Below are 72089 nucleotides of genomic sequence, written 5' to 3'. Positions count from 1 at the left end.
ATAAGATAAATAAAACAACATAACCTATGGATACATCAAATTCCATAAATGTTCGTTGCATAAGAATTCATAAGGAGTAGGTTCAATGTGAAGAGTAGCGAGGTAGACAGTAACTATTGAGTGGGTTTTATAACCCATAGTTGAGTGAAAAGTATGAGTAGGAATTTAAATTTCAAATGTCTAAGTCAAATATTAAGTTGATATATCTCATATATTAGTTGTCACTTATATTATCCCACTTTTTAAATTACAATATACATTGACAATAACATATACATATGCATTATTTAATGAGAATACAAACATGACATATAAAAATAGGAGGGGCATTTGTCTATTAGTTAGTTATTCAAATATTTTGCATTATGATGATTGAGGTGACAAAAAATGGAGTTGTTACATAAGGTGGCCCTATTATGTATGTAAAACTTGTTTTAGATATTGACATGATATGAATGTCATTAAGTAATAATGAAGTTAGTTATGGTCGATCACTCAACGGTTTATAGGTACACCTTATCTGCAATAAAATTATGAATATAGATCCAAGACTCTATATTTAGTTCTAGCAATAACAATCTCATGCCTATAAGAATATATTTCCCCATCAATTTAATTATGATGTAACTTGTTATTCTTTTAATACATAAACCCTAACCGCAACTTGACTTGTGTGAAACAACCTAATTACCTTTCAAAAAAGTGTAGTTGTGTTTGCCTTGTAATATTTGGGCATGGCATTCTGGTATCAGAGCTCAGTTTCAACACTAGGAGCCTAACCCATTACGTTTTAACTTGTGCAAAAAATTTAACCTTACGAAGGATGTCTACAGTTACCCACAATGGTCACCAAAGAGGTAGAATCCCTAGAGTTGCACATGGAGTACAACTTCAGGTAGAGCAGGAGGTTAGGACACCTCTACCTAAACAGCCTCGAAACCTCAACCAAATACTTAATTTTATTCATAAAATTATTGGATTAGCTCAACAGAAGCTACCACCCATAACCCCTAAGCTAAAGAAAAAGGATGTAGAGGGCAACAGTGGTCATGAGAAAGCATCAGATTGAGCCATCGTCAGTTATAGAAGCATGAGAAATGGCGAGAGCACCTAGAGACATGGGAGATGACATTAGAGAGTTTTTTTCTTATACCACTAATTTCTATAAAACTACCTTCCCACCTCTTCCATATAGAAACCTTGGTATGGCCGCATCATTCTTGAAATTGTGATTTGATATGAATTATTGTTGTTCTGGTATGTGAAGTTTATTATTGCACTACTTGGCTAGATTTCTTGTTATGGTCATATTTTGCCTCAGGGACATGTCGTGTTTTAATTGAAGTTTACTATTTTGGCCACACTTGTGTTTGTTTTCCTTTAAAAAAAAAATTATATTTGGTTTTAAGTTATTTATGAGGCAATTTCTTGTGTATAATGTTAACAAATGTATTGTATTGTGATTAATGAAGCAACCATATCAAGAAAGATTATTGATCAAACCATGTGGGAAACTAAAACATTATAAAGTATTCATTTTATAAGATAAGAAGCTATCAGATAAGGTCCCCAAGACATCATTCTCTCCTATATCACAATGTGAACCCATTCAACCACTATCAGTATAGAGATAGCTTGTCTCTTAACCCGATAAGACAAGGGATGGACATCATGTTAAGGCCCGCAAGTAAGAGCATTGAAAAGTGATAGAATTTTAAGTAGGCACTTGATGATATAAACTTAGGTTAGGAAGCGAGTTTTTTAATCATGTACACACATATATCTCTGATGGATGTTATGTGAGCCTAAATTAGATAGATTGTACTAAGTTAAGTCCTAGGATTAGGGCTATGTCTCTAGTCTGGGTGACTTCCAAGAGGAAGTCAAAGGCATGGGGGGAGGATGTAAGGCCCCTTCTCTAAGGCCTTATTATAAACCCTAAATGTTATGCATATGATTGAAAGCTAAGAAAAGTTAGGGAGGTAAATTGATATATTACACTCATATTAGGATAATATGCGGAGACCTTATTGAATCAAGGCTCAAGTTGTCATGGTACTAGTCCTAGAACTATGTAGAGGACTTCAAAGCATCTTATACCCTATTAGGATGATTCAACACTCACCTTATGAGAGGAATTTTTTATTAGAATTAGGTAAGTGTCTACACGATGTGATTAAGTATGATGTAAATGTAACGAGTCAATTTTTGTGTGAGTAGTGGGAAGATAAACCAATATGTTGATATTCCATCAAGATAGATTATATTGATTAATAGAATGTGATGGTTCTATCTAATGACTAATTTTGAACGTATGATGACATGACTATGCAATCATCCTGGTTGCCTATCATAAGTAAATTTAAGGACATATATATACCCTATGATGTGTTACCTCATAATGATAATGGGATATTGAGAATAATTTCACTATGTTTAACCGAGTTTAAAAGATATTAGTTGTGATGATTACGTTTTAGTAATTTTCATCTATGTTATGTGCTAGGACCTATTTTATAGACTTTGATGATTCAATAGTTATGGATTAAGTATTTCATTACTAGGATAGGAAATGCATTATGATGGTATTCAAAATGTTAAAGTAGAAATTTATGTTGATATGTAGATTATGATATTTCAATGTTTTGAATATTCTATATGAAAATTATTAGAAAGGAAATTTAATTACAATAAGTGAATTCAATAGCCAATGTGAGTTATGTAATATAATTTGTCATGCACATATGTACATGTATTTCTATATTATTTTCATTGGACTACTAATGCTCGAGTTTAGTGTGCAGGAAATTGAACCATGGAATTTAATCCAAGAAACAAGGTTCAAACACGTAAACACGATAAATCCAAGGTGAATCTTTGGAAGATTCAAAACCTCATTGTAATGTGTTTTTCACTTCTTAAATGTGAATTATATGTGTGATAGATTTAATTTCATGAGCAATTAGTGGCATGTCATTGTGATGTGTAATGTTCTTTGAGGTGTCACTTGACACTTGTATTATTTATGTGTGGATGACATATCATTTAGGGCTTTGAGCATGAAGTAATTAACCTAATCTAATTCTCATTAAGTATTCAAGTTAAACCTAATTTGGAGAGTGTTAGGAGAGGTCACCATCATGTTGAAACTCGAATTCAAACTTGATGGGGACTGTAGAAGGCCTAAAAGTGGTCCCACGGTGTTGTTTTAGTGGAAATAAGGTACCCACATGATAGCATAACAAGTTTGGGGTTTGAATTTCACCATTTAAGTGCTTATCTAACTTTGGAAACCCTTTAAACAATGCATTGCCCCTTGACCTTTCCTCAAGCATTGCTCTAGGACCTCGTAAAGGGTATTACCCCTTGGCCCCTAAAGCATGGGAATGTTACCCCCAAACCCCTGTAGTAAGATCTGGGTGGAAACCATGCCGCATGAAGTGGGGAAAATTAATCTTCTAGTCTGATTAGACTCCACATCACAAAGAATTAGATTATCAAAGTTAACATTACAAAACCCTTTATACCATAACCAAAAATTCTCATTTTTTGCTTCACTCCTTGTGATAAGACATGTGTTTGTAGTAGAATTCAGATAGAATAGGTTACCTTTAGATTGATCACCAATACCAATGAACTTTCCAGATGCATCATAGATTTTCTCCTTTCTATTTATAAACTCCAGTAGATGACCTGTGTTGTTCAGTTGTGCCAAACTCAAAAAATTGTATTTCAATACTAGAACCCAATAAGCACTATCACATCTAATCTTTTCATTTAGAGAAATGGATCCTTTTCCTTCGAAAAAACATGGAGCATCATTACCAAGTCTAACACATCCTCCATCATATTCTTCTATATTTTCAAATTTTTCAGCATCGCCAGTCATATGACGTGAACATCCACTATCAATAATACATGTATCAAATTTATCAACTTGATAAATAAGGGACTTTTCATCTTCATACCTTTCCCCTTTTGAATCTTCCTTCATAGAAACATAGACAACTTCCCCACCTTCTTTAGATTCATCATTATCTTGTCCTTCTTCAAGTAGGTAGCATGATTTATTTCCTTTGTCCTTATTATATTTGAACTTTCGATATCTAAATTCCTTTTTGTCATCCATATACTTCATGTTCTGACACCTAGAAGCAATATGACCAATTTTATTACAATCAAAACATTTCAGAGGTATTTACCTCTATAATTTCATCTTCCTCTAGTCAACCTCTTTACAAACAGTGCTTCAAATTCCTCTAGTTCTTTCTCCTCAGATAGTATGTTTTCATAGCTATTTCCTTTTGAAATTTGTAAAGCTCTTTCAATTTATTTCCTTGAACTACCAATGGTTATAGATGTCTTGAAAGCAGTTTCAATCTTAGGTACTATTATCATAATCGTTAAACATGTATGTAGTCAATCTATCGATCAAAGCATCAACAGTAAGAATATTACATGGTATAGATCTCAATTCTTGAATATCCAAACTCTAATAGCATCTTACTTTCTCACGACATCTTCACTTATGATTCTACTAACTCCTCTAATAGGATGCACTAACAACTTCCTTGATTATTTTGTAGTATTCTACAATGTTCTCACCTTCTTGCATTTTCATGTCATCAAAATTTCCTCTAAGACTCTTAGCCTTCACTCTCGGTACATTATGATCACCTCCATAAACAAGTGTGAGTGTGTCCCATCTCCTTTTCAATAGCACATTTCTTGATATCATCATATTTGTCATCAGTTAGGGAAAAAGCTATCTTAATCATTAAGGTGTTGGGTTTCATCTTTTCCATTTCGCGATTGTCATAGGTCCAAGTGATGGTGAAGTGTAGTCATTTCCACGTAGTACAATACATAGTCTCCAATTCTAGACAGGTAGAACCTCATCCTTCTTTTCGATGAGAAGAAAATTTACTTGTTTAACTTGGGTACCTCTCTCTTATACATCTTTGGATCTTTAGCTCAAGTCTTTGAAATGTTTCCTTCTATGAACTAAATGTTCTGATACCAATTGTTGAATAGTTGAAAAGGGGGAGTGAATCAATTATCACAAGTCCTTACAGTAATTGTTTCCCTTTAAAACTTATCAACTGATAACTTGGTTAAACATACAACCAACCAACACTAGATTACAGCTTAATTCAAATAACATATGAAATAAAGTAACTCATTAACACCAGTATTCAATGTGGAAACCCAATTTCATTAAAAACCACTGCAGGAATTGTCATCTGCAAAGAAATTCACTCTTCTAAAGTGATTTCACTTAAGAGTCAACCTTGTTAAAGGTTGCAAACGCATTTTTTAAATCTAACCCTATTAGGGGCTTTTCACCAAAGATCAGCTAGATATATTCACCCTATTCATGAGTGGCCTTACTAAAGGACATAGTACATTCGTTAGAATGACACCTTACAAGAATTTACAAATAGACATGTTAGATCTACTCAATTAAGAGATTTTCTGCTACAGTGGTTAGAAAGTAACAATGAAATGATATGTGAATGTAACAACTACCTTTTCTCATTCACATCTCATTCTACTCAATCCACTTCTTCACTATCTTCTTTACCTGGTTTATCAACACACACAATTCATTCAACTCTTTCCTTGACACTTTATTGGCCCATGTTCTACTCGATGATTATTCTATATTCGCTCGACTCTTAAACAATAATCAACATTTATTACCAACTTTATCCTTCTTCTTCATCCTTTAAATAGGCATTTTTTTTTGATTAATCTCCTTAATTAGGTTTTCCTTGCCAAGTTCACAAACTTATGCTCCATAGACTTCCACCAATCAATATCTCTATTTATCGACCACCATTGACAAATAGACATGTTAGATCTACTCGATTAAGAAATTTTCTGCTACAATGGTTAGAAAGTAACAATGAAATGATATGTGAATATAACAACTACCTTTTCTTGTTCACATCTCATTTATGCTTTGTCCACTTCTTCACTCTCTTCTTTACTTGGCTGATCAACACACACAATTCATTCAACTCTTTCCTTGACACTTTATTGGCCTATGTTTTGCTCGATGATTCTTCTATATTCACTCGACTCTTCAACAATAATCAGCATTTATTAGCAACTTTATCCTTCTTCATCCTTTAGGTAGGCATTGTTTTGTCGATTAATCTCCTTTTATTAGGTTTTCCTTGAATTCCTCTTGTCCATTTGATCACTTCTCAATGTTCCTATGATGTATCTAGTAGTAGATAAAACATTTTATGTTGTGTTGGATGAAATTTACCTTGGAACTTGAACTTTTATTAGGTCACAAGCATTCCTTTGAATATATTCTATTTGATCATACCTAACCAACTTCATCCATAGATTTAAGTAACAAACTTCTTATCTTCCTTAGAATCTTCTAGAGTAATTTAGATTTGGGCTTGGTGTCATCCCATAAGTGATTTAACCAAAATTGTTCTCCTTCACTGAGTTATGTTCTTGTTCGAATAACCTCATCTACTTGGTTAACACTTACAAACTAAGTTCACAAACTTATGCTCCGTACACTTCCACCGATCAATATCTCTGCTTATCAACCACCATTTCTAGCTCGGTAGCACTCACTTATTCCTTGTCTTTTCACTTCATAACTTCAAACCTTTCTTACCAATCAATGTAATTGACTTCTTCGGCTTACTAACTCTTCATCAAATCATGTAAAACAATCAAACCAGTACGGCCTTGTCAAAGAATGATTCACCAATTGCCCATTGAAACTCATATATTTAACATTACTTCATCATTTCAACTTCTAACTTTTACCAACATTTTCTTTTCTCAACACCACATCCTTCAAATGTATTGGCAACTCAAATAAATTGGTATAGTCAATAGTCTTGACATCAATGAAAAAATAACAACTGGTCTAGTTCTTCTACGTTCTTTTCAGTGCTTAGTTTTCTAACCTTGATCATCATCATCATCTTCTTGAGTAGAAATATCAGTTGTAGTAACACTAATGGGTCATAATCTTTCCTAGTGGTCACAAGACACATTAGTAGTTCTTAAGAGTTCCTACATTGATTAAGATTATGGTCATTATCTAATTAAAATTTAGGGTTAGGTTATATCCTTAAGGTTTTAATTAGGGTCTCTATCCAATTAAAATTTATGTTTAGGGTCTTTATCGGACTAGAATTTAATTTTAAGGTCTTTATCAAATTAGAATTTAGGGTTAGGTTCTACAATTAAGATTTTAATCAAGGCTTTTATCCAATCAGGGTTTAATTAAATTTTTATAAGGGTTAATATAATTAAAATTTAATAAAGGTTTTGATTAGGGTCTTTATCCAATTAGGATCTAATTAGGACCCATTACGATACTTGTTACATATCAAGACCTCTAATGAACCCTTTTCTATCACAATGGTCCTAATGTGTTTCAATGGGTCATTATGGGACCCAATATGTTCTAATGGCTCTTAATATTTCCTAATGATCCTAAGACACATTAATAATTCTTAATAGATTTCAAGCATTCGAGCACAACATATCAGCATGGAGATGCAAGGGTATAAAGATGGTCAGAGTAATTTAGCCTTCGGAGCTTAGTATGATTTCTATATTATATTTAGATCTAATTCTTTGCACCTTCATTCATTTACATACATGCACATTTATATGGTAGGGTTTCACTCTTAGAGTAGATTATTAGCATTCTAAGCACTTTTACATTCTAGATATATAATCTAGGATACATAAACACTACATACACATACAACATTTTTCCTAATGACTATTCATGGAAGTGAAAAGCACCAAAGAGAAGGCTTGACTAAGGAAAACCCCTTTAAAGTCACCCACACACACTAGATCTGTAACAAGATTCCAGGATAATGAATTAGCGGTTTCAAATCTCAAACCTACTCCTTAGGACCTTGCTAGAGAAGCCAAGTAAACATTCCTGTAGTGCCCCAAGAAGACAGTGACTTTGTAGAAATCCTTCCAGGAGGATTGCCACCAAGTCAACCTATTCTTTGATCCTCGGCCAAAAATTAGTTTCTAGGTTTTTATGGGTTTTTCATTTCATTTAGGGATCTGTGGTCAATTATTCATAAATTGGTCCAAATCTACTATTTTCTAAGTAAAATTCCAAGCACATTTCAAGGTGAGTCCTCCATCCTTTGTTTTAGCTTTCAGTATTTACTTATTATCATATATATATTGGGTTGTTTGTGTACATTTGAGATCTATAGTTATCTTGCATACCTCACTTAGTTTATTATTGCTTCTAATTGAACACATAACATTGCATGAAAGAGGCCTTGCTAGTGTACTTCTTTGATATGCCTTTAGGTTTCGTATTCACATATTTTTATCACACTTATGTTTTGTTAATCAAACCTAGGTCTTATTGAGAGTTATGTTTGAAAGCCTGTCATTTTATTGTATTGTATGGCTTAGGGAGAAAGTCTTAAACTTGTTACATCTAGTTTGCATTGTTGTCATTGATGCCATTTCCCCCCTGAACAATTGTGACATCATTTTATAAATTTAGTAACTCGTCAACAAGAGGCTTGATCTTTGTGTGTGTGTGTGTGTGTGTGTGTGTGTGTGTGTGTGTGTGTGTGTGTGTGTGTGTGTTCATATTTTTGGTAATTACCTAGTTGAATGGACAGAAACATTATGTAATTATTATAACCATTTCATTGCAATATATAAAATTTAATGGCTCTAAGAATTTTTTTTTAAATATTTTTAAAATACTTGAAACAATCATTTCCAACATTATTTTATTCATATTTATTGATATCCATGAAGGAATATTATTGTTGATAACAAAAATAGACCACACTAAGTAAATAGACGTCATATTTCCAAATGGATTGACACCATCTATTGCCGATGAAATCCTAAAATTGAGGATCTTCTTTAAAGTGTGTTCATTTTTCATTTATGTCCTTAAATGTAGAACCATTTGTAGGCATTTAAAGAATTTCATGACAACTTCTATTTCATACATGGTAATCCATAAATTGTGCTAAGATTTTACACCTAAATAATTGTTGCGAACATAAAATAATGGGAATATAATGAAGAGACTTGCTAGACACCTTGTTGGTTAGTTGTGTTTGATATCTATTGATATAACATTCTAGGCATTCTATTTGAAATTTATATTTTTTATGGTACATAATATGATCATTGGGGCATGCATCTATTGTTTGATGCTTCATTCCAATATCTTTCATTATAGTAAATATATATTCTAATTGTATATATTTAACCAGATTTTATTTACTAGTGATGAAATAATAAGTGTAAAATTAGATGAAAAAATATAACACACCTTAACATATGTGAGATTGTTATGTTGGGTAAGCTATTCATAACCTTCAAGCTCACCAAAAATGATATAGTAGAGAGAATATTTGTTTTGGAGCCTGCTCAAATATTGGTACATCATGAACATCAATGTAATCAATTGTGCTAATACTAAGTGTATCATGGATCTATGTATTTGTACCATCATCCTAAGCCATGTTTTTTGGTGCATGATCATCCTCTTCCATTACATCATGAACTTCATCTTGATATTCATACCTCCATGTTCCTTCACTTCATGGAAAACCACATTCTTTGAAACATGATCATGTTCACTATGGTGATCCACCTATATAATGATGATCAACAAAAATAAACCATGACCATGATCTAAACATAAACATTACAAATATAATCAACATATAAACATATAACAAACAAACTTCCCAAAGATAATAATAATGCCCCTTTCAATATCACAATCCTCCCTAGACTATTTCTCAGTTGTGATTAGAATTCTTCTCAACTTTAAGACATTGCAATTATTGTAGGGACAATAACATTTCCCATCACTTTTATTTTCAATGTAGACCATAATATAGCAATTGTTACTTTGTTTTGTTCTTCACTAATATTATCTCTCGTAATTTTTCATCCCAACCAACAAAATCAAACTACCAAAAATTTGGTCTACAACCTTTAGAAACCTGCCAAAATACTATTGCAAATACAAAAGAAATATTCAAGCATGCAAGTATATATTACATACCTAAAACATCGTACATGAGCCAACCAACTCCAACCTTTCTTTTAAATTTGGTTTTTTCCTTTATTAGAATTTTGAGGACCATTTTGATGAAAAACATAGTAATCATAATTTTTATAGATGTGCGTCATTTTAGTATTTTAAAAAAATGACATAATTTACCTCTTAAGATCCAAAAAAAAATTTGAAATCCATCTTTCGTTGGGAATGTTTGTAAGAAAATGCCCCCAAATGAGTTAATGAATTCATCCAAAGTCTTCTCACCTTCCCTTGAGGGTTCACCTAGATCAACCTCTTTCATGACATAATCATTAGGAGTAATCTCCACTATATCATCCTTAGGAGGTGAAGCATCAACCTCTGCTTCCCATCTATCGATGTCCTCCTATGTGACGTGATATTTGTGTTACCTAGCTTGATTCTCCCTTATGGAAGGATCATCCTAGCACCATTATATCCACATCCTCCTCTTCTATCTATGTCATCATTCTTGGTTGCACTACTTTCACCAACCAAATGAGATCTGAAGATGTGGACAAAGGCTCATAAAAAATGATTGGGTCCCTTAGAGCATGTTGGACCTATATTTTCTCATTTTCTTCTAGTCATTTCACTTTAGGTTCTAGATTATCTTCCTTATGTGGTGGTGAAGGAACTACTGATCACTAAGATTCACTATCTCTATATCATGTATCTTTTCTCCATCCTAACGAGAATGTCATTACGTCAAACAAAAAACCCATACATTGGTTTACTCATCTTCCACTTGTGGATCTTCTCTAGTGACTATGATAGTGATACTAAGGAAAATGGAGGAACTTGTACTTGAGACTTCTCCTCTTGTACTAGTATTATGTCATCACCATTAGACTCTTCAATAACCTTCTCCATTTCTATCTATCCTTCCTCCAACCGTAAGCTTTTCCTTGGGCCTTCTCTATGGTATTATACCAAAGTGGATCTTTATTTACTTTGCTTTGTCTTGTGGGGATGGATGGGAACTTAAACTTCCCCTCAATCCCTAGGCCATTACCACTTGATCTATCTTCATGATGTTTTTTATAGACAATTGGAGAGGTAGTACCTTGGTATCTTCTTTGAAATTATTTCTTGTTTATCTATAGGAACTTGTGTGGCTGATGGATCAAAATCTAGATTCATAAAATGGTCGATGGAATGTGGAATCCAAGAATAGATTCAAAGTTAGAAAAATAAAACTCATCCTAGCCTAATTTACCTCCAATCTCTTTCTCAACTTATGTACTTTATCATCAATATAGATGTTTTCTTTGGGTCCCTGAGATGGAGAAACCTAAACTTTCTTTTCTTTCTTGGTTTCTTTTCTAGTTGTGAACTATCTTGTCTTATAAACAAGTAAAATGTGCTCTTCTTCATATTTAGTTTCTTATTCTTCTGCTAATGGGCCCAAATGCGAGGAAACTAAAGCATCCTTCCTCTTATTTACTTCTCCCTTTACAATTGGCTCGAGATCCTTATATTTTGAGGTAGAGGAAGTCTTCTTAGCTAGGGTTATGGAGGGTGCATTGGAAGTAGGTACTTCCTCTATCTCTCGGACAACAATATTATATTTATTTCCTCTCTTTCTCTACCCTTGGTTTCTCTATAGGACTATAGATTACATATATGTCATGTCTATATACCATTTTTGTCTTTAGAGCATCAATCAACTTATATATAGGAATTAAGGATTGGACAAAGATAAACCCTATTCTTGTTATAAATCCGATCAAGGATATGATCAAAATCCTTGTCCCACAACTTTTGAGGAATATTGACCTCTAAGACATCTTGATCCAAGACCAAATCCAACCTATACATAATAATCATCTATTTGATTTATCCAATAGTTCTCCAAATGTGGCTCATGTAGATAACTTCTTCCTACAACATGATTGTAAGTCCCAATGGGCTAAAACATCAGCCCAATCAACTCAAACTCCTCAAGAGGATATTCCTCCCACTTCGACTCTATTGATTTTCATACTTTGATATCATAGACAAAATTAGATCCAATAAATATGGGGAACTCCCAGCAATGTTTCTTCTAATGCCTAGTATTCCATAGACATTAGTTAGTTGCCTAGTAATTTCCATTAGTACCAGCCTATCAAAAGGATACTAAAGAAGATTCATTAGATTTGAGGTACATCCTACAATATGAATGTACGTAAATATTTTGAAATGTATGTAATATCCCTTAATAGCACGTACCTTTGCAACTTATTTTGATAACCCTTTGGCATTGTTACCCTCAATGGATCAGATGACTACAAAATATGAAAGCATCATTGATAACTCTGAACTCTGGACTTTTATCCTTCAATTTTTCCTTCTATGGCCATGCATTTGGATCTTGGAAAGATCCACTCTTGGTGATGCCAGGACATTTAGTCGTTGCAGCTAGTAGATATACAATGTATGAGATCATATTGAACCTTAGGTTGTCTTTGACCTATACCAACTAATCATGGAGATTATCACTGATGATGGTTTCCTAGCTAATGTTCATTCTCTATTTAAGGGGAATTGCTTGAAGATTTTGGGCAGACTCAATTGATGTTTTCGCCTGAGTGCACATCTCAACTGCTAGAATGACAACTCCAGCATCTACACAAGGTAGGACAGAAACCCTAACCTTGAGAATCAATCTATTGTGTGACATCTTGCGACAATCATTAGTAAAATATCTGCCTCTTATAGAAGCATATCATAAGGAGGAAAGAAAGCAATCTCACGATAGGTTGAACAGGAAATATTGCAGAAGTTTGTCTTCCAGATCAGGCCTCTCGTAGGAGGCCATTTCCAAACACCACAATCTGAATTTGGCAATATAAGTTAAGTGCAATTGATGGCAGCAGGGGGCCCTTGGTGATTGCTATAGAAATCACTGGGTTACAGGAAGGTCTGATTTGGCAAGCAGAAACTCTGCCTCAGCTTCTGAAATGATCTTGACTTTGCAGAGTCTTCGACACGTACAAAGCCAAAAATGGATATCAAAAGTCAAGGTCAATAGCTAATCCAGATTCAACAGAGACTGGATAGCTTACAACCCTACCACGATTTCATTTTTCATCTAAGCCTATCAACTACCTGATTGTTTAGCTAAATTTAGTGTTCTAGATACTAATCTAAGGCCTTACCCTAAATGATCCTTTACGGAACTTTGTTATCACATTAAAGCAACAAATAAGGCACAACACTCGCCACAAGTGTCACAAACTAAGTGAGTTTGATACGAGAGAACTTCATGGTTAAGAGTGCTTGAGTTATAGCGGTACCAAGATGGCTGATCTGCCAAGAAGTCTCAATCCTCACCCATTGTGGCATTAGATGCAATGAGTGTCAAAGTGGACCATTCGAGCTCATGAGATTCAAGAAATATGGTCAGAGTTTGACTCAATGAATCGTAAACAAACATCATATAATTTGACCCAAAACAAAGAAGAAAAAATTTACTAGAATATAATCTATCAATTTTCCCTTCTAGAAACAGACCAAAAATAAGCTGAGTTAAAAGAGATCTAAGGTATCTGTACTATAATTTCTCTAGATGTCATATTATATGGAGTAAAAAATGTAAGAGAAACAAGTTAACGGAAAAAGAATAAGATATTGCAAGTAAGGTTAATACATTGATTTGGATGGATAACTGTGTATCATCTAAATATATCAGAGTATTTACAAGTTTCCAATGGAGCATGTATTGATAACTTGATAATATATCCCTTGATGTCAGTGAATTTTATTTCATTGTTTCAATCTGTTATCTGTCAAGTAAACGCAATTCTAACATGGCTTCTTGCCGTGTTGGTGAATACCAGGCAAGAATCTTTGCAGCACTTAGTAATTTCAAGGAAAAATCCAAGCCATAAACAATCTCCTTCACATGGAGACCACATTTGGAAGATGAGAAATCTAAAGAATATCTAGAGTCGATTCTTGCAGAAATTGGCCCAGCAATCTGTGACAAAATATTATATCAGAGAATCACATATTAATTATTAGCAAAAGACAACCACATTAAACTAGTTTGCATATTGCAATTTACCTGCTGTTGCATCATAATAGCAACTGAAGGGTGTGACACTGCTTCTCTATTCTGTACATCTGATAATGCTGAGCTGTAATATTTATGAAGCAACCAGGTGGCACCTGTGGTAAACGCTGATGCAGTAGTACCAATGTCTAATCGAGCCTCTAATCTTGTAAGATCTAACAAAGGCTTTTGAAACCTTCCTAATTGAGCAGCACATCCTATGGATGCAAATAGGTCAGCTGAAAAGGGAGATTTATGTACATTTGCTTGTAAGTAAGAATTGGACGACCCGTCCTCGTTTGACTGTGTTTCCCCTTGTAGCATTTTTGATTTAGCAATTGAGGTGTTACCTGTTTTTATAGCATTCAATGTACTCCCTGTAAAGAAGAATAAGCAACATCTTTCAAATAAGTAGATGATTAACAGACAAATAAGTAGATAAACTTTCCTTCATATTTACTTAGCATGGAACACTCTTAAAGTGAATTTAAGCTGGAGTTATTTAAAATAGAACTTAAATATATAAAGTAGTCTCCAAAAGCTTTAGGACTGTGTACTATGACCATGTTTGTGTTGTTTTTGCATGATTCCAGCCTCTCAAAAGTAACAGTCAGTTACAAAATAGTCTCATTCTTGCACAAGAACATTTGTTAACCAAAATAGTTGTCTACACGTCTAACCATTCCTGACTAAAAAATATGAGCCAAAAATTATGAATTAGCTTTGTAGATGACATCCATATCTTTCTTGTATACATTACAAATTAAACCACAACATGCTAAAATTCTAAATGTGCATAGGCCTGGCAGCTCTCATGAACTAGAAGTTTCAGGTATCTGACAGTAAAATGTACACAGACAATAGTGGCATTGTTACAAAAAATCACATTTTTGGTTGCAAAAAAGGAACTAGCCAAAAATTGAGTAGAAAACAACCTGACCCAGCTTGTGTTTACCTTAACATTGATGGTGCTCTGTGCTCCGTCAGGAAATGAAGACAACACCAGGGCTGGTGGCTTCTCTAAAGACCATCACAACCTGTCCAGTTCAGTTTTTGCTAAAATTTAACCTCCACCAACAACAGTACCACTGAAGCCTTGGCGATCAGAAAAGCTTCAATTCTGACCAAACAAAGCAGAATCAACAAACTCATTGCTAGATTGGACTCCCAGATCTTGCTCACTTCACTTGTTAAGTTCATTTTGTGCCATCGAAAATTAAGTTAAATCATGAACAACATCTCTCAGTAAGCCTGTAGCTTCTGGAAATACATCTTCGAACATTCTAAATAAGAGCTTGACCATACAATAGACACCTTAACCATTATGCACCTTACATTTGAAAGTATGGCAATTGAGTCATGGAAAAAGTTCTTCCCACGACGACCTCAAAGCAAGTCTTATATCCATTGTTAATGATAAGAGAACAAACTAATTAACACCACTTCACACTAGGGTCATTGTTGAACCACATTTCAGTTGCCACTCTAATATTTAATTTCTTGATCCCATTTGTTTCTAAATTTCTTGTATACTACATTACAAATTAAACCCCAACATGCTAAAAATTTAAATGTGCAAAGGCTTGGCAGCTTCCATGAACTAGAAGTTTCACTTATTCGACACTAAATTATACATAGATAATTGTTGCATTGTTACAAAAGATCATGTTTTCAGTTGCATAAAGGAACTGACCATAAATTAAGTAAAAGCCATCTGACCCAGGTTGTGTTCAAATTGCCCATAGTTGCATGTTGTGATGGTCAAGTTGTTGTGTTGTTCTTGCCATCAAGGTTAAATCTTATCGGGGATAAGGTCCCCCACTTCTGGCCTCACCAGTTCATAGCTCCAGATCAAAGCATTTACAAAACTTGAAATAGAAAAGCTTGCATTCAAATTAACATTGATAGTGCTCTGTTGGGAAATGAAGAAAATACCAGGGCTGGTGGCTTCTCTATAGACCATCACAATCTGCTCAGTTCAGTTTTTGCTGGAATTTAACCTCCACCCAGCATTGCAGAAATGTTTGCAATCAGAAGAGCTTTAATTCTGGCTTCAACAATGCATAACAAACAAAATCATTGCTGAATTGGACTTCCAGATCTTGTTCACTCCACTTATAAGGAAGTCCAATTTGTGCCATTGAAAATTGTGTCAAACCATGTACAACATCTCTCAGTTATCCTGTAGCTTCTGGAAAAACATCTTCCAACGTGGTAAATGAGGCCAACCAGACACCTTAACCTCTTCCATTTGAAGTATGGGGATTTAGTCATGGAAAAAGTAAATCTTCCCACAGCGGCCTCAAAGTAAGCCTTATGTCCATTATTATTTATTAATGATGAGAGGAAATCCAATTTGTGCCATTGGAATTGTGTTAAACCATGTAAAACATCTCTCAGTTATCTTGTAGCTTCTGGAAAAACATCTTCCAACGTGGTAAATGAGACCAGCCAGTTACCACACAATAGACACCTTAACCAAATGTGCCTCTTCCATTCGAAGTAAGGGGATTTAGTCATGGAAAAAGTTGATCTTCCCACATCAGCCTCAAAGCAAGCCTTATGTCCATTATTAATGATGAGAGACTAAAATGTTAACACCACATCTCACTTGGGTCAGTGCTGACCTGCATTACAGTTGCCACCCTAATAATAATAATTTTTATCCCATTTCTTTCTCTATTCATATTCTATCCCCCTGTCAACCCCCACATTACCACCCTAAACTCTCCCATTTGTCAAGTCACAGGTAAACTTTATTTGCTGCACTCCAAACAATCAATGTTTTCATTGTTATGATGAACAGAGACATGGATTGGGTGTCAGTCATTCAATGCCCATCTCCCTTTACACTCTTTTATATCTCTCCACTTTCATTCCCTTGTCATCTGTCATCATTATTATGCCCTGCAACTCTTGCGACACCTTCATTTTCTACTACTTAAAGAGCGGGCGGTGACCTTTTCTCTTGCTTCTGATGCCCAGTTTAGCTCCCCTCAAGGTTTGTGTGACATTTCTCACAAAAAATTTACAAAGGTATAGTGCCTTTCTTCCTACCACATGTTATTCATAATTTTTTCTACTGCAAGATCATCTTCCTCCTTTCACTTTTATTTTCACTTGATATTCATATTGTTTTAGACCTAGTGAATGACATGCCTAGATAGGGTTCCCCTCTGAACTATTGGGATTTACCATTATATTCAAAGGATTTACCATTATATTCAAAGCTATTGCATCTAAAACTCACTAACCCACTGCTATGGGTCACATATAAGTCTGTTTGTTCATTTTTTGGATAATATATTTTACTCTTTTCACCTGCTTCAGAGAAAAAGGGAAAATGATTGATAAATTCCTCTGCCTCCCCAAAGTAATTCTAATATGGTTTCCAGAGAGTGGTTTAGATTTCAGCGTGAATGCTACATTACTTCTAACTTGATACAACTGTTGCAGTATTACCTCTTATAATCAGCCATGTATCATGAAAATCAAAAGCAACTAGAGAACCATAGGTACATGTACTGCAACTCAACAGTCCCAAAGGTAACAAATGCTAAATTGTGAAGTCAAAATATCATCAGTATAAACCAAAAAGCATAACTAGTAATTGATTTTTTACTACACATTTCTCCAGCATTCCATGGGGGGGTATTTCCCCAACCCTCAAACCCCCATCCCCATTTTTCCCCCTCCACCAAACTGAGAAAATGCAGCAATATCCCAGATCATGTCCCTAAAATCAGGTATGACAATAAATGCATAGGGCACACCTGGCTGTCCCCAAGACAACAGGCAAAATCTCAAAAGTCCCTTGACCATCCTGGGGACAACCAGCCATAACCTGCAGAAAGGCAATTTATTATATTGCTTACAAAAATCATTCATAACATTAAAAAATGACTACTAAATATAAAATGACTGATGATATAATACCAGTATAACATGACAGCATTAAAAAGCAATTAAATTAATTATGAGAGCACTGCAAAAACAACTGCATTATAACAGCAATAAATCTAATTTGCAGGCGAGTTCGAGGATGGGTGCAGGTATGTGGGCATGTGAAAAACAATTTAGGTGTTTGGGTACACACACATACATACACACATAAAAAATAGGAGAAATATAAAGAATTGTAAAATTGAACCATTTCATAGTATGGTACTTGGTTGATCATGATCAATGCTAAATTTCAACTGATAGTGGAAAAATAATCAAATAAGTCATGTAAATAATATCATATACGTCTGTTCATAATTCCAATGAAAATCATTACAAATACTGAATGACAAAATGTAGTTCATCAAAGGGCTTATCAATGATTAAATGTGCATCAATCATCAAAGGGATTATTAATGACTATCACTACTTATTAAGCAACTCCTGAACTTCCACGGGGATCTCCTCCTCCTCTTTAGCTTCCTCCTCTTCCTTGAGTTTTAGTACCAAGGCAAATCCCACTCCACCTTCTTTCATTGCATCAAGAAATTCCCTCTCCCCAACCATCAGTATGCTAGGGCCTACTTGCTTAGTGTCCCTCTATTCCAGTATGGACTGGATCTTATAAGTTACCCCATCCTTCTTAAATGAGTAGGCATTATTCTCACCATCAAGGTGTGCCTTCCTGTCAAATTGCCAGGGCCTATCAAGGAGTAGGTGACAACCATCCATGTGAAGAATATCACACAAAATACTATCCTATACTCACATATACTGAATTCCACTGAGGCTTCTTCATTTACTACTACAAATTGCCCTTTATTTAGCCAACTAACCTTGTAGAGACTAGAATGGGGTATTCTCTCCAAATTCAATTTATTCACAGCTTCTAAAGAAATTATGTTATCTGTAGAACCAGAATCAATAACTATTTTACAAATTCTACCTTGCATCTTGCCATTAATCCTGAAGGGAGCCCTCCTTTGTGAAGTTTCCTCTTTGACTGGTTCCCTTAGCAAGGTCCTCTTTTCATCATCAAGCTTTCTCCAACTACTTCTGAGGTCAATTGTACCTCAGGTGAATTCATACTTGCGGCATCTTGCTGTGCATAGTTAACCGTTCTTGCAGTGCCTTGTGAATTGGAGGCCTTTTGAGGACACCTGTATGCAAGATGTCCCAGTTGAGGGTAAATTTAAAACATATAATCTTTTTATAAGAGGCGGCCATCTCCACTTGGTGTCACCTTACAAATTCGGGACCTTATGAAACCGATGATCTTTTTGAAACTGTCATCTTGAACCAAGTCAAGAGTTTAAGGCCCGTGGCTTGTTATGCCGGAAAGGATGTTATATTTGTGCGTCTTGCATCAAACCATATACAATTTACCAAACAGCAAATTATTATATTCCTCCTCTCAGTCTACCTTGTTACATTCCTTTCTCTCTCAGAAACACCAACAATCAGCCTTCAGAGCTGCACGGCGTAGACAGAGTCGACTTCTCCTTAGCATCATTCTTCCCAATCAGGTCACGTTATTTTACAGTTCCAAGTCTATTCCACTGTGATTATAGTATGGTCTTTCTTTTTGCTGTTGAGAGTACATGGTAGCATAGTTGGAAAACTCGCCAAGCCCCCCAAAAGTTTAATCAGGAAAAACTCGGCGATTTTTTAAAAAAAAACTCGGGAACCTAAAAAAGCACTGAAATTTAATTAAAAATACACTTATTTTGCAAAATTTAATGAGAAGATGCATCTAATAAGTTAATTAAAGACAATACAAAAGAAACAAGCATAGTTTAGATATATATATATAAATGCATAGCGCGTACAAAATTGCATTCTCATGCGGAATGCTCATGGCAGGAAGCAAAATAGTAAATAGTTTCAATCTGTCAAACTAGAAGTAAATACTAAAAGTCTAAATACATCAATGATCAATACAATCACATCTTCCTCTTTCCACTTGCACTAGTAGGAAAGCGAGGGGGTCTAGTCCTAGAAGAAGTGCCCCGCACTAGGATAGGGCGTGAGCTACGTGACTGTGAACTCTGTGGCCGTGCCCCCTTGCTCGACTGGCTCAGGGTCCTGGAAGAGGATGCATCTCCTCCTAATGGTAATGCCTCATCCTCTGAGCCTGAATCATCATCATCCTCGTCCTCATCCTCAATGTCATCCATTTTGAACTGAAAATCAGTTTCAGCATCCCCCTCCATGGCCTACCTCTCCAAATCAGCGATCTCATCCGGTGTAAACAATGGACCTGGCTCCTATGCTGTCCAATCAGAATAAGGATCTATCTCATCTAGATCAAGTGGACCAGGTAGTTCTGAGATCTGTGCCTTTTTTATGCGCAACTTAAGATTATAGTGCACATAAACAAGGTCATTAAGCCATTTTTGAGTCATTCTGTTTATTTTCTGTGTAGATGGACTCAAATAAGCTCCAATTGCGCTCACAATGGGATGAGCTACAAGGTTGGGATAGGACTCTGCGAGCAAATTTCTTTAAATTGGGGGTATTGCCACCCCAACTTGCCCACCAAGAATTTGCAAAACAAAATATAAAAAGTTATAAAGCAATAAAAAAAGATAATCAAAAGCACAACTTATCAATTAGCAAAAGTTTTAAAGTTTGACGCTTTACCTGGTGCTTGAGTAGATCTTGCTCTCTTTGCTAGCATAGAAGAGAACAAAGGACCCCTCGATTCCACACAGATTTGTTGTTCGCTCACAATAAGGTCTCTCTCCGCTTCACTAGATATCATTCTCTCAATGCATTTAGAGAGACTTTCCATGACCTCTCCATTAGGATCTCAGTAGGAATCATCAGCCCTAAAACAAATAGAAAATGATATCAAGTCTTACTACACAACCTTAAAAAGTAAAGTAAAATAAAGTCTTAGTAAAATCCCAACTTCAAGGACAATCATAGTACCTAAATTTGGGATTGAGGAAGTAGCCTACTGCATGAATGAGTTGGTGGAGCATATTGTTCCACCTCCTATCAATTATTTCCCAAATGGGGTCAAATCTGAGACTGTCCCCATGATAGTAACTTCTAACAACCTCTTTCGCCCTATCCATGGCCTCATAAAGACCTCCCATTGGGGATTGCTGCCCATCACATATGCGCAAGACTAGAACTAGGGGCAGAGACATCTACATTTAAAATTGAAAAATACAAATTAGTTAATGATAATAATGAAACTTGAATAAACTAAAAATATAATGTTTTGATTCTTGAAGTTGAAGTTACCTCCACAATCTCCTTAGCCTTTGCAAAAAAACTATCATCAAAAACTATCCGTGCCACAGCCTCTCCTTCGGGCTTCTTTGAATAAGGTGAAGCAACCCAATCAGCACACACAAACATTTGTTTCAAAGTCAATATGTGGTCAAGAATACTTTGCAATGTCAAGAAGACCGTTGCAAACCTTATCATAGCAGGTCTCATCAAATCTTTGCCTTTAGTGGCCTTTCTCATCAAACTGAGAACCCATGGGTGATTATAAATATATTTGGTGACTCGCCTAGCATCTTCCACAACTGGACTCGCCCAATCAAGTTTTCCTATGTCCTCCAAAAGAAGGTCAAGGACATGTGTTGCACAAAGTGACCAAAAAAGTGTGGGATGCCTCTCTTGGAGGATTCTACCTAAAAGATTAGCAAAAAATCAATAATTAGTAACAAATACAAACTTTCCATATTTAGTATTTACAAATTACATCAAATCTAAATTGAATACCATAGCATTACATTCATGATTCATATTGATTCGAACATTAAAAAATAAATTTGCCTACTGCTGCATTATCTGTGATTATTTGCATCACATTCTCTATTCCCACCTCCATGACAACATTCTCCAACATTAAAGCCAATGTGGCTGCATTTTTCACTTTGTTGGAGGCGTCAACAGATTTCCAAAACACCACATCATCTTTGCAAGCAACCAAGAAATTAATGATGGTTGTACTTCTTCCATCTATCCACCCATCAGATAAAATGGTGCAGCCATACTTCTTCCACTCTTTCTTTTGGTCTTCTATCAATATTGTTGCCCTACCAACCACTTTGTCAAGCAACCTACAAAATTTAGGTGTAATATTAAATAAAGTGTTAGTAAAAAATAGTAAATAAGTTATAACAATTAAGATTTAAAATATAACAATGAATTGAAGTGAATCACAATTATTCACAATAACTAAATAGTAAAATACTAACCTTCCACTCATATCCTTGCAATTAGGCGTCTTGTACCCTTTGCCCGATATTGTCATTGCATTCACCATATTGACCCAATAGGGACTATCAGCTGCATTCATTGAGATATTGTTGAAAAAACAAAAATCAAATGCTGCAATATCAGTTTGCTCATGCACCTCCTTGAACCATGCAGTGCCCTCTAATGATGGTTGTGCTTCAGGTGTGCTCCTGGGCACAAAATAACCCCCTATCCCTGATGTGGATAGTGATGAAGAAGTAGGAGATGTAGAAGAAGTGGAACCAGTAAAAGAGATATTTTGTTTGCAGATCTGTGGGCCACGAAGAGATCTTGGTATATTCTCAAGTGCTTCTTCTTCTTCTTGCATATCAAAAAGAGCTCCTTCAAATTCAGCTATGGCTGCCCTCATAGCTAATTTCTATTCAATTTTTTCTCTTCAGCAACTGCAAGTAGGGCATTGATGAATCTTTTTTCTTCATTAGTTACCTTGAGACAAGGATTTGAGTCATGTTTCTTTATGCTTACAAGGTGGTATTTGAGGCGGTGTATGCCTCCAAAAATAACTCTCTCACATGGAATGCATATCACCTTCCCAACATCATTTGGAGCTTCATAGGCATACCGCCATGCCTTATCCCTTGCATTTTTAGGCCAAATGCCTATATATCCAAATGGGCATGGTGTTTGTGGCCACTCTTCTTGCGGGTTTGTCATTTTTTTTAATGCTTGACCGCTGCCCTACACATAAATGTATAAAAAAATGACTAAACAAAGTTAGAACTTAGAAGCTAGGGTTTCAAATGATTCAAACTTCAAACTTCAAACATAGAGTTAAACTTAAAATGATTTTAAATGATTTGAAAACATTTACAAACAACAACAAAAACAAAAGAACATTTTTTATAAAACTATAAAAAGTTTTCAAACTATGATAAAATGAACATACCTAGAAAGAAATTTGTCTTCTAAAACTGATTAGAATCCTCTAAAATCCACTCAAATCCGCCTTGAATCACTTGCAATCAGCCAAGAATGCCTCCAAACCTTCTTCTCTCCACACCTCAGGGCTCTAGACAATGTAAATACAAGAAAGAATGAGGAAAAAAAACACTTTCTGCCCTTTTAACCCGTCACAGGCCGCAAGCCAGTAAAACGCGAGTTTTTACCAAAAACTTGCTGAGTTTTTCCAGAGTAATCGCTGACTAATCGGCGAGTTTTTGCCGTCTAGCCGAGTTTTTTCCGAGCGAGTTAATTGGTCAAAAACTCGCCAAGCTGGAAAACTCGGTGAGTGTTTAAAACTCGCCAAGTACTCGGCGAGTTTTCCATCTATGCATGGTAGTACTCGCGGTATATCAACTGGTGGAAAATATTCCAAGATCACCATGTTATAATAATCCCAGTATGAAATAATAGTCTCCAAAGACTCGCCCTAGCTAGTGAAGCCAATTAAAGAGGATAGAGAGGAGTGGATCCCTACAAGGGAGAATTAATAGCAAATCAGAACTTCTATGTATGAACATTTGAAAACTTTATGATGATTATTAAAACATCCAAGTCAACTCATGATTGTCCAAGTATACTTGGTTGTCAAGTTGAGTGGTGAAATTAAATACCAAGGTGCTCAGTGACTGGACAAGGTGTTTCCATGTCTATTCCTAGTAGGGAGGGCCTTTCTCGGATGAGATTGTGGAGATAATTTAGGGTCCACGGTTGAAAGGTTAAGCCCCTAACAATGTTTCCCCTCTCCACCAAATGCCAAGACATGCACAAGATAGAGATAAGTTATGCATTTAGCATCTATTGGTAACAGGTATTTTACTTTTATGAAATTAGCTTTCTTCGTCAATGTAAATGGTAACCGGTTAGATCAGCTGATCTTCCATTTGAACATGAAATGTATCTGTATACATGAGATACACGTATCTTATGGTTGTTATTTTTGTCTTTCATTTATGTGAATAATGATTCTGAACATATCTTCTTACTATATGTTATTACCATAGTTAGCAATAGAAAGAAAAGGGATGGTACGATGGTATTTGATGCCCTAAATGGTATCTGTCGTCATGATACAGTGGTATTTGATGCCCTAAATGGTATTTGTCATTGTGATATAGTGGTATAACTATTGTTGCCCTAAATGGTATATGTGGATTAACCTAGATTTTGCAAATGTTGCCCTAGGTGGATTCCGATTTTGGAATTCAGGATATGTAAAACTCAAATTCTTTATTTAAATCTATTGATGATGCTATCAATTGTTAGTTATGAAATTTTTGATTAACTGATTGTAACCATTAATCTCATTCACATGAACATAATTGTTATAACTATCTTCCTATGAATATGAAGTAATAACTGTATTTCTTTGATATGCTAGTTGTTAGTTAAGACTCGTAAAAAGTGATTGTTACACTTCGTTTAAGATTTAGAAGTCTTGTGCGGTTGTGCTTCATAGCCTATGGGCAAAAACTATGCCTTAATCTTAGACTACATAACATACCATGATGCTATCATTTTTCTACCATCTCTAACTCTTTCTCCTTGGATATAGTTCCGCCATGATAAAGCAGAACCTTTCAACTTTCATTTGGCTATCCTAACCCTCTCACTCTTAGGTGTTTGATGCATTTCAAAGTGGTTTGTTAGGGCTTCAACCCACTCAATGACTTCCTCAGGATTCAGGCTGCCTCAATAAATTGTCACCTTGTCAATTCCATCCCCTTTTACTGATTTAAGGGTATCAATGAAAGCCCTCTGATCTGCACCAATTCCTCCTACAATCTCAGAGTTAGCTTCTTGTTCTCCTCATCCTTCTTACACTTCTTCATCGTCATTGTCTCTCTCTTTGTTTGCTGACTTCTTAAACTCTTCAAACTTGGTCTCAAGCATCTCTTCAGCATCTTCCTGATGGCTTCTTGGGACATACTTTTTGGAGGCATTGTACTAGCCTCAAACTCTACCTCTTGCTCCTCCTCAAACATACACTGCTACCATGCACCCCAATAGAATCCTATTGGACTCTAATACCAATATGATGAAGATGGATAGTTTCCTTAACTTTACAATCTTCCCTTGCTAATTGCTCTTATTCAATCTTCCACCCAACCAAGCCTCACACCCCTCGTAGAAGGTTCACAACTACTCTACTTCTTCGCAAGTACATCACCAATGCGATTCCAAACAAACTCATTAGATCAAGTTCAAGAATAGTTCTTAAACATTTGTCTTCCCACACTTCTACACTTATAAGGTTGGTGGCCTATATGGTGTTTGGGTGCTCAACCTTGGTTCCAACTCTTAGACTTGGTATTCTAGGGCCAAAACATTCCATTTCATGCAAGAATCAAGTCCCAAAACAACTTTTTCCACTCAATCTCCTTGATTTGCCTAATTAGGCCTATTTGCCCTAATTAGGTCGACCTAAAAGGTAATTTGACTGCCAAGTTTGACCACTAGGGTTTGTGACCAATCTGAGACTACTTTGGAGTACCCTTTTCAGAGCTTCGAACAATATCTCACTTCCAATCTGTGACCCCCCAAATGAAACACCTTTCCTTTGCAACCCTCCTTTTCGGGCTAAAGAACTAATTGTTAGCCCTGTCAACAACTTGAAGAAAACCTCGGTTTTAGCAATCAATCGTGACTTCCAACATATCAAGATGGATGGGTAGACTCTATTGAAAACCTTCCAACTCACTCAAACCCCTGATCCCACTCTCACCAACCTAACATCAACTTTTCAATCCAAACAGGCCTGTCACATCTCGAATGCTAGGCATAGGGCTTGGTCCCAACAATAGCCATCAAAGGGGCCCTTCCTGCAACTTGATTTTTCTTATGGTACACAGGTAGACCTATCAATCCCCCAAGTTTCATAATTTTCCACTGCTGGATGATAGAGCAAAAACCATGATTTTGACCAAATCCTAGTTCAACCAGGGTTTTGAACCACCCTAGACAAGATTGCTTGCAGAATAAATATTACAAAGGATGAGCAAATGAAACCAATTGCCAGTGAGAGGTAATTCGATATAGTTTCAAATCATAACAACTATCTACACATACCAATCCAACTTGGATTGTTGGCAATCAGTTTTACACGGAAATTACAGAAAATGCTCCTTGTTCTCATTCACCAAAACTCTTAAAACTTCAACAACTACTTCCCCTACATGCCTTGAGGCTTACTCATGTCCATTGCAACCATATCCAACAATTACAACTAATTCTTGAATTAAGGGACCATTGATGTTTAGTTTTGCACAAATGTTGCAAAAAATTGCAAAGTTGCTTAACTTTTTGGCAATTTTTACAACTTTTTGCATTACTCAATATGGACCCTATGACTCCTATTTGATCACATTTGGCTTGGTTATTACTAAAATGACCCAAATGTGCCCTTACATCATGTTTTTGGCACTATTGGCCACTATTACAACTTTTTGCCCTATTGGCCCTAAATGTCCCTGAAGGACATTTGGTCCAAAATTGGACCGTAGTTTATTGATCCCTATTACAACTCTGAGTAAAACCTCATTGTGAGGCCTTGATCTATATCTTTATTCCTCTATGATGAACTCCTACTTGAATGTCATGGATTGATGACAAGGTGCTCCTGCACCAATTGGTAGACCATAGTTCATTGATCCCTATTACAACTCTGAGTAAAACCTCGTTGTGAGGCCTTGATATATATCTTTATTCCTCTATGATGAACTCCTACTTGAATGTCATGGATTGATGACAAGGTGCTCCTGCACCAGTTGGTACCTTCTTGTGAGATTTCACAATTGCCAACCGTTTCTTGCAATCTTTCTTCATGTGACCAAACTTGTGACAATAGTTGCACTGAACTCAACACTTTTCTTTGAAGATGTCGCAGGTTCACTTGGAGTTTGTTGCTAGAAGAACTAAAATTTACCTATGTGAATGTTTGAGGCTTGGGTTGTAAAGCCACCTATTCAGAAGAGGAGGAATTTGCATGCCTTCTGAACTAGCTTTCCATCTATCTTGCTACAAAAGCTTGTTGCAGAGATCAATGAACATCGGAGCAACACTAGTACAAGCAATATCGAGCATCTCCATGAAATGCTTGTAGAATCAATGCACGCCTTTTAGCATAATCACTACCATATCTTCTTCCTCCATCTTGCAACCAATGGCCTCTAGCTGGTCACATATGTCCTTGATTTTTGTAAGATGTGTCTAGAGAGACATATTCTCATCCATCATGATAGAAAATAACATATTCTTTAGAAAGAAAGCTTGGCTCTTATTGGATGTCTCATGAAGATTTTTCAAGATGTCCCAGATTTCTATATTTGTTTTGTCAGAAGGCTTCAAGGGAGCTAATCATTTATAACTGAATATTGATCAACATGACAGCTTCTCGATTACATTCATCCCATTTATCCTAATCTGATTGAGCTTGAGTAGAATGTGCCTTTGTACCCAGAATCATCTTATCAAGACAACAATATTCAAATATCATTATCATATGTTGCTTCTAGGTGTCGTAATTGAGGTCATTAAAATGTTGATTTCCCTTCAACATAATGTTGGTCAAAGATGCCATCACTGAAATGGAGGTTGCTAGTCAAGCCTATAAAGGCACAAAAAAAGAGCTAGAGGTTTTGGGAAAAAATCCTATTGTAGCAAGCCTGAAAATATTCAAAAAATCGTCAAAATAAAAATCCCGCTTTTTGAAATTCAGAAAATCCTATTTTTTGAAATCCAAAGCTTTGGATTAAAGTATCAGCCACAGGAATAATTGAAATGATCACTTGTGTCCACAATTTACAAAACCCCTACTCAGGTTTAATGGCATACAAATTACAGAGTTGGGCAGCCAAACCTAGTAGATTTATGGCTGAAAGATCACTTGGTCTTTTGGTGAAGTTGAATGACTCACAAAGAGCCCACCAAGATCACGTCTTGATGACATCGAGATCGTGCTCCGGGTGATTTTGGCGTGAAAGATCAATCCTTGGCTCCAAGCCGAAGAGGTTTCAGTCATGAGTGGGCCCGTATTGGATTCCTAAAACGTTTTTGTGGTGGCCTTCATTGGTTGGTAGCTCGTAGGCTTAGTGCCTTTGTTGGGCTGTCTTGCAGGTCTAAACCATCCAAAAAGAAAACATGTAAATAGTGTTTAGAGAACAAATTGAAAAATCCCAAAAATCGTGTTCATTGGCTACATTCAACAAAAAAAAAACGAAAGGCCGGAAAAAGCAGTGAAAATCATGGGTGCTCTGCATTAAAAAAAAAACACAAGGTACTGGGAGTGGAAAATCCAGTTCTAAGGTGGAAGTTTTTGGGGAGCTAGCTATTAAAAATTGCATTTTTATGTCATAATTTTTAGGCGGTAAAAAAATACAGATGGCTCCTATATTTCCAAAAGAAGAGACCTGAATTTGGGCTAGAAAAAAGCCCATGAATTTCAATTGAAATAAACACTATTTCAGGAGGAACATACCCATGAATTTGCAATAAAACCCTAGGTCAAGTTTTCTAGCAAACTGCGAAGGATTAAAAAGGAAATTGAGTTTCTCCGAAAATATTTGTTGCTTTGATACCATGACACTTTTAAAAATGGACTAAATTGTATAAACGATACACACAAATAAATAGAGCTCACAAACGCTATTAAATATTAGCTAGAGAAACTGTCTAAATAAAGATAATGTCTAAAAATAGATAAATTAGGAAAACTTAAAATAAAGCCTAAATGTACATTACCTAAGGTTCTAGAATAACGATCTAAATATAGGAAGAACCTAGGGTACTAAAAATATTCTAATACAACATAGCATTGTATGAGAAGTACAAACAAACAATGCATTTTGGAATGTGGTTGGCAGTCAAGCTTTTGGAAACATCATATGATGTCTCTCTCTCGTGTGTGTATGTGTAGATAGATATGACCCCCACTATCCCCAAAAAAGCCCTCAAACTACAATCCTTGATACACACCCCTCCCATCCCACCATCTTGTCCCAAAAATGTCATGGAACATAGTAATTTCATCTATGTGAAAATATAAGATGATTTTCCAAATTGTGATCAATTATTTGATCCTAATTTGACTATTTCATCCTAATCTAGTATAGGTACCCCCTTGAGTATCATTATGGCGCCCGGATAAGTTGGAGGCACTCTGTGAAGGACCCACAATACCCAATCAGTAGATGGTGGGTAACAATAAACACATATTTTCAACCAAAACAAAGTACTCTACTCTTGCACTCCCTCCAACACATGCATTCACTCTAAAGTGAGTCTATTTGGTGTTTGGCAAGTCATTTGACAAGCAAAAAGCACCAATAGCATTTTTTCCTCCAAGTTGTTGTCCTTAAGTTTTCAAGGTTACTTCATTTTTCCCGAAGGTGAGGGCTACAGAGCAATAAGACATTCACCTAGGCTTTGATACCATCGCACAAGGAAGATTTAGCCATCAAAGGTGAATAAGTCTCATTTTTTTCAAGTTCTCAATTATTTTTCAAGATTTTAACTTCTTTTTTTTTAAATCAAACTTGTTAAAAAAAAATACTAGTGAGTTCTAAATATTTTCAAACAATTTGTATAATAAGTGGTTATAATACCAATTTTCTTTATTTTTTTAGGTTGCAATATTGCTAATTTGTCAATATTTTAAGTTAGGCTCATATCAAATGGTAAGAAGTGCTAGTTCAGTTGCCTACAATAAAGAGAAATATTTTAAATTTGATGCATTGTCGCCTCTTTAGCAACATACAATCATGATTCCCCAAATTCTTGGTGAAAAGTATTTCCTTTGGCATTGTAGCCAATGTATCTAATCTATGTGATATCCCTTCACAAGGAACAAAAGCTTGTCACTAAATAAAAGTGGGTAGCAAAAGAAACAAATATTAGCATACTTTAAAGAACAAGAGGATGTCAACATGAGAAATAGTACATCAAATGCTCAAACATCCTCTAGCCAAGAAAGTGGCTTCATAAAAACAATTGTCGCATATCCTTGCATGTCCATGCCACAAGCTTCTAATGAAGAGAACGTTTCAATTACACAAAAAAAAATGACCATTGCAAAAGGCCTTCAGTAATGAAGAGAGGTTGTAAATCAGATCATTGCTCGTTGCAAATACGACAACGGGCTTCCTTTCAACATTTTTTTATCACTTTATTGGTGGGATATGGTGAATACCCTTTGCAATACTGCTCCTAACTATGTTAGCCATGAGTATGAAAAGTTGTAAACCACCTTATTGGTCAAGGAAAAAGCTCTAGTAGAGACACCATTGAGAGTAATCAAGGATACATGACTTGAAAATGATGTGACCAATTTTATGGTTGGGAAGATCACAAAAAAGGCCATTGATAAATATTATAATACTGTCTACAAACAGGGGTGATGTTTATGTAGTGGGGATCAAAAGAGGTGAGCAAAAAGTTTAAATCTCATCGCCGATATCCTCATAGAACCCATGTCACGTCCCTGGTCAAAACTCTCTCTACAATGTCGATCTATTTTGTGTAAAACAGCTGACAAAAAAAGAAAATCAATTAAAGCCTTATCCTAAAAAGATTTAATAATAAATAGGAAAAGGCAAATAATGATAAATAATATCTAATAAATAAATAATGTAATATAATCATAATATTGAATGGGAAAAAAACATTATAATTTTTTTAAAATATTAATAAAATATTAGCAAAAGCCTTCTACCAATCAAAAAATATATAATCATAATATAAATAAATATATAATAATATCAAATATGAAGATATATAATTGGATAATATAACGTAATGTTTTAATATAATATAATATATTTACAAAATCAATAATAAGTAATACTACCTATAATATATATTTTAAATCCTTCTAAATTATTATAATATTAATATTTTTAATATTGTAATATTTAATATTTTAACCAAATAAAAATAATATTTAACTACTATATCAGTAAAACTTGAATTTGACTAAAGCTAGGGTCAAAAGACATGTCTTTGGTTGGACATTCCTACCTCTTGAAGAATTGTTACTCCAAGAGATGGTTTTGGTCCTAGCTGGACACTCCTACCCCCTTTGGATTGGTTACTCCAAGAGATGGTTCTAGACTTGATTGGATGCTTCTGCCTTTTATGGTGTGCTTACTCCAAGAGATGGTTCTAGGCCTTGATTGGATGATTCTGCCTTTTATGGTGTGCTTACTCCAAGAGATGGTTCTAGGCCTACTTGGAGGCTCCGACATCTTGTGGATTGGTTACTCCAGGAGATGGTTCTTATCCTAGTTGAACACCTGCATCCTGTGGATTGGTCACTCCAAGAGATGGTTCTATTCTTAGCTGGACACTCCTACCTCTTGTGGATTGGTTACCCTACGAGATGGTTCTAGTCCTAATTGGATGCTTCAACCTTTCATGAACCAACTAAACTATATATACATATACTTGTGTCTGCTCTATGTTTTCATGTGTATGATTTGTTTCTGGATATATACATGTATCTACTTCATGTATGCTTTGTCTACATGCATTCATGTGTCTGCTTCGTGTCTTCCCACATTCATTTGTGTTCTTTGTGTTTCATTTGCAAACTCCATGTCTAACTCTATCCTTTTAATAGTTATAATGAAGCACAAGATATATTACATTATAAGCACATGAGTTAAGGAAAATTACATCCTAACAAAAGAAAGGTGAGCTACAAATGAGATTGTTCATTGCTCAAGGACAAGCAATTTTTGGGAGGGACTATCATATCCCCTAGTTGAAACCCTATTTGCGATATCCCCATCTATTTTGTAAAAGATAAAAGTGACAAATAAAGAAAAACAACTAAAGTTTTACTATAAAAAAATTTACAAAAGGTAAATACTAAATAATGATAAATAATATCTAATAAACAAATAAACAAATAAATAAGTAATATTATATAGTCATAATATAAATAAATATTACTATTAAAATATGAGGATATAAAAGGCAAGAGCCTACAACAATATCTAAGAGGTCATGGGTTCGAGTCTATTTGAGCTTAACACATACTAATAATTAATCTCAACACATAATAATAATAAATAATCTAGGCTTTGGCCCATAACCTGTCCAAAAAAAAAAAAGATATAAAATTAAATAATAACATAATATTTTAATATACTATAATATATTTACAAAATAAATAATGACTAATATATATCCTGTCACAAGGTTCGAGTTCGAGTTTGAGTTCGACACCAACAAAATTTGGATGAAGTCTGGCAAGAGAAAAAAGCTTGAAAAAAAAATTCGTCACTGAATTGATTGATATAAATTAACATTTTTATAATTATTTTAGTAAATCAACAAAAGAAAAAGAATATTAAATTGAATTTTAAAAAACACACAAATATTATCATATAATAGGTTTAAATTTTTATTTAAATATTATTAATATATCAATAGTAATTATTTAATAATATAATAATAATATTATGAATTTTAAGAAAGGTAATTTCTCTTGCAAATATCTAGGCATGCCTCTAGACAAAGGAACCAGATCCACAAATCTAAGGAATCATATATCACAAAAAGTAGATTCTAAAATGGATAATTGGAATAATAAGTGGCTATCTAGTGCTAGTAGATTAACCATGATCAAGTCAGATCTGACAGCCCTACCAGCCTATCAAATGTCCTCTCTACCTCTTACTTCCAAAGCAAAAGAGGATTTTAAAAAGAAATTTAAGACTTTCTTCTAGCAAGGCACTTATCAAAATAAAAAGTTTGCTCTAGTCAAATGGGACAACATATGCAAGCCGATTAAGAGGGGCTGGGGATAAAAAAGTTAAATTGGTAAAGCAAAGCCTTTGGTGCTAAACTTGTGTGGAGACTCTAGGGGGAGGCCCACAGGAAATGGGCCAAAGTTATCTTCCATAAATATCTATTCCCAAATGACCCCCTCAGTATATTTAGATCAGTCTCTCTCCCAAGGGATTCGAGAGTCTAAAACTTTATGTTAGCTAATAGACCATTGATTGCAAATCATCTTTCTTGGGACGCGGGGAATGGTCACTCAACACTATTTTAGGAGGACGCTTGGGGAGGTTACCCCCCCTCCCCTAGCTAACATCACTCCCCCTAACATTGGTAACTCTTTAAGAGTCCTTTAAGGTGAGTCCCTACTCAATTATATCTCCTATTCTAACAACAATCCCCAATTAGATTGGGAATGGAGATTTTGTGAAGATATCCCTCTATCCAATGATGAGAAAATAGAATTTCGGAATATCCATAAAGCTCGTCAAATCTTTCCCAAGATTAAAGATGAATCATTAGTATGGACCATGGCTAAGTCCAAACAATATAGTGTCAAGGAAGGTTACAACTCTATGGTGCTACAAAGCAATTGGACCTCCCCCTCTCGCCCTCGACCTTTGTTGGAGCGAAATTGGCCTCCCCAAAGCAGGTATGTTCCTTTGGGCAGCAACCCAAACGAGAATCCTTATTGCCGAATAGTTTAGGAAGATTGGGTTCTTAAGCCCCTCCCTGTGTTATCTTTGTTAACAACATGAGGAAATAATGGATCACCTTCTCCTATCTTGTTCCTATGCCCACCAATGTTGGTCTTTCTTTGCAGAAAACTTCACCTGTCCATGGCCTTTCCAAACTCTCTTCTTGACCATCTTCAAGCATGGCCTTTTAAGGCCCCCAAAAGCACATATGAATCTTTTTGGACCTCCGCCCAAGCAATACTCATATCGGAACTATGGAAAGAACGTAATCAAAGGATCTACAAAAATATGTCAATGCCTCTATACTCCCTTTGTAACAAAATAGAGGCCAGCATTGTGGAGAATATTAATAGTAAATTGTGTTCTAAACCCTTAATGTGTAGGCCCTAGAGGATCTAAATTGTTTGGTCTTCTCCCCCTCCCTCATGGTACAAACTCAATTTTGATGGAGCCCCTAGAGGTAATCTAAGTCAAGTAGGCATTGGATGTATAATCCATGATTGGGACAGTGATGTTTGTGGGCAGATAGCCAAGCCAATTGGTTTGGCTTCTAAGATAGCAGAAATGGAGACTCTGGAAGAACTATTTCTCTATAAGAGGCTTCATATTGATAATCTAATCATTGAAGGGGACTCCCAGATCATACTTAATGCTCTTAGAAATATATTCTCTCCAAACTGGATCCTAAACTCTAGATTGGATAGAACCTTGACACTTGTCAATCACTTCTCTCTATACAAAATCACATATATAGAGAGAAGGTAATACCCTTGCAAACTCTCTTGCTAATAAAGGTGCAGATGGCATCCATATTTACAACCCCCCCTAAAAACTTGTTGCTCCTTTTTCCTCACCCCCTTAATTCTCCTTTTACTAATTATGATTTTGTACTAACCAAGATCACATCATTATTTATTTTGATTTAAACAAGATTGAGATGGATGCCTTTTTGTTTTAGCACACCCGTATTGTGTCATTAACCCAAACACTTGAGGTAAGCCGGCAGTACCGAGTGCTTGGTACATCAAAGTTTGCAAATCACCAAAAAGGACACCATTGTCATCATTATTTATTCATTTTTTCCACTTCGCACATCTCTATCTTTATTACCCAATCAGTCTCACACAATTTATGGGATTTTTTCTCTCTTATTAAGTGCTCAAATGTTCTTAATTGGCATTGTCTTTTGCAATGGATACTGTCATTAGGATGAAGACAAACAATAGGCTTTTACAGTTTTGGGGCCAAATCTTTGATAGGAAGCTTATGCTCATGTTAAATGCTCCTCACAGTTTGGCTATTCAAGCGATGAGGAAGATTGTGGGGCAAGAATTTGCACTCCTTAAAGATAGGCCGAAGTCCAATGCTGAAATTATAGCAATGTTTGCTGCCACAATTTTGCACGTTGGTGGGGATAAGAGGTCTACCCTAGAGCTGTGCTACAGTTTATTTAAACCCCACTAGTGGTTGAAATTGGTGTAATTCTAGATAACATAGACGACAATCTATGTATCCCCCAAAGAAGTGAATTTGGGGTTACTGATAGACCAGTGGAAGTTCATCCTATTCCTATCATTAAGAATGTTGCTGGTTTCAATGAACAGATCCCTTCTATCCGTCTCAATTGGTAGTTTTTACTCTCTGTCATGCAAATTCGTCAACCCCCAGAGTGGCATGGCCTGGACAGGTTTCTCTCATAGGATCACATGGGGGAGAGCAATTATGATGTCGACTCATCCTCCAAGGAGTACTAGTTAGCTATTTTACTAGCTCTCATCTTTTAGACTGCTCGAATTTCAGCTTTCTTTGACATTTGTCTTAAGGTTGCATATTTTGAAGATGTTTCGAAAAACTTGGATTTGTATAAATATCTATATAGACACTTTAGATCTTTATGGTTACTATTTTGCGTCATCGTATTTTGAATTGTTGTGAGTTTGGATTTGCAGATTTTGAAGTTTATCTTCTCAGATGTGGATATTATTACAGGGCCCAAAAGCTGCCTAAGTGTTTCTATCAAAGGACTGATTCCTAACGCTTGCTCTGCAGGATGTTCTATATTAGCGTAGGCTTTATTATCTTACGTTAATTTCTGATGTCTTAAAGGGTTTCATGTTTTAAGAAAAGGTTTTTTTTCTTCTCTACATTCAATGAGGATAGGGAGCTAAATGGTTAAGTTCTTCAACTAGCTCGGTGATAACTTTATTTATATGAGATGGCCACTAACCAGAGAGTTCTTTTACTGGTTTTTCATTTGTGGGAGCCTCATATTATGTGGGCTTTTCCTTTCTCAGAAATACGTGTTCTATTATGGATACTCACTTAACGGTTGTGTAATTATGTAGATTTCTGGGAATCTTGTCTATTACTCCATATGGGCTGCTAAGAATTTGTTATTATCCAAATTACGCTTGTAGATTTTTTGCTCTTCTCTAAAATCTTATATGTATTCTTTTACATAGGAAATCCCGCTCCCACTCTTCCTCTTCCCCTCCCTTGATCTTACACCAATGCTTAATCTCAGGGCCCGGGTGATCTAGTGGAATTATTTACAATTTTTTAAGGCAAAATATACTTTCTCTTCTAATATGGCTTCCAAAACTGGGTATCTTTCCTTTAGCCCTGGAGGCACTTTTGAAGGTCTATTCTGTCATATTTGCTAGTTTCACCCCTCACCATGAGGACCCTCTTTCCTCCTTCGAGAGGTGACGGTTGTGGTTAAACTAAGCATGAAGGCATCTCCCCATTCCCCGTGTCCTATACTTATGCTTAAAATTTTGCTTCCATGTTATCCTTCAGTGATATGGATTCTGCTAAACCAAATGGAGACTTATGCATTTATGTTAGCTTTGATAAATGAAGTGGGCACTTGTTTAATGAATTTTTCTCATACTAAGCTTCAACCTCTCCAGCCCCTCTCTTAACTACTGATGATTAGTGTGGGAATATCTTTTATGGTATGGCGAGCTTTAAATTGCTCTATTCATGGATCTCTGTTAAATGGCTTTAGCGATACTGAAGAGTGAAGCATATGAATACGAAATTTGTTTTAATAGCTTCATGGTCCTATGCTCTGTTTTGGCATCCTGGCCTCAATCTAGAACTGTAGTCAAGTTTTGGGAGATGGTGTGTAGGTCTGTTATTACCAGGCTGAAATAGTAAGCCCACACATCCTTGACCCAATACAGCAAGTTTCTTCTCCAAAATAGAGAAATTGTAGGCCCACACATCCTTGACCCAATTTGAGGATGATTTCTTTAAGATTCTCAGTGGTTTTATAAGGGGAGAATCCTTTCACCTGCCCACCACCTCGATCTGTTTTTTTAGGCTGCTATGTTCTCTGCGATTGCAAGGCCTCGGCGAGCTGAAGACGGATCTACAGTTGAAAGCAATTTTTCCAGCACTCTCTCCTATATTTCCATTTTTACTATTTTGGCTCATTCAGTTGTAAGGGCTGGTATGCCAACTCAAAAGCCCTCAATTGGAGGCAATTGTAAAAGGTGGCCACCTCAACCACATAACTGATCTCTGTAAATAGAGGGTATGCCCTCTCAAATTTGTAACGGAGGATTCTCCCTTCCCTCCCCATGTATACAGGATTTCGGTCCCGTGCTACACCAAGGGTTTTCTTCCCCATTCTTTTTCCCCTTGTGCCCGCACTTTGAACGGGGTAGTACAATGTGAATATTTTATAATATAATAAAATTTGGCAATAGCCTTTTATTGATCAAAAAATAATAATAATAGAGCCTATAACAAAACGGTAAATTGTGAGCCTCTTATCTGGAAGGTCTTGGGTTCAAGTCTACTCAAGCTTAAAAAATAATAATAATTAATCTTGGCTTCGGCCTCTTACCGATCAAAAAAAAAATCATAAATATATTAAATCATATCGATCAAGGAATTGTAACAATAAATATATTATATATTATATATACACATATTATGATAAACATGTTATCTAGTTTTCACCTTGCAAGCTCAATCAGGATGACACACTACAAGAGGTTGCATTCAATGTGAAGTATAAGTGTAGTTACATGAAGTAAAAATGGATGAGCAAGAAAAATACATGTTGTAGGGGATCTGCAACTTGAAGAATGAAGAAGTTATCAATTGCTACAGAAGTGTACAATTTTAATAGTTGCTGATTTTGATTGTTGAAGAACTTTGCACAAATGGTATGGATATTTAAATATGAAATATCATGCTCAAATGAAATGTATCTAAGTATTATTTCATTTAAAATAAGTTTGAAGCATTTTCATCAAGAAATCAAAGAGTTATGCTCATTTTAATAACAGTACCTTACCCAGAAATTTTTTTTGAGCCTACAACCAAAAATGAAAAACTTGGTACGGCCACATATGGACTCATATCACCCTATAAATTGGTGAGAAGTTATATTTATCTTAGGAAAAAGAATACTTCATGGATGTTTAGGGGGACATATAATCCATTTTCTAAAAATTATACCGTTAAAATGAATGTTGAAGCATGTTTTTAAATAGCTGGATAATTGAATTGTAAATGCCCAAATTTCAAGAAGTTTTTATGCATTGATTATTATTGTAAAAAATTAAATAAAATTATGTCTTATAAATCATTTTATTTAAATATTATCTTCAAATGCAAATTGGGGAAGTTGGCAAGATAAAATATGCAAGTTTAGAAGGGGGGGGCTTTAATTTTTGAATTTGTATTTAATGTAAAGATTTAAATGGATGATATTCTTATAAATCATTCCATTTAAATGTATTTTTGAAATGCAAAAAATTAAGGGAATAATTTTATTTGGTTACGTCCAAGTCATGGAAGCTTGGTGATTAGTTTCCCTTGTTGCATACACCTACAAGCTATATTGGGGGAAAATGTCAGATTTCAGATTTCAGCATGATCTATGGAGATGTCAAATTTCAGCTACCAGCTGTTTTGAGGGAAATCATAGATATGCTTCCATTTTGAGAAGATGATGCATTTGTGGGTTTTGAACCTATTTATACCCCATGCTTGAGCATTATTGCAGTTAGTTCTTGCATTCTATCTCATTACAAGAGGCTTTGTTTTTCCTTGCAAGGATAGACTTGTTTGTAGCTCATGTCTAATATTGTGATGCATTTTTTGAGCCTTTGCTCCTTCTGAAATAATATAACAGTGATCCTCTTGGCCCTATTTCAAATTTGTCATTGTCTCTTAAGCTTTTCCAGCTTTAAGTTTGTGTGTTTTCATAAAACCTTGGCTTAAGTGTTTGAGAGGATTTGAGAGGTGGTTTTGAGTTAAGTGTAATTTGTGTGCAATTTTGGTTTGAAAGATGTGAACAAGTTTCTTTCTTTTGAACCCTGCACCTTGTTACATTTTATGCATCTAAAGCTAATAGGACCTTTTCGTGATCAAAGTGTTATAGTCATTTCAAGTTGGGAGTTTTATTCAAAATTGTCTCACCTCAGTTTTGGTGAATCACCTTTGTTTTCAGTCTAAGTTTGTGTTATGTTTTCTCTCTCCCCCCTTTTCCTATCAAGTTCAAGTTCAAGTTTTTCAGAGGTGATTCAAGGGAAGCCGACCCTTTGTACCAAAAGTTGATTATTAACATGTCATACCCACTAGCCAAGGATCATCCCATGTTTCACTAGATTGTTGGAAAGTCTTATTTCAGCAAGGGTGCAATCTAAGTGACAATAGTTTTTGGCACGCCCAGTAAAACAAACATTATTTCAATAATTTTTTGAACCTCCACCGATCATACAACAGCTTTTGGCACATCCGGTGGGAACAGATTTCAGCCTCATATGTCCATTGGTTATCTATTTGAGATCTTCATTCATTGAGACTTTGGGTGTTATTCTTAGTGAAATCAACCTTTGGAGACATTCATCTAACACCATGGTATGTGTAAAGATCTTTTTGATCTTTTGTGTTTCTTCGGGATTTCTATGAAGTTGTTTTCTTAAATACTCTAACATGGATCCCCTTCATAAAGATTCTTATTACTGCTCCCTATATTATGAGAATGAATATGATTTCAGGGCTCTTATACACTCTCCAGAGTGGGAGGTGCTTCGGGCCTGGCTTGAGGAAGATCTTATAAGAAGGTTGGCTATTGCAAATGAAGAGATGATGCTCAAGCTTTCTCAAGTGCAAGCAGTTGAAGCGCAAGAGCCTCCAAGGAAAAAGTTTGCTAGCTTTAAACAAAACACTCTGCCAATTTTTCAAGAAGCAACACAAGAGCAACACGAAGAAGAGGACAATATTTTATCTTTACAAAAAAAAGAGGGAGCTACTTTCAGACCAACAGGATACAAGGGTTGCAGAGCACAACACAGTCAAAGCTAATTCCTTTGGCCCAATGCCATCAAGAGGATGTCCCATAAGGCATATAGCTCTACAAAAAATCAGCATGTTGCCTCCAATTATAAAAAGGAGGAGCACATGTATCTTGTTGAACAAGAGAATGTCTCAGTACTAGAAAGTTTCTTTTTCCTCAGTATTGGGAAGGTATTTCAAATTGCTGCATTATGTCTTTCATGCATGCTGATATGTTTAGCTACCCATATGCATGAAAGGGACAATCAACTTGTTAGAAAGGGAAGCTACTTCAATCAATCAATCAATGGATGTATTTGAGAATTTTGATGATTTATTAGCTTAGTTTTCAGTTTTTAGGATAGGATAGGGATGTGTTTCAGTTTTCAGTTTTCCAGAACTGTTGGAGCACAATTTCAATTTTAGTTTGTGTTGGTTGTGGGTAATTTGTTGTTGTTGTTTTTATTTGAAGGGGACTCTATGCCCAATGGATAGCTAAGGCAACTGGTCATATGTCTAGCAGGCAGACACCCATTAGAGGTCACCAAAATGTTCTCTAATTTTCACCTTGCAAGCTCAATCAGAACGATATGCTGCAGAAGCTTGCATTCAATGAGAAGTATAAGTGTAGTTACATGAAGTAAAAATGGATAAGCAAGAAAAATAAATTTTGTAGGGGATCTGCAACTTGAAGAATGAAGAAATCAGAAGTTATCAATTGCTGCAGGAAGTGTACAATTTTACTAGTTGATTTTGTTTGTTGGAGCACTTTGCACAAATGGTACGGACATGTATGGATATTTGACTCTGAAATATCATACTCAAATGATAGGTATCTAAGTATTCTTTCATTTAAATCAAGTTTAAAGCATTTTCATGAAGAAATGAAAGAGTTATGCTCATTTTAGTGACAATACCTTGCCCATAAATCTTTTCTGAGCCTGCAACCAAAAATGAAAAAATTGGTATGGCCACATATGGAGTCATATGACCCAATAAATTGGTGACAAGTTAGGTATTTATCTTAGGAAAAAAAAATAGGACATTTAGGGGGTCATATAATCCATTTTCTAAAAACTGTCCTGTTAAAATGAATGTTGAATCATGTTTTTAAATGGCTGGAGAATTGTAAATGCCCAAATTTCAAGAAGTTTTTATGAATTGATTATTATTGTAAAAAATTAAATAAAATTATGTCTTATAAACCATTTTATTTAAATATTATCTTCAAATGCAAATTGAGGAAGTTGGCAAGATAAAATATGCAAGTTTAGATGGGGGGCTTTTATTTTTGCATTAGCATTTAATGTAAACATTTTGTAAGAATTTGCCTTAGGGAAAAATTCATCCAAGAACTAAGAACTCAAACACAAGCACAACTGTAGATTAGAAAAAGAGAGTATGATCAAAATGACGATATATTCATTCAATATGCATTGTAAAAGTACACTAGGAGTGCCTGTATATAAAGGTCTCTGAGATGCATCTAGAATGCCTCGGAATCAGCTACATGATAAGTCATACAACCAGGCACATGTCCACCAGATATGAGTTATCCTCCATTAAGCATGAAAGTAAGTGCGACGATGTGAGGATAAGCCTAGAAGGGTGTAACACGCAAATCAATGTTGTAGACAACATGTGCTAAAATAGAGTTGGGTACTTTTGTGTTGTCAACATGACAACTCAAAAGATGCGCAAACTCCTAAGTGTCTCACAAAATAAAATAATAAAATAATGCAAAATAATAAAATAATGCATTAACCTAAGTAAACTTAAGTAAATGTAAATAGTAAATACGTATTTACACCAACACCCCCCCTTAAGTGCAACTCAGGGGAATGCCCTTAAGCTTATGAAAATTAGGATGAAATGCATGATGGGTCCCGGCTACTAGGCCATGTTAGGTACCCATGTACATAATGAAATGCAATCTTTCATAAAACGAAAAAAGAGGGAAAACCTCATGAGAAAAACCCTCCCCCAAAAAGAGAGATGAATAGGGATGCATGTATGGATGGAGTAATCAAGACCCCCCCCCCCCCCCCTTACGACATACATCCAGTATATACAAAAGTGAAGAAGGAGAGAGACAAAACCTCGTAAGAGGAAAAAGTCCCCCCCATAAGAAAGAAGAGGAAGAGAGACAAGGTAGTTTCCCCCTCCCCCCCAAATGAAGAATGTTTGTCAATGAAAGTTGCTCCGATGAAGAAGTTGGTCCATGAATGCAAAATGAAGTTCCTCCCCTTTCGAAGAAACAATGGCAAAGGTACAATCCTGAAAGTGTATAGTGGCCCTGAAACCTACTCAAGTATCCCTGTGCTAATATTGATGGTCGCCCCTTCCAACTGTGCTAAAAAGAACAAATGCAGATCTGGCAAGGATGTCTATTGAACCTATTCCAATGAACCGTCTGTCTCCTCAACTGACAAAGAGACCTCCAACAATTGCTGTTCATAAGGATCCACAATCACGCCAACCTGGGAAGACTGATCATGTAGAGAATGGACATGAGGGTCAGAGTGAGCCCTCGCAACAACTGTAGAAGGAATATCTTCATCAAAGAGAAGATGTAAGTCCTCAAAGCTATCTCTCAAGTCTGCAGTGTGTGACTCCACGAACAAACTTGCAATGTCTGCCATGTAGTCATCGACTGAAGCTAGAGCTGGAAGACAAAATGTACCATACTGTGTTGGACCTTTCACTGTGGCAATGTAAGCATGTGGACTATACTGATGATGTGACCTCTCACTGCAACTGTCGATAGAACCCCACATGTCTGAATCTGTTGAAGCACTATTGCTAGTGTCACTATCAATTTCCACTGTATATGAAGTGCGAAGAGGATTAGAGGATAAGCTGGGTGAACTTTCCTCAAAGTTAACATCCTTCTCCACGAAAATCTCATGAGTCTCTGGATCCATAAGTCTGTATGCCTTCACATTGTCTTCACATCCTATGAAAGTACAAGGCCTAGGTGCAGGTGCCGGTGCCTTGCATCCCCTGGAAGATAGGTTTGCCCATGTTAGACAACCGAAGACTCTAAAGTGACTCATAACTGGTTTTCTGCCGCACCATGCCTCAAAAGGAGTCTTCCTATCTAAGGCATTATGAGGAGACCTATTAAGTATGTGAGTGGCACTGCTAATGGCTTCAGCTTCAAGTGTAGGATCAAGAGACTTGGCTTTTATCATGCAATTTGCCATGGATTTGAGAGTCCTAATCCTCATAGCTGCAACATTTGTCTTGTGTGGACTGAATGCTGGTGGATTCTGAAGATCAATTCTCTCAAGCTTGCAAAAGTCTCTAAGTCTTTTATCCACATATTTGTTCTCATTTTCCACTAGTAGAACCTTGATGGCTTTCCTTGATTTGTGTTCAACATGAGTCTTAAAGGCTTGAAGCTTATGAACCACTTCACTCTTATGATGAAGGAAGTAGACCCAAGTGAATCGTGAAAAGTCATCAACAAAAGTAAGGATGTAGCAGCCTTGGCTGACTGAAGTCACTGCAAAAGGTCCTGCTAAAACCATGTGAACCAACTAGAGAACCACTGGTGCTCTAGAAGACTTCCCTTTATCATACTTCTCCTTGAGATGAATATCCACTGAACATGAGGAACAGTCACCCTTAGAAAAGTTGATGTTAGGTAGACCTTTGACCATGTGTTTTGAGCAAAGTTGCTGAAGGTAGCGAAAGGCAAGATGACCAAACCGCTCATGCCATAATATGATGTGTGAAGTAGAGTGAGTCAACAAGGCTTGAGAAGGAGACTTAGGCACAAAGTGGGAGAAGGAATAAAGCCTCTTGTCATCCTTGATTTTTCCCACCGCAACCAATGAATCATCTCTAAGACTGCACACCATCACTAAATCTGGAAGGAACTCAACTTTATTACCATCTCCAAGGTGAGTGATTTGGTAAACTAATAGGAGATTGGAGGTAAGGTTTGGAACGTAGAGAACATCTTTGAATTCCCCATTTTCCATTTCCATATATCCTTTCCCTTCAACTTCCATTTTAGTATCATCTCCCATGAAGATGTGCGGTACCTTTGACTGCTTCAATGAAGAGAACTCTTCCTTTGAAGAACCCATATGATAAGAGGCACCTGAGTCAAGTATCCATTCCGAAGAAGAACCTGAGTTTGCCATAAGTGCTTGTCCTTTACCCTTTGAAGAGGTTGGAGTTGAATCCTTGGAAGTACCTAGCACTTGAACCTTGTTCTTCCTACGTAGATTTTCCAACTCATCGATTCTTTTAGTCTTGTAATGATGCTCGTCATGATTTGGCTTTTTGCAATATGCACAAAAAAGTTTTTCCTTCTTTTCATTACTTCCCTTCTTCTTGGCATGGGCGAGTGAGGAGTGGTCCACGTGGCTCCACATGTGTAGTGTTTGAGCAGAGGACGCGTGTCGTGGGCGGCTAGGCTTCCTCTACGTAGCATTCTGATCACGTGGCAGAGGGTTTAAGTTGCGTGGAGACAGGAGCTCGTGACGTGTGTCCACCTTACTCTATTAGAGAGTTTGGTGCAACGACGACGAAATCTTCTAAAACCTATCGGAATCTCTGTTCGCATTGCCGAAAAAGGTATCTGCCGTCGCCGAAGACTTCAGACGGTCGGTGGGTGAGATTTATAACCGCGGCTACCGAAAAATTGTCTTCATGGGCGCCAAGAATAATTTGCGGCAAGCGGCTTTGTGGGGATTAATCCCACATTGCCGCGGGAGGTAAGTGTTTTGTTGTTTAAAAGAAAGTGCCCGCCAAGTATAAAGAAATGAAAGCTGCCGAAAGGAAAGGTTGGCCGGTTTGGTTGCTTGATCTCGCCAAAATTGCACATCGGATGGAATATGAAGCTCGTGGATTTGTACGGCCTCCTCACCGAATTTAAATGCAAACCTGCGATAAATAACAAAGATATTCCTCTGCGCAGGGCCGGGATTTGACAGCCTAGTTCTGCTAAAAAAAATTCTCTGCTACCTGCATGTAGGGCAAAAAAATGTTCCAAAAATACTAATGAAAATAATTACAGAGAAATAAAATTACAGACCCAAAAAACTATTTAAATAGATTTGCAAATGACCATACCAGAACTACAAATCGGGGCCTCTGGATTTCGATTTGCAAAAAAAATTTCCCTCACGGTCGACTTTGGGCCAAGGTAGCCAAATTTATAGTCGATCTTCACCGAATCAGCGTTCTGGACGCAATGGAGAGGTTAGATCTGGCTCTAGAGGCTCCCAATTTCTACAGTACTCCGGATTCGGGCTGAGGTGCTGAAGCGACAATGGTCTCGAAGGACTATGTGATGAGAAAATCTCCAAGCTCTGATACCATGTAAAAATTTGCCTTAGGGCAAAATTCACCTAGGAACTAAGAACTTAAACACAAGCACAACTGTAGACCAGAAAGAAAGAGTATGATCAAAATGACGATATATTCATTCAATATGCATTGTAAAAGTACACTAGGAGTGCCTGTATATAAAGGCCTCTGAGATGCATCTAGAATGCCTCGAAATCAGCTACATGATAAGTCATACAACCAGGCACATGTCCACCAAATATGGGTTATCCTCCATTAAGCATGAAAGTAAGTGCCATGATGTGAGGATAAGCCTAAAAAGGTGTAACACACAAATCAGTGTTGTAGACAACATGTGCTAAAATAGAGTTGCGTACTTCTGTGTTGTCAACATGACAACTCAAAAAGGTGCGCAAACTCCTAAGTGTCTCACAAAATAAAATAATAAAATAATGCATTAACCTAAGTAAACTTAAGTGTAAATAGTAAATACGTATTTACACCAACACACTTAAATGGATGATATTCTTATAAATCATTCCATTTAAATGTATTTTGAAATGCAAATAGTAAGGGAATAATTTTATTTGATTATGTCCAAGTCATGGAAGCTTGGTGATTAGTTTCCCTTGTTACATACACCTGCAAGCTAAATTGGAGGAAAATGTCAGATTTCAGATTTCAGCATGATCTATGGAGATGTCAAATTTCACCTACCAGCTGTTTTGAGGGAAATCATAGATATGCTACCATTTTGAGGAGATGATGCATTTGTCGGTTTTGAACCTATTTATACCCCATGTTTGAGCATTATTGCAGTTAGTTCTTGCAATCTATCTCATTGCAAGAGGCTTTGTTTTTCCTTGCAAAGATAGACTTGTTTGTAGCTCATGTCTCATATTGTGATGCATTTTTTGAGCCTTTGCTCCTTCTGAACTAATATAACAATTGTCCTATTGGCCCTATTTCAAATTTGTCATTGTCTCTTAAGAATTTCCAGCTTTAAGTTAGTGTGTTTTCATAAAACCTTGGCTTAAGTTTAGTGTTTGACAGAGATTTGAGAGGTAGTTTTGAGTTTGTGTTTTCATAAAACCTTGGCTTAAGTGTTTGTGAAAGATTTGAGAGGTAGTTTTGAGTTGAGTGTAATTTGTGTGTAATTTTGGTTTGAAAGTTGTGAACAAGTTCCTTTCTTTTGAACCCCGCACCTTGTTACATTTCATGCATCTAAAGTTAATAGGACCTTTTCGTGATCAAACTGTTTAGTCATTTCAAGTTGTGAGTTTTATTCAAAATTGCATCACCTCAAAGTTTTGGTGAATCACCTTCATTTTCAATCTAAGTTTATGTTATGTTTTCTCTCTCTCCCCTTTTCCTACCAAGTTAAAGTTCAAGCTTTTAGAGGTGATTCAAGGGACACTGGCCATTTGTACCGGAGGTTGATCCTTAGCATGTCATACCCACTAGCCAAGGATCATCCCATGTTTCACTAGATTGTTGGAAAGTCTTATTTTAGCAAGGGCTGGAAAGTCTTATTTCAGCAAGGGTGTAATATAAGTGACAACAAAACAAACTAATTTAAATATTTTTTATAATTAAATTTTTAATTATTTATGGAAAAACAAAACATGAAAATATAAAGATATAAGTTTTTTTTGACTAAAAGAAGGAATGTAAGTTTCATTTGAAATGGGTAAAATACTAAAACAAAAAAAAAACCTGAATAAAAGTTTTATTTGAACAAGATAAACGAAACCAAAACATTAAATTATTAAATGTAAGTGACCACCAATTCGAAATGCAAAATCTCGTATGCCATTGAATAGACTACATGCATCCAGTGAAAATCCTTAATACTGCTAGCCCTGCTTGATCTACAAAAACCATAAGAGCTGCTCATACTGCTACAAGCACAGCTATACACCAAAACCTGTTGCGATTTGTTCTCATTAGTAGTAATCGTGTTGCTTTACCTATGAAAACCCTAGAAAATTTGTGCCGTTTGACCTATCGAAACCCTTAAATCTGTTTTTGTTTTAAATATATTCTTTTAAAAAAACCTATGGCCTTTATCTGCCCGAATATTGGATGATTTTTTTTTTAAAGTAATTCAGGTTTTAAAGTTCGCCTAATCTTGAACTTTGTAGGTGAAATTTGGCAAACCCTATGACTTCGTATATACCTAATTCCTTCTAAAGTATTATAATATTAATATTTTTAATCTCGTAATACTTAATATTTTAACCAAATAAAAATAATATTTAACAACTAATCTATTAGTAGAACTTGATTTTGACCAAAGCAAGAGTCAAAAGACATGTCTCTCTAAAGAAACATCAGCGAGATATAAATGAGAACAAATTCTCATTCCAAAGGGATACCTGAGCATAAAAAATTCCAATTAGATTCTAATATCTTGTAAAACAAACTCTGCATCCTACACATACAGTCGGCAATTTGATCAACTAAGCCACAAGTTTCTCTAGGATACAGTCAGCAGAATAGGACGAAGGTAGAGAAATAAAAGATAGTGGATATAAGAATTGAAGAGAAGTCTTGACTGAATTCATAAGGAGGGCATTGCACATTCAAATGAGGCAAATAATAGGAACAGCAGACTTATAACAGATAATCAATGATTAGGGAGTTTCAGACATCAGCGTCTAGTCAGCACTTAGGCTCTCCCAAAAACACAGACAGCAGGTTTCTATAAGGTAAAAGAAATAAAATATATAAGTCAGGGAGATCTAAAGATAACACGGTAAATGAAATAGACGAACAGAGTCTTGACTAGGGCACATTCTAGAAGGGAACATTATAATCCATTGAAATGGTGGACCCTAAAAAATGTTGTCCAAGTCATAATGGTTAACACTAAAATTGTAGGACAGCTGGGTCTATAAAGGAGGCTACATATGGTCACATTTTTTGGACAGTATGTGCATTCCACTCACTAAATTTGGCACTGCAAAAGATTGACACACAAATTAAGTAGGTCAAACAAATCTACATGGAAGGTAAGAAGATCCAAATGTTTGTGATTAATCATCATGTTGCACTAGCCATATTTAGAACCTTCACCAAGTTGAAGTTGTCGAAGGCAATTTAAATTTTATTTAATATGTTTTTTGTTTTTTTATTTTGTTTTTTATTGTTGATATCTACAGTGTATTTAATACCATGCTGCGTTTTCAAACATGATTTGCGTCTAGCGCAATCATCTTAAGACGACTTGTGATGGTGCAAGGGGAATATCTACAGTGTATTTAATACCATGCTGCGTTTTCAAACATGATTTGCGTCTAGCACAATCATCTTAAGACGACTTGTGATGGTGCAAGGGGCCTTGAGTTCTACGGTAATCAACTTGTGGAATATATGGAGACAGTAAACACAGAAAATGCCCAAAGGTAAAAAGCATTAATCCATGATGATGAGGGGTGGGCTCGTGTGGAATGTGTTGCATTTACCTGAGCCCATCATAAGCATGATTAGGTATGCTGATACTGATTGCCCATGGTCGGGTGAAAATTATGACGGAATGGACTTCATGGTCGAGAAAATAAGAATGCAATTATAGAAGCCAAGGAGCTTAACCCAGCAGAATTTTTCAAGATTGTGCAAAAGATTATTGTTTCACACTGCCCCTTAGCTTCTTAGCATTTTCTTTGTCACCAAAGAGTTATAGCAAAGAGGTGCTTTCATTGCCAAGAGGGTTCCACCACATAGAGACAGGGAGACTGTTGCTACCTATAAGGATGCATTTAGATAGATATATTCTTTTTAAGGAAATTCAAAGTATTGCCTTGAGCAATTTAGGCCACTTCGTAAATTCAAAAAATCCTGATGTTTCCACTCTTCTAGACAAATATAGGAGAAGTGTTCATAAGTGGAGATATCTACATGGTCAAGGCTTCACTACTTGCATCCTTTTGCAAGTAAAATTCTCTCCCAAGTATGTATCTGTTTACTTTTTGTATTTTTCTCATTTTCATTTGATGCTATCATGCTATAGATTATATGTTATGATTATATAATATGTCCTTAAGTTTGGATTCTTGAATTGAATATTAGATGGTGTATGCAACTCAATAGGTTGCAACTTCTTCAACTGAGGGGAATTGGAGTACATACTCCATCCACTCAGTCAAGTGCGACTATTTAGATGGGAAAAAAAGAAAATGATTTGATCTCTCTACACCCCAACTTTCATCTCTCATCATGTAAGAAGCCTAAATACAATAAGGGTGTGATGAAGAATTGGGATCTAAGCTGTAATTAATATTTAAGACTATTTGTTTCGGTTGGTGATCATTAAGAGTTTTAAGCAAGTTCTCCGGGGACATACCAGCAGGAAGAAACCACTGCAGTGTGTGCTAGGAGGTTGGAACAAAAACCCTATGCTTTCTGCACTCTCATCCCTATAGGTTAGTCTATTTCCAGTTTACTATGACTCTTGTGCAGGTTTGGAAGACTAATCTGATCCTCCTCACTGTCAATCTTGCTGCAACACATCAACTTGTTGGGAGCTCAGATCATACCAGTACTGAAACTTCCAGTTCTACTATTCGTACCGTGCAGATTCATTGATTTTGACCAGATCAGATTGCACCTAGAATTTGTGCGATGGGAGGGTGGGCCAGAGGCCCAGAAGTGAGCATTCAACCCTCAAGTCAATTGTCATCCATTGGAGCTCCTGCACTTGCTCTATAGTCTATATGCTAAACATATAACCCAGGTCTGCATGTACCTGCAAAGTGAACCACAAGCAACAGTGTCCAAGGAATCGAGGAATCTGCTATATAAGAGACTCGCATAGATATACTACAGGCAGGGTTCTCTCCGAGATGCACAAACTAGTCGAGTTTTCTGGCCTGGCAAATTTTTGCGACTTTTACTGGCACCCAAAACTTGCCAAATTTTTGGCAAAAACTCGCTGAGTACTTGCTGCAAGTTTTTGTTAAATACTCTGTTGTAGTTTTATAGCAGTATTTAAAGGCAAAAACTGACCCAAGTTAATTTCATTTCTCATTTCTTCACTTGTATTTTGCTGAGAGGGGAAAAATAGTCTTCCGACTGATTTATATGATTTGAAGCGGATTTAAGGCAAGTTTGAAGTGGATTTCCCACTGGATGACATTGAGTTGAATAAGTAGTCATTGCTAGTGAGAAGTTAGAGGCAGAGCTATATCCAGGATGGAGGACAAGACATAGACTTAGACAGACATACAGAGCGAGGAGGCACAGTTATGCCCAGTACAGACTTCTAGAACTAGACCCTATAGTTCTACCTCCCTTAGTTTTTACTAGATCTGGGAAGGGGAAGATGTAATTGGAATGATGTATTTACTTTTAGTTTACATAATTTTTTTAACTATTTTTCTTCTAGCCATCAATATTCCTCAAGTGAATGCGCTTTTGTATCCACTTGGTGTTTAAATATATCTAGACTAAGCTTGTTTCTTTTCTCATTGGATGCATCTTCTCAGTGAATTTATTGTTCAGGCCTTGGTGAGTTTTGGGCTTTGGCGAGTTTTCCAACTATGCTGAAGGGAGCAACTAGTCGAGGGTTTCACATGTCAATCTTTCACATCTGAGTTTAGTGTGGAGACCACTTCTGTTCATAAGAAGCAGCATCCATTTTACACTGCACCCCTCCAGAAGAGCTGATATATCTGTGGCTCAGATCTAGGGGATAGTTTCCTCTATTTTGGATCGATAATACTCAGTAAAATTCTGTGATATCCTGTCCAGATTCTTCCTGATTCAAACCAATATTATTATTTAGTAGGTAGCTGAACAGTATTTTCCATTCTGTCTTAATGATTGCTGTTAAGTCAAGTCCTTATCAGTTTAGATCTGATTGAACTATTGGAATCCATAAAACCAGTACACCTAAAGACTTCTTCCTGTGCTACATGCCCAACTTCATTGCCAATGACAAGTTGGACAATATTATCCATCCTCACCTTGTAGACCATTGCCTCCAAAAATCGCATTAAGTCTGCTTTCTTGACTTTGTGAAAAGCATCCACAAACTTCAAGAATGCCAGCGTGCCACCAGAAGCCATTAGAAATTTATTTAAGGTCTCTCATTTGTCCACCCACCATCAAAACATTGCAGCCCTTTTTCAACCATGTTCTCATTTTGCTGCTTCAAGCAATGACACTATAAATCCTGCACCCACAACAGCCAATGCATTCCAATATGGGTTGCTTGTGATATTGAATAATATACTTTATAGCACCAACAGAATTCTCAGTTCTATGCAGTAACTTCAAGTGAAGTTTATGCCCCTGGAACACAGAGGAATAAAGAGGCTCAGAGTATTCATATGCCTTGAACTCTCGTCATGGGAATGCCAGAACACCAGATTCACAGGCCAATAAAAACAGTCACCGATTGAATCAAGGGAAGGATTCAAGACAAATGCAAGAGCTTCCTGTTTTACAATTTTCTTCTACTCAAATCTGAAAAGTAGGGCATGCATTTTCCATTGCAGTTTTCCCTCCTCTTGGTCACACACATTGACATCTTGACCAGCAATCCAAGCAATTTGATGCTTTGATCTGCTTGATAACTCCTCTCATATAAACCCACAATAACTGCAGGCCCTTGATTGTACTCATTGGGTTATGCTTCCGTGCAAGGCCTTTTCCACCATGCATGCCTTCCACACTAAAGAGAATCTGGAAAAAAAGAACTAGCAGTGTTTTAAAATAATAAAGAAAATAAATAAAGTACTCCAGCAAATGGCTATTAAATCACACTCCAACCATCAATAAACTCTCCAAATCACCCAACAATCACTTTGTGCAACTAAGATTCAAACTTCTAAAGACAAAATAACAAGAACTTTTAGTTTCTGGGGGTTTTAGGTCTTTCTTTTTTGCAAGTAAAGTTTCTTTGTTGGACAAGCCAAGTTTTGGAAAGCCTCCCTAATAACTTGCATAATAACTCCCGAGATTCTCTAGCTAACTTGGGTTACAATCCATAGGCAAGTTATGCCACCCTGGAATTCACATGAAATTGGTAACTCATCAAGTTGTAAAACACTCATTGATGTCTATAAAGTTGTATTCTCATTTATTGAAAAAGTAACAATTATTTGCACAGATCCTAAGATTGTATGGTTTTTGGTTTGACCTCTCTGGCCAAATATTAAAACAGTTTTGGCCAAATATTAAAACAGTTTTTGCTAAGTTCCGAGTCAATTTCAATTTTAAGCCAAGTTGCTATCGAGTCCAAGTTTACTGAATATGCTATCTACTCACTCACAAAGATTAGCACATTTGCAGTTTTTTTACTGTCCTTACTCCTTACAGGAAGTAATAGTGCAGTACTAAGTGTTAATCTTTCTAATTTACTACAAGATCAATGACAATCATCATCATTTCTTTGAGAAAAGTGTGAGCTTTCATTATCTTGATTCAAGAACCAAGTAGTTGTTGCAAATATTTAAGAGATTGTACAATATAAATAGACACTTGCAAAAACTAGATGCTAGTTGATGTTTATCAGAGACAGGCATGCAAATCTTGTGAAGTCCCATATATTCACAGGCTTATTCCCTCCTCAGTTCTTGTCTCCCTCATTCTTTCCCTCCCTTGTAGGTACACCAAGTTGCTTTAAATTTACAGCCTTATCTTATCTTCCAAATGTGCTAACTAGATATTTAAAATTTTATCTGGTATGCATTGGAAAATTATTTACACTAGGAGTTTGGTCGATTATTTGGGATATAGATGGGTAATTAATATATCTCTATGATGTACTTAGGAAACTACTACATCACATATCATAGATGCCATTAGAAATTGCAAAAGGGGGAAGTCAAGAAACAAAGCCCAATGCTATCATGTCAAGGAGTTATCATACAAAGAAATCATCCATACGTTGTTTCTCAACTCAAACAGTTGTACAAGCAGAAGACTGCGAGTAAATAATTTAATGATGCTACCCTCAAAAAAGTGTAGACTAGTTTTGTTAGGATTATTTTTCATACAACAAACAATTCAGTAAATAGCTTGGGTGACCTGGATACGTCAAGAACTTTTAATGTTATTGCATTTGAGAAGGTGATTACCCACAAAGACATGAAAAATCAATATCACAAACGCTACTCATCTTCTAAATGCAATTATTACAATTTATTTCTTAAAGTTGGCAAACAATGTATACAATGAAATACTTTGAAACATGCTCGCTTCCGCCTTTCCATTTCCAGTTTGTAAAACATGTGTTTAAGGACCAACAAATTTTAAGTGGCAAATAAAGAGAAGATGCTGGCACGAAGTTTTACCAATGATTGTTGATACTGTGACATGAGGCTGGGAAAGATACAAATTATAAGGCTTTCGGCGCAATTTTGGGTGACTTTCATCTATCCAGATCTTAGCATGCTTCTCAAAGGAAATGGCAGCTTTGGCAGCTAAACCAGGTAACACAACCCAAGGAATTTCTGTTCTGTCTCCGCTATCACACTCCTGAGGAAGTCCAGAATTGTGGCGAATTCCAATCCGGTATCTCAAACCTGAATCAGATTCAACTGATGCCAAATCTAGTGATATTGACAGAGGAGCATTCCAAGAAGAGCCTTGTGTTTGGACAAACCTTCCATGCCAAGAAGTTTCCAAGGATAAATCATGTTGTGGGAGCTGCATCCAATTTAAAAAGGCACAACTTAACAACTAACACCAGAAAGGCATCTGTAAAATAAATACATAAATAAATTACCATAATTATTAATCTAGTCGATGAGAAGCATAAATTATAGACTCCACAAAGCCAGAAATATGGACTGTGAAATAAGTAACATTAAGGTAGAGTTCTCCAAAACCACATAACACCAAACACCGAAGGGAATGAATAGAAAGTTCTCAATCATGTTTGACTGTAGACAAGATCTTATCCTAAAACTAAACATTAATCAAGTGCAGCAGTATCACAAATTCAAATAAGCTACAGAGGTTACAAAATTCTTGACATGCCAATAAAGTATGGGAAATAATTGCAGTTGAATAGTCAAAATAAGAAGACCACAATCTAACAAAAGAAATAAGATGCTCAAAAAGGTATTATGAGAACATTAATCATAACCCAAAAGCTTGTTTAAGACTGATAATACAAGATCCGTGGCCCCTACATCTTATAGAATATAAAGTACACATGCCTTGTGATGAAGGATGGCCCTTGCACGACAGTCCTTATCATTAGAAGACAGCTCCGAACTTGCAGCCAGAGAAGTATGCTCACCAAATATGATTCGAGAACTGAGTCCATGAGCAAAAGGTGAACAATCCCAAAGACATCCAAAAAGATTACTTATTTTTGAACCTGCAGACTTCTGAACATTTTCCAATGCCTTGTCTTTCCGACGTGAGAGAAATTTTTGAATACGAAACTGACTTGTAAGAGCAACCCACCTACAAAACAATTTATGAAATAAAAATAAGGACATTGAGCTCCATCAAAAGAATTTTGACCATCAGTTATTTATGATAAAATACAATTATTTACACAACTATCAGATCTAAGTTTCTAACAAATCATGAGAAAGCAAAGAGATAAGAATGGCATTTAAGACCAGCCTTACCACCAAAATATAACTGCTTTAAAACTGAAAGAACTGTTATAAACAGCACTGAACCTGTATGTGGAATTACAGAAATTGAGTATTATTTGAATTCCGAACATAGCCCTTACATAGATATCTTGTAACAAGAATTGAATAAAGAAATCAACAGAGGTTTGTAGCATCCCTCCCATTTGTACTTGTGAGATGTGTATATCTTGGTGATGTTATGGCTTCATGCCTATAGATGCATGGATTGCAAGTGCATTTTGTTTTTTTAAAGTTATTTTTATGCTCTGTTTCAGTGCATGTAGGACGTTCTTTATGACTCGTGATATATTTGGACAGTTGCTCATTGTTCGGAATTGCATTGAGATGCATGCATGTGAACTTTTGCCTTTGTGTGGACCTAATGTACTCTTGGATGATGAGTAAAATAATATTATGGTTAATCTTAATCATGTTTCAATTTAATGATGTTCAAGATGCTAGATATGGATTTAATGTGATTATGGTATTCATAAGCATGTTGAGATGATATACTAATGTGATGTTGATTTACTATGTGTAAACTTTAGATATTAAGATAGATGTGAAAATTAAATGATATGATACCACATGTTTTAAATCAGTTAAATATATATATATATATATATGATGGTTATACCCTTTTGGGGATATGGCATGTGCTTAAGCTATCATATCTATGGGCAGGCACCTTTGATGTGTGTTGAGTGGTTGCAGGTACCAAGTATTGACTTCACCTGGCTAAACAAGTCTAAGCATATCCCAACTACGATTATGAGATGTCACTTGGAGAAGGGAATTCACTAGCCTTGAGATTCATGAATTCCCAAGGAACGAATTGACCCTTGTGCCACCTCACTAAACTAGTGCTCTAGTAAATTAGGATGATCAACTAATTAACAAAGATTAACTTTAAGTGAACACAAGTTAATGTAAAATAGAAAGAATTGTGCTTAAATGTATTGATTACTAGAGAAGAAAGAGAAACTATTCAAGACCAATGGTGAAATGATGAAGGGTGCTCCCCTTAATACCACAACACACAATAGAAACAGAGAAACAACACAATTTGAGAGAACAAAATATGGGCTTCTTATTATCGACACAAACACGGAATTATAGAATTAAAATATGCAAACCCACATGAGCGGCTTCCTTACAACAGTCTGCAAGATAGAGCTGCGACTATCACCCAGAACTGCCCTAGACAACCTACGGGTCTTCCTTATCTAGGCACTTTTAACTGCCCCAGAAGATTCTAGACACTAAGCCCTAACCCTTGAGGCTAACCAACATCGTATTATATTATTTCATTACATTTTATTGCATAAGATCGACTCAAGACAATTACAAATTACATTTTTAGATGGGTCCACTTTTGGAGACCACAACTAGCAAACCATTGACCCAATGGGCTATTATAACCCCATCTCGGTATCCTCGGCTAGCAATCTACAGCTACTAATCGTACAAGCGTCCATCAACCAAGGTTTCACCTCATTTCGAAGCCATTTAGGCCTTCATTGCTAGACCTGAAGTTTGGATAGCCAAAATTCGTACCAAAAATCAGCAATAACTACACCAATACATATGATATAACAATAAAAATCAACCGGTAGGCTGATATGTCTAAGATGAACCTCCACATATGAGATTAGAACAATCTGAGCACATAATACCGACTTACTAAAATTAGCAAGCTCCCACAGATAGTAACTCTGTACAGGAATAGCCCTTACTAAAAACTAAAAAACTAAAAAACTGGAAAACTAGAAATAGAAATACTTTTGGGTGATGCAAGATTGCCCTTACACCCCGGATGCTCCTGCATCATGAAATTTGCTTACTTTTTATCTCAGACACCAAGGCAAGTCCAATACAACACGGATTTGGGATGCCAACATGTTGCATGTTCATCTAGTATGGATACAGTACAAAAATTCAAGACCTAAATGGTACAAGGGCCAAAACTATGCTAACATGATTTAAAAGAAATGTAAATCTACTTAACACAATGTGAAGGACAATAAAATAACTATACTAAGATAGGAAGAGGAAAACCTCAAGAAAAGAGGTGGAAGAATCCCAAGGTCACCACACCTTCTCCGCTTGCAAAACTTGCACACAAGACAGGAAGAAAATTGTTGGGATGTTGATTTAGAAGCATGCCATGCCAAAGGTCAAACCCTCAATTTTGGCATTTCCACCTCCACAAATAGTCAAGGTATAATAGATATGATAATGGATAAACCTATAAAATGATAAAGATGATATCAAGATAGAAATGATAATAGTTATCATATGCTAAATCAAATTCAAGTGAGTGGGATTGCTCTCCTTCAAAGCCACAAAGCCAGAGCTTGATGGTATGAAAGCAAGTGTGAGCTTCAATTGCATGAAGGAGAGTGTTGGAGTTGCAATATAAAGAACACAAGAAGCTGTAAAAACTATCAACAGTGTTGGATGGAGAGCTCAATGAAGTGACTAAGATGCAAGTAGTGATTCGAATGAGTGAAAAGTGTCAAGAGAATTCAAAGTGTCCATGAGAGGAAAAATGAGGCAAAATAAATAGGATAAAACATGAGCAGCACACAAGCAACAAAATCTTTATATTGGTGGACTGTCCACATGAATCTGTGAAATGGAGCCACCCGGCCTAAACATCTGATGACCAAATCCAAGTTTTCCAAGCATGATCCAACTCTACAAAATTGGAAAGAGGAATTGTCATGTCAAATTCTAATGTGCTCTTTTGGGATTGACATAAATCTTGCCCTAGAATAGCAAATACTATTAGAAAAAGAAATATAGTTAAGGTTATAACCAACGTTACATGGAGATGCATTCCCCTTGGACCCTTGCACTCCCAGGACGGGTACACCCTAGGGACAAGAGGTCGGGGATGGTGCATCCACCAACCACCGCCTTTCCACCGCAAGGATGTCCAAGCATCCCTTGGCCATCTCAAGGACGAATAAGCATCCCACATCAATAGCGGCCATAAAAGTGAATTTAAAAGTGAATGCATGTTTTTAAATTTTGTTCAAATACGCCAATTTGCACTAATGTGGATGCCGCCCCAAGACCCCGCAAGGGACATTGCCCTTAACCTTACTAAAGGCTTCCACCCCTATACACCCCTTTCAGATTTAAACACAAATGAAGAAATTGATGGGAGAGTCACATCAAACCAAGTTGATACTTTTACCCAAACAATGAGTTTACCTTGAGGGGTGCTTAGAGGCCTCCTTCACTACATTTCGACATAGTTTTTATGATATTTTTGATATAATAGAAATCTTTTGTTAGCCGATTCCACATTTAGTATTCTAATATTCAATGTTCCATTGTTCATTGTTCATTGTTCATTGTTCATTGCTCATTGCTCGTTGTTGAAGTATTTAGTATTTGACACTTGCAATTTAGCTATTTTAGTTCTTATACTATTATATATCTTTTCATAACTAGCATCCCCAATGTCCCAAAATTTGGGCTCTTTGTCCCCATACCAGAAACACATCCCAATGTCCCTCATCCCCAACACATGGTAGAACACTAGTTATAACTTTACCAGTTAAGATGTGTCAAGTAAGATAAGTCCTCGTGTAGATCTTGCAATCATATTCAACAATATATATATATATATATATATATATATATATATACACACACATACATATATATAATTCAAAAATTACCAATTATTTCTACAATGTTTAGAGACCAAACATTTTAGTACAAATATGTATATATTAATACTCATCATGATGATTAGATAAGACGTGTCACATTTATATTCATTTTAAGTATTTAACCATAAAAGGTTTTGAATGAGGGAGCACAATTGGTTGGCCCAAAGCAATCCATACACTAAACTCAAGGGCTTTAATACCCCCTTGGTCCACATGTAGCAAGCATGAGAGTCATCCATCAAGGTGGGAAAACCCGTTTGTCATCCATCATGGGGGGGCCTACCAAGTGGGGATGCACGTCTCTACACTCCCTATTCATGTCACCTAATTCACCCACATATGATTATGATTCCATTAATCAACCGTCATAGAGGTTGGAGGGGAAACTACAATAGGGTACCCTGAAATTCTCCTATCTAAGCCCAAGAGCGAGTTTTATAGCCACTTGGCCCATATATGATGAAGACACATCAATCATCCATCATAGTGTGGCCTACTTACATGGTGATCTCATATCTGCCCCCTTTCTTGAATTTCCTTCTCCTCTATATGATTTCTTATCGGGTTATAAATAGATAAATAATTTAAAATAGAATTTCACATTATCACGTTAACAATTATATTATTTGAGTATTGATTCAACTATTTCATTTCATACCACAACACTTGTACAATACAAGCCTATTGCAATGTATATGGTTTCAGTCATAGATCTCATCTGATCCAATTTTACCCTCTTGAATGCTGACTTCTGCTCTTTGGATAAGTACAGATAAATACATTCAATGCCTTTCTTCAATTAAAGTCCATCCTTACATATCCTTCACTTGTCACTGAAGGATTGTATCTTTTATGGCAGTCACCCTCTCTTCAAGAGTGATGTCCCTTCCAAACTCGCTTTCGCTCCTTACATAATCTCAATTGCTATTAAACATATCAGTGCACTCCCTTAAAGGAATCGCTTCTGCCAAATGTATCCAGCTGACTGTTTGTCTATGTGCCTCATTTTATGGCATGAGAATATACTGATCAAGTTAATGGAGTAGAATCGGCTTCCTCTTATCGTGTCTGATTGTGTATTTAAGAGAATTCAAATTGTGGTTGAATAAAACAATTTTCTTTGCTAGTCAAGGGCATGACATAAATGTGAAAATTGGTTTCAATGGTTACGGAGAGATGTCACTGATTCTTGTCTAGAGTTCATTCCCTTGTAATGAAAGCAAGTGGAACCCTAAGGGCCCTAGTTATACAAATGGATAAATACTTTTTTTGGAACTGTTTCTGAAAATGAGCTTAAGAAACTTTCCCTAGGAGTTGGCATGTCAAATTGGCTGCTGAATCAGTTTAGCGTAAACACAAGTCTATTGCAGCACTTCTGGGTAATACAAAAGAAGTAAGAAGGATATGCTGGAAGCTAGGCTTGCATTAAAATGTAGTACAAAGAGCCAACCCAACTTTATAGGAGTAAACTACAGCATGACCGGGTTCGCCCCAAAGCCCACTTGGTCAGCCAAGGAAGCTTAAGGTTGTGGGCAGTTCCCCATGGTCATGGATTCGAATCCGGTGGCCTGCTTCAATGATGCACTGGTTCTGCGGGTGAGTAGGTGCATCCCCTGGGGATTAGTCTCACCCCAGCTCGCCTCAGGCTACTGGGCGCTGGGCTGGGTTGCAGGGATACTTCTGGGTTTTAAAAAAAAATTAGAGCATGACCCAAATTTACCAGAATACATTGGAGAAAGAACTGAGTTTAATGAGGTAAATTGACGATGACAAGGATATGCTGGAAGCTAGGCTTGCATTAAAATGGAGAGCATAAGGGCACGACCCAAGTTTATAAGAGTAAATTAGAGCATGACCCAAATTTATCAGAATACACTAGAGAAAACACTAAGTTTAATTAGGTAAATTGACAATGACAGAGATTCAGAGGGGTGCACTTAAGCCTGATCTGATATGGGTTGCTCTCAAGGGTGAGCTAGGTTGAATGTCTTGCATTTGAACACGATTCAATTTGAATGGTTAAATCATACATGAACCAGATTTAATGGCCTGTATTCTTGCACTGTTACATTTCAATGAAGTGCATTGTGACTGAAAAATCTAGTGGGGCCATTCAAGCAAGACTTGAATTTACTGGTATATGCATAGTTCCAAGATGTAGACTCCAGACTCGCCATGGGTGACTCAACTCGAGACTTGGCACAGACTTCGCAAACTGAGAAACACCAGAAATTTAGAGATTTCAAGGATTTTGAACTTGTTCCATACACCCTCTATTAAATAAGCATTAAAACATAAGAACATCATCAAAACAGAAGCTAATTTTGATCAGATACACAAGTACATCAATCACATAAATATAAATGCAAATTGTAGCGAAGGGAAATAGCACACTTAGATATATAAATATTGTCAAATGTATAGAAACTCATGGAATTTGAAATCCGTGACATCAAATGTTCCAAACAAATATCAAAACAATAATTACAAGTTTATAGCTCAGCTGCTCAAAGAGCCTACATCCTTCCTGCGAAGGCATCGAAGGTAGTTCCTGGACGATGTAACAGCCAAAGCCCAAAATATCTTTTTAACAATGAATATGAAGAGATTTGCAACAAGGGATATGATCATGTAGATTTTATGGCCCATTACTTGCTTAGACTTGTAGTTTGATGGGAGCTTATAGGCAGCAGCAAAACGAGGTTGAGGGTAGCGCCCTCATAGGGGTCTGAGGGTGAGAGGGATAGGTCTAGATCTTGGGGAAGATAAGAGAGTGAGATAGAGAGGTAGAGAGGGGATTAAGAAAGAGTGACTTGAAGGCAGATAATGTGTGAGAGATAGAGAGATAGAGAGAGAGAGAGTGAGAGAATGCTGATAGGAGCCTGCTTATTACTGAAATTTGACTATGTCTGGCAATTTATAAAATCTTTGGAAACCTAGAATTTACATTGTAACTCCTAGAGATTTGTAACCACTCTCAAACATCCAATATATACATGAAATAACCACTCTCAAACATCCAATATATACATGAAATATAATTTATTGTTACATTTCAGTTTTCACGTATATTTTGGAACCATAAACCAAAAAAGCATTAAAATCTTGTGACTCCAAAAAACAGAACTGAGTCGAACCAAGTCTGAGCATTAGGACTCAATAGGACGTGGCGAGTCCAACAATTCTTTGAGAATCATCAAATCTCACCTAGGCTGATCCCGAGTCCAAGTCTACCAAACTCGCCAAGGGTCATCCTGTACGCGACTGGGCTAGTCTCAAAATTATGTGTACATGTTTGAGCATGAACCAAGTTTAATGGGGTACATGTGTGTGTGATTTAGGCTTACTAGAGAATGCGAGATACATTCAAGCATGAATCAAGTTCACTGGAGATAATTTGCATTGAAGAGGCTTAATGGAGTACACAGTGACTGAGGACAGTGGATACAATTGAGCATAATTGAGCTTCATGGGATACAATGAGGTGTTACCTAAGTTTTATGATGTACATTGTGATGACGTTAGTGGAAAAAATGGAGCATGTCCCACGTTTGATGGTATACAATGGAGCCTTGCCCAATTTTGATGGGGAAAATTCCAGCACGACCTAAATTAATGGGGTGATTTCGAGTGCGACCTAAGCTAAATGGCACACATTCCAGCTTAAAAAACAGTTTACATGAACGTAATGAAGCATAACCCAAGTTTTGAAATCTAAAGAGCGTGTCATCCATTGGTCCCTATATCCTCGCCCCAAAATATTCAAAGCGAAAAGAATGTATTTCTATGTTTAAGACAAATAAAGATTTAGCTTGTTACCAGTTCAGTCCTTGAAAAGAGACAATTGCTCGATCGAAGGCAAGTCCACCTTGGGTGGGAGAGTAGGAGGGCAAAAGTGGGAGATTAAGAAAACGATGCATGAACAGCAGTTGACGATGCCTGGAGAGCTTGGATGACTGTGTTAAAGATAGAGGCGCAGAGCCCTCGTCAGGAAGCGTCCCTACCACTCCATCCAATGAGGCGGGGGACGCAATCTCCGTATCCCAGAAATGGGCATCCATTATAGCCCGAGCTCTTCCCATTATTATTTGTTATACCACCCTCTTCCTACTATTAATCCTACTAGTTGCAGTATCCCTCTTTCTCCAACGGGCACATTTGCAGTCAGACTATACATCCACACGGCACCGCTCTGGCTTTTTTACCGTCGTCGCCTAATCTTGTGCCTACATGACGAGGCAGTCCATCGGTCTCTACAAATGTTTGAAGATTAATTTTTGTTTTCAACTATTTTCAACTAAAAATTAGGGATAGGCTAGGCATATAGTTCTGTGTGAGCGGGAAGACTTCTGTCACTTCCGTTCGGATTTATAACAGAGCTGTTCGTTAAGGAACCTATATGGGGGTGTCTCGACAGATACAGTTATTAGACGTTTTTCAATTCTAGTTATTATTAGTTCATGTCTTTGGCAGGTAACTATTGTTTTCCTTTAGTCTAGTTTACTATTAGCTACACCAATCAAATGTTGAATTGATTTAAACCTTTGTCATATTTACAAAGTTTACTAATTTCATCACATTTAATAAATCAGAATATTATTAGTTATTTGCAATTTGATTGGCTTTGAAACAAAAAGGCAATGAAAAAATAAATATCAGTGTTGAAAAAATAAGTGAAATTACACATCATTTGATAAGCAATAAGCAATAAAGTCGATCATTCAATGAGCAATAAATTCCATGTACTTCTGTCAGGTTTCATTAACGTCTAATAGGCTTCCTACGTCGGTTGTAACGTCTAACAGGTTTCCTAGGTCGGTTGGTTTTGTGTTTTTTACACCCAGACTTGTTTCATTTTCATTTACACTGTTTTTTGTTTTCTGTGAGCTTTTTGGAATGCTTGGTATTTTTCGCATATAGTTTTATTCATCTCTTGCTTGCCTCCGAGCTTTTGTGGGTTGTCTCTATTGGCTGTTTGCAGAACACTTGTGAGTGTGATGAAGATTTCTTGTGAAGCTTTTCCTTTATCCCGTTAGTGCTCTGATTTTTACACATAAATGTGATCTTTAGATTGATGCATGTAACGGAAAACTTAACAAAAATGTAGCGAGAAAGTATTTTCAGCAACTAATTGATGTCGTGGGATACTGCCACAGCAAGGGTGTCTACCACAGGGATTTGAAGGTAAAATGTCTGGAAACGCGCGTAGTTTGTATCTGTTTGTAGGATCTGGATAAAGCATGTTAAATGACAATAGAAAAAATGATTTGTAAAAAGCATGTTAAATGACAGTGGAAAAAATATTTTTTCAGCCGAAAAATGTACTTCTGGATGCAAATGGAAACGTGAAAGTTTCTGATTTTGGTCTCAGCGCGTTGCCGCAGTAGTTTGGGGTATGTTTAAAGAAAATAATTGACATAATTTGTGCGCAATCGCATTTTACTGGTATTTGATGCCGTTGTCTTGTAAATCTTTACAGGCAGACGGTCTGCTACATACAACTTGTGGAAGCCCTAACTACATAGCCCCAGAGGTAAAAAACAGCTTAAAGCCTTTTGAGGTTTATATATTAGGCGATTGGATTTGTAAAGAATATTATTATTTTGGTTTCGTACAGGTGATTGCTGACCGAGGTTACGATGGGGCTACTGTCGATCTATGGTCTTGCGGTGTAATTCTCTTTGTTCTCCTGATTGGTTGGTTGCCATTTGAGGATAGAAATCTCGCAGTTCTTTATTACAAGGTAAGTAATTGATTGCTCTAACTAGTCATTGTTTGATATTAATACTTGATTGCTCTTACTTGTAATTCTCTAGCATAAGGTAAACATTTTCTGTTACCTGTTAACATTAATCAAATATTCTGGAATTTCTTTCTTTGAAGGCAATTAAGAAATCATGGCTAAATAAACAATACGGACCATTGTCTGCAACTCAGAGGAGAACAATATTGCAAGGAAAAACCATTCCGCAGCAAATTTTTTTGTAGTCCTTTGATTTGCTTGAAGCAATTTACTAAATTAGGGGTAAATTTTCTAAAATTGTGAGTTTTCAGATAAATGATTTGTGACTAGAAAATCCGCTTGGATAAGGAGAAACCAAGGTAGATTAAGTTCTAGTAACTGTTTATCATATTTCCACCACATACATATCTAACAGAGCCCAAAGAAATTTGAATATACTTTGCTTCTATTTAAAACTGTAAAACGCACTGAAAAAAGTCAAGGCACACGGGTTTTGCAAGAAATTTAATATTTGCATACCTCTGATAACAGCTATTAGTGCCTTGATTTTTTTGATGAAGCCTAATCTAGTGCCATTATCATCAGCTTTAACTGGGTTCCTTAGCCCTTCATTTCCCATCATGGCACTTTTGAAATGTTGTTGTCCAAGCAATCATTCTCCATTGTTTTCACTAAAAGGGTTTTCCGACTAATCTCATGTTCTTAACTATATGGATCTTGTGGGGATTTTGTGCATTTGCTATTATTTCGATTGTTAAATTTTAATTTTTCAATAAAATATAAGTAAAAGTTTGTCTTAAATATTTAAGAAGCTGTTCTGTGCACTTTCTTCAAAAACTGATAACAAAGTGAAGAATGTAACATAGGTTACATAGAAGCTCCTTTGACTGATAAGAGCTGGTATCCTTTGTCAGCAACTGATAAAATTTTCTGGATGTTGTTTCAAAACTAGGGCCTTGAAGGAGTTGACATAATAGACAAAACAACAATCACCAGAAATATACACTTAACTGTAGTTTGGTTCTTCAAGAATTTCAAAAATGATAGACCCCAGGTTCTGAAGAACTGGGCTGTGCTGTAACTTGTGGCCACGACAGGATCTATATCTTTGCCTTGACATGCAAGCAATTTAGAGAATTACATTTAAGGACACAACATAGTTTGTCTTTCTGGGGATTACAATTCAGTTTTTTATAGTTTACCCATTTGCAGCATTTTAATTGTAGTTCAAAATTGTTATGTTTAGGCTTCAAAATGGGCAGGAACCACAATGATGGAAAGACAAGGCCAACATCACCACCCAAGCAACTCCAAAGAAGGCCAACATCATCACGCAAGCAACACCAAATAACTAGGAAAATCCGCTTGGTATTGTACAGATTCATTAAATATTGAAATATAAATAACTAGTAAATAAATGACTTATGTGTCTACACGCCATTTCCTGTAACGAGACGGTTAACAAATCATTTTTCTAGAGTTATAGCTGCAGTTGAAGAAATACTTCTAAAATGCAGAATCAGAGTGACCTTTATTTTTAAGCCTTTTTAATATTTCTTAGCACCAGTGGCACTGTACACAATCTCAATGTATATGTGTCTTTACAAGAGTAAGCCCATTTAAGTCATATAAACGAACAAAACTAAAATAGCCTTATGTATTCATTTTTTTAACTTGGCAATAGTTTAAACTTCATTATTGATATTTATCTTTGTTATAACTGTATTTTAAAATTCTAGAAAGTTCTAAAAATATAATAATAAAATTATTTTTGTTCATTGATTCCGTTGAGATAGCAAAGTTTTCAAATGTTATAACTATATTTGGCAACTTTTTAAAAACTTTGGATGCAGTTGTGTTCATGGATGGCACCCAACAAGTTGGTTTCAGTATATAAACAAAGAGATCAATTTTCTACCAACAAGTTAGCTTTGGCAAAATTCCTTAAATATCCATTCATAATGCCTTGTCATTTCATAGTCTTAATAGAAGAAGCAACCCTTCCTAATATAGGCCTCGAACTTTTAGTAGAACACATTAAAAGATTGGTTTCGAGTAGTTATATGAATATCAATCCCATCGCTCTATTTTCATTACTGAAGCCTGGTCAGTAAAACTTCAATGTTTAACTATTAATTTTTTGGTTGTCCTCCATTAAGGATTAACCAATACAAAGCATATGTTTTCCATATTTGTCATCTTGTAGTATTTTGATATAAAAAAATTCAGCCCATATTTTATTTTGGTATATCTTGGTTTTTTATTTAGTTCATGTTTCTACCTTGCAAGTAGATTTGCATTGCAAAAAGAGGAATTGCAAGTTTTTTTTCGAGAATCTCCATTTGAAGGTAAGGCTTTTATATTATACTTGATTACCAAATTTGGATTAAAATAAAAATAAATGTATGGTATTTATTTATTTATATGCCATTTATATAATTTTATTGTAATTCTAAGAACATTTTTATTTATAATTATATATTAAAAAAATTGTAAGTAAATTTTATAAATTTTAAGTTTAAAAAAAAAAATCAAATTGATGAATTTTAAAATAGAAACTTTAATATTTAATTAATAGAAAAAGCCTATTTGTTAAAAAAGTATGGAACTTTCTTTTTATAAATTTTAATAGATTAGATTCAATGTAGCTTTCCTTTTTAGAAGTAAAATATATGATAATTGAAATTTATAATTCCTCGCCCAATGAAATGGAGGTTGAAAAATGTTCATTGTTTATCAATTAAAATGTATACTAGATTGCTTATAGATTGAAATATGTTTAATTTTTATTGTAGAACTTTTTTAATATTAAATACAATATTTAGGTAATAATTAAAAGAATCAAATTAAGTTAAATAATATTTTTTCATTTAATTTATAAATCATGTGAAAATCAATAATATGGATGTTTAAATTTTAATATCTATTTATTACCTAAATATATTATATAAATTTTTATGTCAACTATGATAGGTTAATTAAATTTGCTTTTTTGTGGACAAAAGCTTCATATTACACTTAATTTTCTATTCAAATGTCTTCTCCCACTTTTCACCCTCTAATTAATTTGTAAAGTGGAATTCATATATGTTTTGTTCTTTCAACCACTCACTGATGATGGATTTTTTTAATGATAAGTTTTTGATTCGAGGTTATAGTACTATATTTCTATATATTCCATTTTCATTGCTCCTTTCTTACTCCAAGAAATGGAAAATGATGTGTCACCTTATGAACAATCTAATCCTTGTGTTGATAGTATCAATTCTAAGGAGATTTCCTCACTCACCCCCATTCTAACGATGTTCCAAATGATAGTCTCATTTGGATTATTGTTCATCCACAAAGGAAAGATCATTCTTCCTCCTCTTCCCCAAGTTGTAAACAAAATTTTTACCACCTTAATGTGGGTCTCTAGTTGTTCTTTTAATGTGGTGTAAAAAGTTTATGTTGTCGTTTTGGTTGTCTTTGTATAGGGACAACACCATTTTTCTTTTTCTTGTATCATCAAAAACACCTTGTAGGTCTAATAGTGGTAAGAAGCATGATAAGAGCAATTCAATATAAAATAGTAGATACAAAATGTAATAGGTTAGTTCCTGGAATGAGCTTCAAAATTGATGATCGTAACTATCTATAGTCTAGTCGATAGCGGGCAAGCAAAGCTTTTGAGATGAGTATAAGTGTGCCTCAGTAAGTTATCAGAGATCTAGGGCAGAAAGGGACATAGTAGAATAAGCCAAGTCTTTCTTAAGATCTTTTTAAGTGAGGGCCACAATAGCTCCCAATAGAGCTGTTATTCCATCTATCCAAGAGATATGATACATTATTGGAAGGCACATTTACAAGTATCGATGCATTGTATTTTTCATAAAAAAATACATTGACTTTGCAATTTAGCATTGCACAATTTTCAAATTTCCTTATGATGCATAATATGGTTAACTAGTTTGAGTAATAATTATTTTATTTATACTTATGCAGCTTAAGAAACATTGTTTTAAAGAAATACTAGGACCAATACTGTCCAATAGGTACGCAAAACTATCTCCTATTTCCTTGCAATACTGTAGCATGCTACATTTTATATAAGAGGTCTAAATTGCTTATTCTAGTAACAATTTTTGCAAACAAAGTCAAAATATCCACCAATTTGTTTGATCTACAGACAAAATGACAAATTACAAACATCTTACGAACTATAACCAAAGAAGCCAACCAAAACAAAATGTTTCAGAAATTGTTGATGTAGAAAACTATGAAACTCAAGTACAACTTCCGCAATTTAACATTGACACTGTACTAGAGAAAGAAGGATTATATAGATTAAATCCATTTACATACATAGTTGGAGATTTTTTATTTGACTCCTTCCAATATTTGCTGCAAAACAAGTATACATCAATTCAACTACGCAAAGGAACCATTCAATATTTCATGAATTGTCTCCAAAGAGGTGAAAGAGACACTATTGACTCATACAACCTTGAATTGAACTCTCAAACATTATATGACCTCCATAAAGTTACAAATATTGCATCATACTTGCATAGAATGCAATTGTCTGCAAACCCAACCACAGGCAATAATGAAATTGGACTATGGGGAGATGTATTATGTATTCACTGGTTATCAAAGTAGTTGAACATACAAGTGTGTGTTTGGTCACTGACAAGAGGCAAGAAGTACTTGCACTTTAATAGCGCATCAAATGCAGAATCATATTCGTTGCTTTTTCATGACAGTAATCCACTATGTGGACACTTTGAGCCTCTTGTGTGCTCGAAATTCAATTTTACCAGTGACCAAGTCCAACAACAATTTAGCAATGCATCAACACATAGACAACACAAAAATCATTGCCAACTACAATTACCATTGATTGAAAGGAAAAATACCAATCAAAGAATATCACTTCATATTATCAAAAATTTAATTAGAGACAATAATCAAACTGACATAAACAAATTGGTCACTCCTTTCGGAAATCCAACAAAACCTGCCAAAAAATGTTAAAAAAGGAAAAATCCACCCCAACGAAGGAAAAAAACATTATCACCAATACAAATATTTGAAGAAAAAATCCAAGACACACCAAAATACACATGCACTATTTGCCAAATGTTATGTATCAAAAAAAACATTAGAGCATTTCAGAATCAACAAAAACTAGCCTATCACAAACCAGTCAAACCACCTATCAATGCATTGACAAATTACATTTGTCAAAAATGCAATACTGCATTAAAACATTCAACTCTTCCCAAGTATGCTACACCGCATAATATTAGAGTTAACAATGCGATTGAACCTGTTAAAATGTTAACACAATTGGAAGAGCGTCTTGTTTCGTTGCGAATTGTTTTTGCACAAATATGGGAGCTAGGATACAAAAGATCTCAGTTAGGCTTGACTGTATCAACTACCAATACAACAACAATTGTTGTTTCCCTAAAAAGACATTTAGAATATAAAAATGCTTTCCAGAAAGGCATGGTACATCCAACAGTTATCATGCAAGCTCTTCGACAATTGATCCAAACAACATTATACAAAATGCACAATGTAAAACTAAATGACAATTGGAAACAAGCTATCGAAATAAATACTAACATTAGCAACCAAAATGAGCCATCCATGATTGACTCTGAGTCAGAGAGTGACGATGACCAAGCATTGTGTCAAACTCTAGTGCATGGGTTCACGGAATCCACTAGTATACACAAAATGCAAGACAATTTGATTGAAATTGCACCTGCCCAAGACCAATGCCCTATTGGAATATTCCAAGACAAACATGCAAAAGAAATGAATTTTCCAACTTTGTTTTTTGGTAGCCCACGTGATAATGATATTAGTAAAAATTTCAACTACCAAAAAATAGTGCTATGGGAATTGTCAAATTCACAAAGGCAATTTGCATATCATACAACCAACCTTTTCTTCAAAACAATTAAGATATTGATACATCAAGTAATGTCGACAATGTGGATAAGAATTCGAAAGGGCCAACTAAAAGAAAGAAAGCTATTAGCAAAAGAAGTCAAGCATAAACCAAATCTAGAGAAAATACTAAAGTCAGATATAGGTTATGTTGACTTTAAAAAGATACGAATATCTCCTAACTACACACAAAACCTAAAGAAAAATGTTTTCGCAATGATATGACAATTAGGACCACCTACTTTCTTTCTTACTTTTACTAGTGCTGAACAGAACTGGTTAGCACTACAAAAAACATTGAAAGAACTACACATTTCCTACTATTCAACAAGTAATCAAAATTGTACTCTAGAAAATGAAATAAATGTAGAAGAATTAATCAAAAGAGACCCAGTAACTTGTGCCCGGTACTACAGACATAGAATAAATGCACTAAAAACATTAATCTTGACAGACCAATCTTTTTTTGGAACTGTATTAGACTATTTTTCAGTAACCGAATTTCAAAATCGTGGAAATGAACATGACCATTTCCTTATATGGGTTCATAATGCTCCTATGTACGGAAGACATAACAATATAACCATAACAGAATTTGTAGACAAATATATTACATGTGATACAAGAGATTTAGAACCAAATATAGCAATATTACATGTGCATCACCATACAAAACGATGTAGAAAATCAAAAAATGCACATTGTAGATATAATTTTCCATTTCCACCAATGAAAAACAGAACAATACTTGAACCATTAGAAATACAAATGACAAATTACGTTCAACTGCTATACAAATTCATACCAAAATTGAAAAAGCAAGCTACCCCAATACATTTACATTCACAAATTTTTTACAAGAAATAGGTGTTAATGATGATGACTACATAATGGCCTTGAGGTCTACAGTCAATAGGCCTACCATTTATCTCCAAAGAACACCTTCACAAATATGGAACAATAGCTTCTCCAAAAAAATGTCAGGGCTTTGGCGAGCAAATACAGATGCACAATATGTTCTCAATGCATATGTTGTAGCAATGTATTGTAGCTCCTATATGGCAAAAGTGGACAGATCAATGACAAATGCATTCAAAAAAATTCGTAAAGACTACCAACAACAAAATATAGATGCTTTAAAAATGATATCAAACTTAGGAAATGCTTTACTAAACCTCCATGAAATGTCGTCTCAACAAGCAGCACATGTGTAATATCCTCCCCTGATTTGAACTTTGACTTGCAGAAATTTAACTTAAGGAATATTGTCAAACACTTTGTATGCAAACTCATAAAGCTGATTTCCTCAATAAATTGCTTTCCAATGAGTAGATTTACGAACAACTATGAAGTGACATTAAAATGCATAATACACATCATAACATTTTCACAAACACTTGGTACACATTCAATAGTATATGAAAAATCTGGAAACTCTTTCAATCTGCTAATAAAGGGTGATTTTTAAATGTAGATGTGCACTTACAGCTGCCTTAAAGGCTACAACAACTATTCAGACTTGTATTCAACAATTATTATGCAAAATATCAAAATTTGACAAAAGAAACCTAGAATTAGTGGCCGTAGTATTTTGTAGATGTAGTCAGCCAGCCCTCCAAACTTCTAATCAGCCGAAAAAAACAAGAAAACTTGATACCAACACTATTCACGTCGTACTGTAGCAAAATACTGTTCATGCCGACTGTAGCAAAAACTAACTTCAGATCTGCACCTCA

General features: G+C 35.8%; 3 protein-coding genes across 3 annotated transcripts; all 3 read right to left on the bottom strand.

Annotated features, from left to right (window-relative positions):
• Positions 1-13680: 13680 nt before the first annotated feature.
• On the bottom strand, positions 13681-63043 carry LOC149533871 (protein TRIGALACTOSYLDIACYLGLYCEROL 4, chloroplastic-like). The gene is made up of 5 exons (XM_089803647.1): positions 62487-63043; positions 54547-54799; positions 53677-54031; positions 14139-14503; positions 13681-14051 (listed from the first exon to the last, which is right to left on the bottom strand). Exons 1-5 carry the CDS (start codon positions 62747-62749, stop codon positions 13854-13856), a joined length of 1434 nt encoding a protein of 477 aa, XP_089659773.1. The 5' UTR covers positions 62750-63043; the 3' UTR covers positions 13681-13853.
• LOC149533873 (uncharacterized) lies at positions 19850-21717 on the bottom strand. Its single transcript, XM_089803648.1, has 3 exons — positions 21324-21717; positions 21003-21226; positions 19850-20899 (listed from the first exon to the last, which is right to left on the bottom strand). Exons 1-3 carry the CDS (start codon positions 21549-21551, stop codon positions 20881-20883), a joined length of 471 nt encoding a protein of 156 aa, XP_089659774.1. The 5' UTR covers positions 21552-21717; the 3' UTR covers positions 19850-20880.
• Positions 21850-23846, bottom strand: LOC149533872 (uncharacterized). Its single transcript, XM_089803327.1, has 2 exons — positions 22292-23846; positions 21850-22153 (listed from the first exon to the last, which is right to left on the bottom strand). Exons 1-2 carry the CDS (start codon positions 22699-22701, stop codon positions 21850-21852), a joined length of 714 nt encoding a protein of 237 aa, XP_089659453.1. The 5' UTR covers positions 22702-23846.
• Positions 63044-72089: the final 9046 nt, after the last annotated feature.

The sequence above is a fragment of the Cupressus sempervirens genome, chromosome 10 (assembly GCF_028749045.1).
Source record: "Cupressus sempervirens isolate cs-2001-9-10 chromosome 10, ASM2874904v1, whole genome shotgun sequence".
Taxonomy (NCBI): Eukaryota; Viridiplantae; Streptophyta; class Pinopsida; order Cupressales; family Cupressaceae; genus Cupressus; species Cupressus sempervirens.
This window is presented reverse-complemented; position numbering and strand designations above follow the sequence as displayed.

What these genes read in the sequence shown, in the direction of transcription:
- LOC149533873 (XM_089803648.1), bottom strand. Translation starts at nt 21,551, where the DNA reads ATGAGAAAGGCCACTAAAGGCAAAGATTTGATGAGACCTGCTATGATA. An exon ending in AGGCTAAGGAGATTGTGGAG is followed by an intron (nt 21,227 to 21,323) that starts GTAACTTCAACT and finishes TTTTAAATGTAG; the next exon opens with ATGTCTCTGCCCCTAGTTCT.
- LOC149533872 (XM_089803327.1), bottom strand. Translation starts at nt 22,701, where the DNA reads ATGAGGGCAGCCATAGCTGAATTTGAAGGAGCTCTTTTTGATATGCAA. An exon ending in TGCAAGGATATGAGTGGAAG is followed by an intron (nt 22,154 to 22,291) that starts GTTAGTATTTTA and finishes TAAATTTTGTAG; the next exon opens with GTTGCTTGACAAAGTGGTTG.
- LOC149533871 (XM_089803647.1), bottom strand. Translation starts at nt 62,749, where the DNA reads ATGGGAAGAGCTCGGGCTATAATGGATGCCCATTTCTGGGATACGGAG. An exon ending in TCTTTTCAAGGACTGAACTG is followed by an intron (nt 54,800 to 62,486) that starts GTAACAAGCTAA and finishes ATTGTTTTGTAG; the next exon opens with GTGGGTTGCTCTTACAAGTC. An exon ending in CACAGTATCAACAATCATTG is followed by an intron (nt 14,504 to 53,676) that starts GTAAAACTTCGT and finishes TCTTCTTTACAG; the next exon opens with GGAGTACATTGAATGCTATA.